The sequence below is a fragment of the Amphiura filiformis genome, chromosome 6, assembly GCF_039555335.1.
Source record: "Amphiura filiformis chromosome 6, Afil_fr2py, whole genome shotgun sequence".
NCBI lineage: Eukaryota > Metazoa > Echinodermata > Ophiuroidea > Amphilepidida > Amphiuridae > Amphiura > Amphiura filiformis.
In genome coordinates, this window is record NC_092633.1 from 69,955,898 (window position 1) to 70,027,986 (window position 72,089).

At 36.7% G+C, this 72,089-nt stretch overlaps 4 protein-coding genes across 5 annotated transcripts; 2 read left to right on the forward strand and 2 right to left on the reverse strand.

Moving 5' to 3' along the window:
• The first annotated feature begins 586 nt into the window (after window positions 1-586).
• On the forward strand, window positions 587-2,191 carry LOC140154732 (uncharacterized). The gene has a single exon (XM_072177298.1). It carries the CDS (start codon window positions 587-589, stop codon window positions 2,189-2,191), a length of 1,605 nt encoding a protein of 534 aa, XP_072033399.1.
• Window positions 2,192-8,811: 6,620 nt separating this feature from the next.
• On the reverse strand, window positions 8,812-36,815 carry LOC140155943 (methylcrotonoyl-CoA carboxylase subunit alpha, mitochondrial-like). Of its 2 annotated transcripts, none has more exons than XM_072178976.1 (17): window positions 36,710-36,815; window positions 30,361-30,401; window positions 28,298-28,440; window positions 26,137-26,232; window positions 23,740-23,861; window positions 22,942-23,089; window positions 22,332-22,453; window positions 21,739-21,850; window positions 20,818-20,899; window positions 19,448-19,575; window positions 18,119-18,302; window positions 17,549-17,658; window positions 16,331-16,547; window positions 14,888-15,027; window positions 11,756-11,896; window positions 10,847-11,020; window positions 8,812-10,195 (listed from the first exon to the last, which is right to left on the reverse strand). In XM_072178976.1, exons 1-17 carry the CDS (start codon window positions 36,769-36,771, stop codon window positions 10,088-10,090), a joined length of 2,130 nt encoding a protein of 709 aa, XP_072035077.1. In that variant the 5' UTR covers window positions 36,772-36,815; the 3' UTR covers window positions 8,812-10,087. The 2 variants fall into 2 exon arrangements, with proteins under 2 accessions (XP_072035077.1, XP_072035076.1); XM_072178975.1 differs by having other exon boundaries at window positions 30,355-30,401.
• A 7,264-nt stretch (window positions 36,816-44,079) lies between these two features.
• On the reverse strand, window positions 44,080-47,375 carry LOC140155944 (BTB/POZ domain-containing protein KCTD15-like). Its single transcript, XM_072178977.1, has one exon. It carries the CDS (start codon window positions 47,270-47,272, stop codon window positions 46,574-46,576), a length of 699 nt encoding a protein of 232 aa, XP_072035078.1. The 5' UTR covers window positions 47,273-47,375; the 3' UTR covers window positions 44,080-46,573.
• A 12,276-nt stretch (window positions 47,376-59,651) lies between these two features.
• Window positions 59,652-60,290, forward strand: LOC140154733 (BTB/POZ domain-containing protein kctd15-like). The gene has a single exon (XM_072177299.1). It carries the CDS (start codon window positions 59,652-59,654, stop codon window positions 60,288-60,290), a length of 639 nt encoding a protein of 212 aa, XP_072033400.1.
• The last annotated feature ends 11,799 nt before the right edge of the window (window positions 60,291-72,089 follow it).

The window sequence follows — 72,089 nt, forward strand, 5'->3', positions numbered from 1 at the left end:
AATTAACTCACTACAATATTTCGTCCTTCACGTCGGAGGACTTCATCAGGTATGACTGATATGGTCATCTGATCCACTTTCCCGGGAGATGGGTTTCCGGTTGGGCTTAGACTCTTTCGCAGTCTTCAAAAGCGGATCATATACGTGGCTAAGGAAATATGTGCCCTCCTCTCTGTTTAAGGTCTTGCTCCCCCTTCTTCTAATCTGATGAACTTATTCAATGAAGTTAGAAATTTACACGGTCAACCAACGGTCAAGAAGATACGTGATTTGGAAAATGTAAACAAGAAAATCTCTAGACACAAAAATCATCTGACTTTCACGCACCGCTGCAAGGATCTAAATCTAACGCCGGTAAGCCTGAAACTGAAATGCCCTATTCGGACAAATAACGCCAAAAAGATCATTGAAAAGGCGGAAAAAGAACTTGTTCGGGAACGCATTCGCGTGATCAGTAATAAATTAGTTTCCTTAAACAAAAAACACGTCGCCATAAACAAAGAATTAGAAACACTTGAACCGGAAGTGAAATCGCAAGTCAACTGTTGTACTCGATAAGGAAGATTATGAGGAAAAAGTACATGAAATGTTGAAAGATGATAAGACTTATGAAACACTAAAAGCCGATCCCACTGCCAAGTATAAACGCAAGTTAATAGCCATCCTCACTAGACTCCAGAAAGAAAAGAAAATTGATGATGCTCAGTATAGGCTCTTATATCCTACCACGGCCAATACTCCGAGATTATATTGCACCACTAAAATTCACAAACCAGGCAATCCTATTCGGCCCATAGTGGATTACACGGACTCCCTTGGGTACGAAACGTCGAAAGCTTTAGCTGATTTACTGAACCCACTTGTTGGAAACACAGAACATCATGTGAAAAACTCAAAAGATTTAGCGGAGGAACTTAGTGGCGTTTACATAGAAGAGAACGAAATATTCAATTCCCACGATGTTGTCTCTCTTTTCACGAACACACCTATCAAAGAGACACTAGATATTATCAAACAAAGACTCGTCGCAGATAAAGATCTGAATAAGCGCACAAAACTCGATGTTGAGGACATCGTAGAGCTCCTGGAATTTATCTTGACCACCACATATTTTGAATTCCGAGGCAATGTTTATAGACAGCGTTTTGGTGCCGCGATGGGCAGTCCGGTCAGCCCTATCATAGCAAATTTGTTTATGGAGTTCCTTGAACAACAGGCAATTGCGACTGCGCCTATAGATTGTAAGCCGCGGCTCTGGCGCCGATATGTCGACGATGTTCTTGAAATAATCAACAACGGTCAAGTGCAAAATCTAACGGACCATCTCAATACAATAGACCCAACAGACAGTATTAAATTTACTTTCGAAAAAGAGAAAGATGGAAAAATTCCTTTCTTGGACACACTTATTATCAGAAAACCAGACGGCTCCATAAAACTCCTTGTGTACAGAAAACCCACCCATACTGATCAGTATCTTGATTTCAATTCCGAGCACCCTCTCCATCAAAAAATGGGAGTTATCAGAACCCTTTTTGATCGTATGAACTCTGTCGTCACAGAAACAAGTGATAAGATCAAAGAAGAAGAGCATATTCGCACAGCCCTTAAAAACTGTGGCTACCCGAAATGGACGATGGACAAAGTAAAAGATCAAATGCAAAACAAAATCCAAAACGCTGAAAAACCAATCTCTAAGAAAAGTAAGACCACTGATGAGAAAAGCAAAGGCATGGTGGTTATCCCATATGTTAATGGCGTGTCGGAGCGCATTCAAAGAATTTTCAAGAAACATAAGGTAGATACGGCCATGAAACCTCACCAAACTCTCAGGCGTATCTTAGTACACCCGAAGGACAAACGCGAGAAAGAAAAAACAGGCAATTGTATCTATGAAATTGGATGCCAAAACTGCGATCAGTCCTATGTCGGTGAAACATCTCGCATGTTTGGAACCAGGATGTCAGAACACAAAGCTGAAGTCAATAAGGCCACTAACAAAAAGTACACTCGATCTGAACGCAAGTTATCAGAAAAAGAACAGACCAAATCAGCAATTTCTGATCATGTTGCCCGGGCCAACCACGTTATCAATTGGGATGATTCAAAGATCCTTGGGCGGGAGCACAACAAGAAGTCTAGAGAAGTTCGAGAAGCCATGGAGATTAGAAGAAGGGGAGCAAGACCTTAAACAGAGAGGAGGGCACATATTTCCTTAGCCACGTATATGATCCGCTTTTGAAGACTGCGAAAGAGTCTAAGCCCAACCGGAAACCCATCTCCCGGGAAAGTGGATCAGATGACCATATCAGTCATACCTGATGAAGTCCTCCGACGTGAAGGACGAAATATTGTAGTGAGTTAATTTTCACTTGGTTTTGTCACTCAAAAATGTCTTGTTTATTTAATCTACAAACCTGATGAACTTATTCAATGATAACACCTTGATGTTTTGCAAAAGTTCATTCTACAAATCCTATACTTTGCAAACTTGCTTGATTTATTGTTGTTAATGAGTTATGTACGTTATATGTATTGTTGTTTCAGCCCTCTTTACAATATATAACTCAAGAACCATAGGACCAACAAAAGTGTATCTGACCAATTGACATGTGACGTCATTGCCCGGCAATTATGGCACTTTCCATTGTTCTTTGCCCTGCAGTGTGCGTACGCATCGTAGTTTGCTCAGGGCACGTGCATTTTAAATCTCCCACCACATTTCATATAGTACAAGAAAGCCATTGAGCAGTGCAGCAGTTCGTTCGAGCATATCGACAGACCAATCCCTCGCCTTTGTTGATAAACAATGATGTCAAGTGGTCTATATATTCTTCTTCACGCTCGCTATGAAATGAGCAATGCAGTTTTTGCCAAAGCTCACTACCATTCGCAAGATGATGTGAACTACCAAGTCGCAACAGTTTAAAATAGTTAATAACCTTAAAGGGGCACTCACCCGTTTTGACCTTAAAGGGGTAATCAGATATTTTCTATTTTACATTTTTTTTGCATGGAACATGTTTATTGCATTATTTAAGGAGAAGCGCCCTCAAGCGTTTACACAGCAAAAGCAATTAAAGGAGTATGTTGATATTTGATGATTTTTTAAAAAATTTTTCTTTCGGTATACTGATAGCCCTTTAGCATTGAACATATCATGGGGTGTCAAGATGTATCTAGGGTGTCATGGTGGGTTAAGGGAGGGGGATAACTACTTAAAAGGACACTTGCATATGGAACATTTTTATTGAAGTATTCAAGGAGGACCGCCCTGAAGTGTTTACACAGCAAATGCAACTAAAGGGGTATTCCTCAATTTTAATTTTTTAGTCGGTATACTGATAGCCCTTTTAGCATTAAAAATATTATGAGGTGTCTTAGGATGGATTAAGGGGGTCATGGTGGGTTAAGGGGTGTTAGGGTGGAAGTCACAGGCATAGATATTCGTGTTTGCTCAAACACAGCTGTGCCATCTAGTTCATATTCTGTTTTGTGTTTCGCTCTGTTTTTAAAATATAGCCACAGATTTCATATTCTGCTCTATTTACAGCTTGATAGAGATAAAATTAAGGAAAACATGGGCTATGGCAATTCTCGCGATTCCAAATACAGCGCGCCACCAACGACGGCAGTGAAAATTGGCTTGGGGTCGACAGTTTTTCATCAACCATAGCTGACCATTGTGATTATTAGGCCTACTCTAAAAACACAATGTTTTATAGTACTTTTTGAAATTTTTTGAGATTTTCTGTGTTGAAGTGAAATATTGCAGTTTGATATTCACAGATGTCCTTTTCTAAATCCCGCAAACTTGACGTTGATACTAGCTGTTTCCTTTTTGTTATACATTTTCTAAAACCGCCCTTTTTTGTTTTTAAACTTTGCGATGCTTTTCAGCCCGATACGCGCGAGCCTAGTCAATGCGAAGTAGGCCTAGGCATGTCCTTTTTTTTAATGGAAAACGCATAGGTTTTATTTTGGTTATTAGAATAAATTGTTTTAATTCTTTCTGAATTTATTGTTTGTTCAATACGATAATAATATAACACCAACATCCATACTATAGGTGTTGCATTTTTGTAATCGGCCTACATTTTCTAAAAATGGGTTTTTTTGCACGAAGGCGCTTATAGCGGCCCGCCGCGCGGGATAGGCCTACCGCAAAGAAATTCAAGTAAATTTTTAAAAGATTCTTAATGTCTCATTACTTATAAACATGCATCACATTGGTTTGCCGTTTTTGTTATTATTGTAATTGTTTGATTTGTCCTTATTATATTTTTAGCCTAAATTTGTATTTTTAATTGTATTACTACATGTACTATCAAACATTAAAAAATTACGATCACAATAAAAACACTTTGTAGGCATAGCCTACCGCATAGGCCCTAAAAATAACATTTATTTTTTGTTAATATTTCAATTTTAGACTTTAATGCATAAGTTCAACAATACCTCATAGAGTTCTAGCATTATAATAAAGATGAAGAAAGTTTCAAACTGCATGCAAAAGAGTAGGCCTACATGAATTTAAAAGATCATTATTTTACGGCATAGGCCCATCAAGAAAATATGCATGAAAAACTCCATAACTTTAGAACCAAGTATGCTAGACCTTTGGTGTTTTCACAGTAATACAATTTTCAAAAATGCCTCTTTTGCCCCCCATGAACCAGATCGTGTCACAATTAAGGTTTAAATTTGACAATTGTCATGCCCGATTTTAATATTAATTCATGTTTCTTTTTCATATTTTATTTTTACTTCCGCTTTCTTGCATGTCATACCATCTTTATTTCATATTTCCCCTTTTCATAACCCAAGGAAATTTACTCTTAATGTAGGCCTAGGCCTACTCCCAATTAAAATAGCACACGTTGGTTGGAATGAGTTTCTTTTTAGTCATATAATATCGGTCGGCACAACATTGAAAAATCAAAACTGTTTCGACTAAATATTCAATTGGGCAATTTTAAACGCCTAGGCCTATACATGTTTTTTAAAAAGAAAAAGAAAATGGGAAAGATTAAAATCTTTCCCATTTTCTTTTTCTTTCTCATGAAATTATAAGTCAACACTGTGAAAAGAACTGAACTGTAGTGTAGCCCAACCTTTACGGCATTGTGGACTTTGGCCAAATTGGAAAGGTTTAAATTCGGAGGGTCGACATTTCTTGCATATTAAATAATGGATCAGGCCCATGGATCATGGACTGAACCTACAAAGTAAAGAGGTCAAATCTGGGGATGGACTTTATTGGAGGGGTGAACGCATTGTTTAGGCCTGCTTCATTTGAGACTGAAGGGGCGAACCGGGACACCCCCCCCCCCACACACACACACCAATTTACGGTGAAGAATATACTGTACAATAAAGGACAAAACAAGATAACTTAACAATAGTTTGGAGGCCATTATAGGCCTAAATGAAAATGAAAACATGCCTATTCATACAGAAGGGTAGGCCTATTCGAGCCCCCTGCACCAAATTTATTGAGGGGCTGAGCCCCAACCCCGGTTCATAAGCCTATGTAATTTTGTTGACAGAATTGCACCACAAGAGTTTATTTTAAAAATTAACAGGTTTATTTGTTTAGTGCAAGTATATCTGATATATTTTCTCCCGACATTATACATTGGGGCCAAAGTGTTTTGTTTATGGCTATAGGCTATATAGAAGGAAATGGCTTCTAAATTTAACATCTATAGGCCTAGGTTAGGAAAAAAATGATAAAAATAAAAATAAGACAAGCGTTCAAAACATTTATGAAAACCAAAAGCTTTTGTCTTAATCATGTATCACGCATGGTATAATTATGGGAAAAGTTATCCAAACAAGAAATAAAAAAGATTTAGATTAAATTTCCTGTTTGAAATTGTCTTGCATCAAAAGCATTTTCTATTATAGGCCTACCCAAACTCGAAAATTGACATTTTGACATCGGGTTTATAGGCCTAGATGGTCGATCAGAGACATCAACATTTTTTTGACATCGAGTTTTAACCGTCGATGGTTGAATAGGAATAGAGTACATTTGAAAAAAAAAAACGTTTTAATCGTATTAAAAAAATGCTTTACGCTGTCCATGCTGTTAAAATATGTACCGGTATTGAATATTTCGTTATCCTAAAAATCGAGAATTAGGCCTCCTTTACTTAAAACAAACAAGGTTTAAAATTGGTTTTTTAAGGATATATTCATGAGGGTCTAAGTAGGCCTAGGGGCCTATCCCCAATCACTGATTTTTCAGTGTTTTCTTTTCTTGTAAACGAGAGCCTAAAGTATTTTCCCAAGCGCCTCGGATCGGGTTCGGAAAAGTTTGAAAATAAGGGTTTAATTGATGCCCATTATTTTGTGTGGGAATAGGCCTAACACTCTGAACATTCACAGATGTAGGCCTAAACCATGACTGTCGAAATTAACTTTAAAATGGAGGCAGAAAAAAAAACATTAAAAAAATATATAGGCCTACTTTACGCTGTCCATGCTGTTAAAATATGTATTGAATATTTCGTTATTCTAAATATTGAGAATATTAGGCCTACTTTACTTAAAATAAACAAGGTTTAAAAATTGGGTTTTTTTAAGGATATGCATGAGGGTCTAAAGTAGGCCTAGGGCCTATCCCCAATCATATTTTTTAATCAAGTCTATTATTGGCCTTCTTACCATGCTTACAACAAAGCTTAAAGACCTGAAAGTGTTTTCTTTTCTTGTAAACGAGAGCCTAAAGTATTTTCCCAACACCTCAGAAAGTTCGGAAAAGTTTGAAAATAAGGGTTTAATTGATGCCCATTATCTTGTGTGGGAATAGGCCTAACACTCTGAACATTCACAGAGGTAGGCCTATACCGGTAGGCCTAAACCATGACTGTCGAAATTAACTTTAAAAAGGAGGCAGAATTGGAAAAAAAATCGTCGGAGGGTTGAATTAACAGCTGATCATCATCAACGTAAATAAACAAATTTGAGTAATCGATAGCAACACTCGTTACGTTTCCAGGGTCGATGGTTCATCGTCGACGCGTCATGGATGTCGACTTTTACCCATGATGCTCTGCGCGAAGTTGATCAGCCAGGCGTGATCGTAGGTGGCGCGCTGTATTTGGAATCGCGTCAATTACCACTTGCAAGATCCAATCTGGTGGAATAAAAATGTCCGTCTAAAAACAAAGCAAATTTTTGATTATCCTGAATGGAATAATCTTGGCATTTCTACAATTTCTGATCTCAATAGAGATGTTTTTCTTTTCATACGAACGCTTCTCCAAATTGCAAAAATATTTTGAGCTTTTCTCCCCAAATTCTGCCCACTTGATGCGAGACCTAAATAGGAATCAAATATTCTATGCACAGAAAGTAGCTTTACACTTAAAACAATAGCTAGCATTAGTCTGTCATGTTGTAATGAACCCATTACAACAGGAGCTAAAAGGTGGCTTGAAACTTTAAACTTTTGAATCCTTTTGTCATTCACATGGGTTTAACTTTGAGGGAATAAAGTCAAATCATGTCGAATGAAGAATCCAAAGAAACCACTTTTGTTTCAAGTATTTGAAGATACTTTGTGCATAGTATCGATATCCGGGTCTCTTCCATATGAGCCTAATCATACATTATACATGTGAATATAACCCCACCCCTCAAAAAAAAAAAAAAATTAAAATCCAATAAGAACAAAAAACAAACTTATATTAATCTATTATTGAACAGGATTTTTAAACACATTATAAATAAATATTGAATGGCATAAATAATGATACTACGCATAGGTTCTTTTTCAATGGTTCTCATTCAACTGCGAATGACAACCCCAGCTGAAAGCAAGGCATATAGTACCTGGGGAAACATTACATTATATGCTTACCAGTCATTTTCTCTAAAAGCACTCTTTATGGAACAATATTGACAAGGGGAATAAGTATACAAGGCAGTACTCACATTTAAAATATCTATTGTTTATTTATCCGTGATCACTTCATCTGTTATTTCACAATAATAAACATATCAAAAGAAATAAGTCCCCCTCTGAACATGTCGTCATAACATTGTAAGGTTTCGTTTTGCACCAATAAAACTAACTTTGAAATAATTATATGACTGTTTACTAAGTGCTGTGTGAAAATGAGAGAATTCCATGACTTCAGGGCTGAATGAGCCTAAATTGAAGGCAAAGACCGCCCTTTTCAAAAGTCACAAAGTAGGCCTATGCTTGTCACAAAAGTTGATTCATGGCTTGTTACTAATGGAAAACCCCATGTGCTTGAGTGCAGTTTAAAATCCTCACCAAGTGAACATTTACTGTAATGTGTATCGATTCTTGATCATTCAGCCATGCAAATCCCCTTGGTGCAGAGTTCAGCACAGTGAGTTGTAAGATGGCCAGTGCCAGTTCCATTCCTTGTCCCAATACGCCTTGCAGTTAACAAACCTACTTTGTGACTTTTGGAAAGGGCAGTTTTTGTCTTCAATTTGGGTTCATTCAGCCATGAAGTTATGGACATCTTTCATTTTCACAAAACACTTAGTAAACAATCATATAATTATTTCTAAGTAAGTTTTATTGATACAAAGTTTTACTTTACGATGTTATGACGAAATTTTCAGAGGGGACTTATTTCTTTTGATGTGTTTATCTGACATCAAACCAGTGCTCAAATTTGGCACTTGCCTGTCCTTAAGTAATGTACTATTTACACCTACTTCACCCCATGCCGGGAACTCATGTACAGTGTTTTGTAATCTCCACCCTGCAAACATGGGGATTGCATTACTGGGTATATAAAACAAGTAGATCCGCGGATCAAAAGAACATCCGTCCAAAATTTAACTTGCCAGAAATCCATTACAGAGGGGTATTTTGAGTATACTTTCTAAAACTTCATAACATGCTATTTTTGAAGCAAATTTCCCTGAAAAGGGGCTAAAATGTTTTCCCACTCATATTCCGAAGTCAGTTAAACATGCTGGTAATTTTTGAGTCATGTATTGAACCAATATTTTATCAAAAGTGTGTGTAGTAATAAAGTCACATATTTTATATTTACAATTTCAAAAGTAATCCCTTGAATATCTATTCTTGTGAAAATAATGGCTGCATTTAGTAACTGAGGTGTAGAACAGAAAGATCTGTCATTGGACTACCACACCAGTCCCATACATTGTACCTCTTCACTGTGCTGTTTTTTTCATGCATTGAAAATGTGAGATACATCCAGAATTATTCAATATATTTGTCAGCCTGCTACGCTAATTGCGTAAGTCATTTTTTGTAATTTTGAGAACAAAGATTAAAATGTGGTTTAAGCATGCATCAGTTATGTAATCACCCTAATTATTTCGAATTAATCCCTTTCATTTATATCATTAGCATTTGTTCTTGTGCAAAGATTGGTGAATAAATATGTTTAAATGCATGTTTGAACCATATGTTGTACTTTGTTCTCAAAATTACCATAAATGACTTAGGCAATTACTATCAGTACTAGAGGGAAACACAAACACAGTCTGAGAAATGATTTCATCAAAAAGGATGCTCATCGGCTCTCCTTCTTCCCCTGGACATTGAGAGAGTGGAATGAGTTGCCCAAAGAGGTAGCTGGAGCGCCCTCAAATGACGCCTTCAAACAGCAGCTTCAAACACTACCACACCATCCTAGAGCAGCACATTAGATACCAATCCTTTTCAGCACAGCACTTAAGATTGATATCCAGCCTTATCCTTTTGCCATTATTCCCCCCTCCTTTATTTCTTTTTTGAGCGCGAGTACCCTAAGCACTAGTGTTGGCGAAATGTGGCATGTTTATGAAGCCACCCTGTCGACGGAACTTAAGAAGAAGAATTAGCATAGCAGGTTGATGATATCAAATAGCATATTGTCTTATTTCATGCATAAGAATAAATGCACTACAATCTTTTCACCATGATATAGCTGGACTCTAGCTCGATTAATAGTGCACAATGTCATAAGGTAACCCGAATTGAGCACAAGACATGGCTAGATGTGATGATTCCTGGCAGTTAGTGGATATATAATATATATATATCATAAATATCTATATCAGTCAGTCATAAAATATTGCTTTAGGATTCTTGCTTGTAGACTATTAATGGTGCATTCTTTTGTACGTTGTTCCCCTTGGCTACTAATATTCTTTCAATTACGCCTTTCTTGGGAGCACGGATGACATACTGAAACAAAAACAAAAAAATAATAATAATAATATCTTATTTGAAAAGGTGGATAATTACAATAGTAATAAACTTTTCTTTTTAACATGAAAAGAGGAGTTCAAACTTACTGTCAAAATATTTGTTTCTCAATTAGATACTTGAACTGATAAAACAATTTGATTTGGATATCTTCCCTAAAATCCACAAGTCATTTTTTTCAACAGTCCTAAAAAGGAATTTCTGCACTCGATCTAAAACAGTTTGCAATCTTCATCCTGCCTGTCCTGTAATTATTCCACCCAAACTGTCCATATGAATCTCCCTATTATATGCCTTACCCATAGATTAAAGAGGTATACACACACTACCCCCAACATGCTTGTGCCTTGTATGCAATGATAATTCTTTCATATTCAGGAAGGTTGATCATTCCATCACCTATTTCTAACAACTTCTGCATGTTGTTTTGCATATACATTTGTATGCGAAAAAAATATCAAGACTAATATATGTGCTGTTCTATGCGGTAACAAGACACAGAGTGGGCATAGCAATTTCATCTGCCCTTATTCAAAGGTTCAAGCTTACCCTTGTTCAAAGAAAGCTTATTATGCTGCTGGACTTTGCCTACTGGTGTAACATCTGTATATTATTAGTCTATGGTCTTACCTCCATTTTCATTGATTCTAAGGCTAGTAATGGATCTCCTTTGTCTACTTGACTCCCTAGTTGCACATAGATATGTGTGATATCACCTTGCATGGGTGCTCTATCACCCATAGTCCCTGAGCTACTATCCTCAAGATATTCTGGTACTGGACTGGTGATTTCTACACCACCAACCTTGGTACAAAGAAAAACATTTTATAGTAAGTATTATTTATCGAGGGGTTAGTGCAAGGAGGCCCAGTTGCAATAGCTGCCAGGTGTCATATGTTTAGTTGTATACAATATAGAATGCAGAAATTGTCAAATGTCTATATGGCAGCTATTGCAGATAGAGCCTTCTTGCAAACACTCGATATGTTCAATAAACTTGATGACAAGGTTTTAATTTTTTTTTGCATTTTTTAAATATATTTAAAAAATATCATGGAAAGTGCATTCTAGGACACACATACACACCCCTACATGTTTCCAGTGTAAATGGCAGACAGTTTTCAGGCCTTTGCCAGTGCAGATTTAGGTGTCAGTATTTAATTGACATACTGAGGACTATTACCATGATATTTTTGTATAATTTTACACACAAAAGTTGAAATATGATGCAACAACTGCTGACCTGTATGGTATGTACCAAATACTTCTTATGGTGTAAATTTCTAGTCCAATGCACATGGAAGTGACCATGGACAGTATGTCACTGGTGGGTCAGCGGTTGCAGGTGTGAAAACATCCTGAAAGATAACAACCACACTCTGCGCAATGCGCATGCATGGCATACTAACTTAAAAGGACCTAAATGATTTGGCCAAATGTCATAATCTCTCTGTACACCTTACTCTACAATCGAGCCCCTACATTGGCAGAAGCATAATACTTGACAATTCAAGAATTTATAAAAAACTTTGAACTTACCTGTGAAAATATATGTATTGCTCCTTCATGTAATACTAGTTTGGTTTGGCTTTTCTCCCCATCAATGGTGCTAAGAAGATGCATGGCATTGCCATCTGATTCTGTTATTCTCCCTACAACAGTATGGGTTTTCCCACCAATCTGGAAGTTGAAGAAAAATAAAATGGCAAATTGTGTTTTCAATAATGTAACACCATCTAAATCGTATAACAAAAGCTCATGGGAATGACATCTAGCTGATAATTTTTGTTCTATATAAGGTCAAGCATGAACATCTTGCGAATTTACATGACTAGAGAAAAATCACACTCACACAAAATTGACTTGGAAAGTTATATACATGCATGCACAGGATTCCACAAGTATTTGGGCAAAACTCAAATTTCCCAGACTGGGTGTGACACAAGAGATGGACAAATGTGGTAGGGCAAGATGTGCATGCCACTGTAAGCTCAATCTTTCCATGAAATAAATGCCTGACATTGAGAGCCTTAAAACATGAGGCAGCAAAAAAGAAAGAAAACACTTGGGGGAGTACATGTACATTTACAGCAGCACCTTATTTGCACACTAAATAACCTCAAATTCAGTGGTTGTCTAATGTATACATGCCAAAATATCCATACACTAAAAGTGGCTCAAAGATTTTGCCAATGATTTACTGTATTAATTGTCATAATGACAAATCAAGTAGAGCAGCTAGCATGAGTTGACAATTATACCTGAACCATGGGGCAAGGGTCAGCAATATCTGTCATAGCTTGTCACCATCACTCTTAGTCAATAAAACCCACCACTATCATAGCTAGTACTAGCATGAGTGGCAAGAGAAAAGTTTCACTTGGGTTTTATTTTTGCTCTTTTTGCTTTTAACTTTGTAAACATAAAATTAAAATCCATATAAAATAGATAAAATAGTTTTTTTTTAATAGACAGATAGACAATGGAAAGATGCTGGAATTTGATTTGAAAACAGTGAGAATTTTATAACAATTTATACTGCTCAGTCGAAACTGTGAAAATTTAACCCCAATAAAATATTCCTCTATACAGAAGCTATAAAGTATGCCACAGAAATATGAAACCTTCAAGTTGTCCTGAACTGACCTGCAACAAATATGTCCTTGTTTGTTAGCAAAACATTAGGTTCAAGGGATAAACCCATTTCACTGTATTTACTAAATGATAATTTCCATATATTTTTCATGTTTACAGGCTAAGAGCTAGGCAGTTTTAATTACATTTTTGCCTACCAAATTGTGTGTATATCAATCATAAGGCCCTTCCCAATTAATTGTTAGTTTACTGTTTAAGATTTTTAAAAAGGCACGAGGTAACTTTTAATTATTAATTGTTAATTACTTATTATTTTCTTTATTTTGAAATGAGCCGTCACATCCCAATATCAACGGTACATTTTGGCACTGTTATTTTGCAATTATTTCAGGCCTGTATGCAGGATTTTTTTTTGGGGGGTGCTGATTTTGAAAAAAGTAGACTTTTCCCAAACATTTTGGACCTTTTTGGAATAAAAAGGCGTAAAAAATCTCATTTTTTTTGCTAGCTATGCTCGCAAATTGTGATATTTTGGGACTTTTTGTATACTTTTTAGATTTGCCCCCCCCCTGCGCACAGGCCTGGTTGATTTTATACATTGATAAATGCAGGAGTGATATTTGTTTGTTCAAGATGATCAAAGTAAGAGAGTATCAAATTAATGTAATTAAATGTCATTTAACAGAGAAAATGTCAAATAAAAATTTAATAATTACATATTTTGCAATTCTCAATGTTGGAGGCCGGAGCGAAACAGTAAACTCAAAATCAATTGTGAAGGGCCTAATCATGTAAAAGAGCTCAGAATAGCAACTGCACTAGCTACACTCATATTTAATATACAAGTTAATGAATTAATTTTTGTTTTACAGGCATAATGTCATGGGGAAATTTCCCTGTATGTGTAGATCGAAAATAACCATGTTTACAAATAAATATACTCATCGGCCTACATGTATCACTAGGATCCAGAACATGCTCATCTATCAGGGCATGGTTCTTTAACCTCAATACATCTGTACATTCACTGAATGACCTCTGAAAATTTGGGTACAAAACTCATACCCTGCAACTCGTGGTCAAAATTTGCACTCTGATTGTTTAATTGAGGTTATTGAACTATGCAATTGAAATGAGGCCATTGTGGTCCATACTGTATACCCAATACAAGACAAATATTCTGCACTTCCATCTGTTCAGTTGCTATGGTTATTAACATATGGCCCCTTTATTCCGGGTTATTCCTAGGGTATTGGTGGGTCAATGGTCATTACAGTACTCTACACTTCCCACCATCCTTTGTATCATGGTACCCAATTTCACTGTAATCAGTATAAGCCACTTGTTTATTTGCACTGGTTTTATCATATTTTATGTACTTTCATGTTGAAAAATATACCATCTGCATAGGTTTTTTGAGGCAATAGAGAACCATTTATTTGCAATATAGAATTATTAATTTTGAATAGTGACCTATGCATCGGCGCACCATCTTGATCTTCTGAACAAGTACAGAAAACTAAAATGGAAACAAGGCCTTGTGGGAAGTGTAAAATAATATCAATACTTGTACTTCAATCTCCAGATTTGGGACCATTTGAATAGTGTGTGTTTTATAAAAGAAAAATAATAGCAACAGAAACATACTTTATTTGTGTGTTAACTAATTATCAATATCTCTGAGACTTGTACATGTAAGATAAAAAATTATCCTTACATTATTTTTTTTTCAAAATTGCAAACATTTTAAATTTGTAGTAGGGCCTAAATATAGAAATACTATATTTCACACCGAACTGTGTCCCCATCTAATTTAAACTTGAACCAGGATTGACCTGCACATATGTATGGGTTAGTGAGTAAAGGCTGGCGCAATGCCAAGGGTAGATTCTTGAGTTCAAATTTATTAACCTATGCTTATAACCATGATAACTGTAATCAACTGGGGAATTCTGGTGGTGAAATATGGTGACTATTATGACAGCTCTACAAGTCATGGGACCGGAAAAATTTTCCGGGTTGTCGAGCCACAGTTAGTGTATTGGATTTCTCTCATGTAAAAATTGCAGAACATACCTTCATTGTGTAGGAGCCATCTGGTAGATATGTTGCAAAGACCTCTATTTGACTATCGGCACCATCATTGAATACAACATTTCTGGTTAAATTTTCATTTACTCTAACACCTGAGCTGGATGAAAATGGTGAAAATGGATCTGAAACAAAAAACAAGATTGTCAGAAACATTGTTAGAAGATTAATTCTCTTCACAATGACTAAAAAAGTCCATTTTGATTGAAGGTTTGGAAATAATATGAGTAGTAAAAAAGAGGGAAAGCAGAACATAGCAAGCACATCTAACAAAAACTAAATTTTGTTTGCACCTGGGCTGTGTTGATCACATACATTGTATTGTCAGCCTACTGCGCTAATTTGCCTGAGAACAAAATACAAAAGATGGTTCAAGCATACATTAGTTACTATTTCTGATTATTCCATTCATTAGTCTTATTATCATTTGTTCTTGTGCAAAGATTTGTAGATAAATGTTTAAATGCATGCTTGAAGCACATTTTGTACTTTCTTCGTAAAATTACAAAAAATGACTAAGCAATTGAATACATGAATACAAAACCCACCCAAGTCCATCGGAAGTGATTTTGAGAGAAAAACCTGTGTATCATTTTAATTCCTTAAGTTAGATTTACCTGGTCAATATGGTAAGTTTCACGTGCAAATGAGTGGATTAAACTGTATAAAGTATGACGATTAGCATTTCAGGGACTTTGTGGGGTTCATTTTAAATTTTGGACTTGGGTGGTTTTTTGAATCATATACAAAGACAACAACGTTGGAATGAGATTACCACTAGTAAGATAATACAAAATAAAGCACACAGGTATGTATAATCTTGATTAGCATTCTGCCATGTAATATAAACCACACACGTTCCTTTATTAAACCCATTTTTTTTTTCAACAGTCACTCTCCAGCAATGAATGTGTTACAAGTGGACTTTTATACATACTGGATTTCAATCAATGTGTTACAAGACTCAAATCATGGAATTGGGTGATTCTTTCATACATGCTATTTCTCACATGCTCAATAGACACAGATGATGAATTTGAGTTGTTCTTTCATACATATGACAGGCCTATGTATAGTAACAATTTCCCATGCTTAACTCAATTTGGCCAACGTATGGACTTGGGTGGGTTTTTTATTCATATATTCAATTATCGTAGTAGGCTGACGATATGATGCAATAATCTAATAATAATATTTGCCCATATCTTGAAAAAAATTATGTTAGACGAAATTCAATAGTAGATCGGTAAACTACTTTCTATATCCTTCGATATGAGACATAAATCAAGTTATTTGGACGATTTTAAAATTTTGACAATTTTTGAAAAGTGTGACATAATGACGGAATTGCCCATGTACTATCCATTCTCCATTCTCTAGATGTTGATTGCACAATAACAGTGTCAGTAAAAGAAAGTACATACTAACCTCCACTTAATAAACTCTCCTGCATACTGCTCCTTTGTTCATGTAATATCAAACCCAAAGCTGCCTGACATAATGTTATACTACTGCGTGCACTATGATCTGGGAAGAGCTCCGATTCAAATTGAGGGATAAAGTCTGTGTGCACATTGCCTAGTCGAAATTCTGGATGTTTGGCTACATCGTCAAGGAATCGGATGTTTGTCTTGAGGCCAACAATCTGTAAGATGAATAAGGTCAAAAATAGTTTTCAAATGATGTCTTTTCCTATAAAGATGTCATTTCTTGAGAAGGCTCCCCTTATTAGATACTGGTGTAATTGTCATTTTTATACCATTATGCATTTTAATGCAACTAGAATTATGCAGTTCGTAATTAAGGTGGCCCCCCACACAAAGGTGTGAAAATATCAAAGGTTTGTAAATATAAATAATATGCAATATGCAAATAGGCAGATTGTTTGTCATGTAAAATGAAGTCAAATAAGGAATACATGTAGTTCTCACCATCTAGGATGTTTGGTTTTCTAGGAAACATCAAAAAATATGCCCTATAGGCTGCAATGGGGGTTTGACCTTTGTCAAATTGTGACAATAACAGACCATTATAGACAGTATACAAATATTAACTGTCTATGAGTGTGATGGTCGAAATATAATCACGAGGTGAAAGATGGATTGTTCCATTCCACGAGCCAAACGGCGAGGGGAATGGAACAATACATCTTTCACCTCATGATTATATTTAAACCATTACACAAATTTAAGACAGTTAATATTTGTTTTATATCACTCATGCATAAATTATATTACTAAAATACTATTTAAGGTAGGAAATACATTTCTCATTAACATAACACCATGTTTTGCCGTGATATACTTCACATTTTGGGGTCCACCCCATAATTAAATCGGCGAGTCCAAGAGTCAGCGCACGGCTTGGCGCAGGCGCACTACGGCAGAGCACTGTGATAGTAAAGACTATCACACGGAGAGGGTGATGGTAAAAATGATAAATGGTAATCAACCAATGAACTGTCTAGAATTTATGTATGAGTGATATAATACAAACTATTCCTTATTTGGCTTAATTACATTATTCATCATGCAAAATTAAGTCAAAAATAAGGAATAGTTGATACATTCATGGCCACATTTGCATTCAAAGGTGACATCACATTCCAAATATAACAGCATTGTGGTTGACAATTCACATACTTACATGGTAATCTTGTAGTGATTTTCTTAGCTTATCTAATGCACTTGTTCTATCTGATGACCATACAACTAATTTAGCAATCATAGGGTCATAAAACGTAGTTACCTCATCACCTGAAAAAGATGCAGTAGTCAAATTAGTAGTCAAGGCCTGATCTACAAATTGATAATTTTAAATTATACTTGTAGAAACATGTTCTAAAATACCTTACCAGAATAAGCCAAACTTGACCCGTCTATCAATAATTAAATAGAGAAATGTCAATTTGCTATCTTTATTGAGATTCCTTCTCGCTATATGTAACAAAAAATAAGTGGTACGTACTGCTTTTGCTTTTTACATCATTATTTCAGGATCTGAAAACCATGCACCAACCAGAAACCATGCACTATACACTGAACATCATCAGATACCAATGCAGCATACTGGCATTAGCTTATTGATGCATCTATGAAATGATGCAAGGATATCTTTTATCTGTCTATGATATTTCAGTTTTATCCATGTCCCACACTGTGTTATGGTATGAGGTCGAGCAGCAGCTGAATACAGAAATAAAATTGAGTTCATTACCTTGTCTAACCCCAGTCTCTACTCTGATTTCATCCCCGGCATTAGGAGGTGATAAATGAATAAGTGGTCCTGCACCAGGCAAAAATCCATTGTCAGGATCTTCTGCATATATTCTGGCTTCAAAGGAATGGCCTTTTAGTTGTAAGTCATCTTGGGAAATGGGAAGTTTCTCACCAGCAGCAACCTATTGAAACAAGTGAAAAAGAAATAACTAGAAACATATTCAATCAATTTCAGGTCTAACCTCTATTACATATTGTCGGTCGCAACACATAATGGTGTAGGGGATTTTGAAATTTCACTTTTATGAAATTTGGCATAATAGTTTTAAATATCAAGTTCTTCAAGAACACCAAGTATGGGAAAGCTCAACTATACTTAATCAACTTTACTTTTACCAGGCTGCCTGGTAATGAAGCAAAGTTTACAATTCTATCTTCTGTTTTACAAACAATCAACATTTGCCACTATCTTTTAGAGATACTAAAAACAACCATTTCTGTTCCATTTTATCTAGCTCAAACATAAATTGACTCGTCTATTATTAAGATGACAATTCAGTGTGTTTTACGTATTGGGCTGGATGTCAAAATGTTGCGGCTCCCAGCCAACACGTAAAACGTAGTATGTATAGGGTCGCTTTAATTACATGTCTCTACAGTTATGAAACCAAGCACATGAGTCTTGAAGACTATCAGTGATGACTGTTTAAGTGTAAAACTATTGAAATTTGCAGGAGTATCTTCGATTGAAGAATAGTCTTTAAAATGCAATGTTAATTAACTTTTTTTTACATATGAAAAATAAACAAAAAGGAAGAAAACAGTAATGCTGAGCAAATTTGAAACTCCATTTAATTCGTCGGTTGCAACACATAGTGGTGTAAAGTGATTTTTCCAAATTTTCTGTTTCACATAGTGGCTTTAAGGTTTAAAGCTAGCTCTATCCTAGTTATTTCTGTTTAACTATTAAAGACACAGTTTGAACCTTAAACTTCAATTTCAAAAGGAATCTGACCAATAAGAGATAACTGTGGAGAGTACCGACTGAGTTTATTAGTAGCTTATCCTTCAAACACGTTTTGCTCGGAAACCTATTTTGTCCTTCATTAACGTCACTATGTGTTGCGACTGACAAATTGCGTAGTACTGATATTGCCACCCAGCTGACAGAAATCACAAACATGATTAAAGTTTAAAAAATGACATCCTTAATTATTACACTCAGCCTCATCACCATGTACAGTGTGTAAGCACATCTCTATATATCACAAACAACATGCCCATCCTATTTTTGAGTTTTGAGCCTTTAAGTTTCTCTTCTGCTTACATTGAGCTGCCACTCTACTAGGTCTGTTCCTGTGATCATTTCTGTAACTGGATGCTCCACCTGTAGCCTTGTGTTCATCTCCATGAAATAGAAATTCTGATTCTTGTCCATGATGAACTCAACGGTACCTGTTAAATTCAAAACATAATTGTTGAAAAGAAATCAGTTCTTTCTTAGTAATGATAATTTAGAGCTGAAAAATGCTGATAATTTTAATTTCCACGTATCAAATTTTATTACTCCCTCATTTGTCGCAATAATGATATATGACACTATCTGATTAAAGAGTATTTTGTGACCCTAGCATACTCTTTTGACATTTTCAGTAGATATCCACAAAAAAAGCTATTCCCAAAATTTCAGTAGATTCCAATTTTGCATTTGCGAGTTATGCATGATTATGTGTATTACACAGCTCCATAGGCCACTGTTGTAATTCAAATTTGACAATATTTTTGCTAAATGAATTAATTTGCAAGAATTTTTTTGTACACAAACATTATGTAGCCAGAGGTTTCCAGTGGTATAAATATCTCAACTTTTTTTGAGAAAAGTGTGGGGGGGGTGAGGCTGTGGATCATGAAATACCCTTTGAAGCTGAAGAAGCCAGTTTAGACAAAATGGTGTCAATATCATCATCTCCTTCCCTACTAACCAAGCACACTACTGCTAGAAATACATGTTTGCAGAGTTTTATGAACCTTTGCAATGCCAATTTTCTTACAAAGTATGCGGTGTAGGGTCATTTAGCCCAGGAGGGTTTACATATAGCTTTACACATATGGGGTACAATGCTCATGTGTATTTTAGATATTTACTAAATTCTGTACATAATCATATATATATATATATATAATTTTTGCTCAATTTTGTGCCAGTCTGAAGCTTATTTTGATTGAGTGTTGGCCGGCTACTGCTGGTGGTAGTTACTGCAGACAGGTGTGACAACCCAGTTAAGTACCCATAAATGGCTACGTAAACAGTCCCATTTTCTTATGTATTTTAGTGTTTCTTTTTTTCCTGTTTGCATCTCAATTTGGCAACTATTGCCTTTGGCCTGAATTGATCAGGTTGGGTAAATCTGGATTAAACCTAAAAATATATACAACCAATTTTCATGCCTATATTTTAGGAGGCCGTAATTATATTATTCTCAAGCATCAAGTATTATAAATATAGTTTCTCTACAGGGCTCCCAACCAATGACTTGCATCCCAAATGACAATTGATCTTTCCGGTAAATCCCATAAACCTTTGCATTTGGACCCCTACATTGTGTGTGCAGTAATGATGAAAGCATGCATCGGTGTGACTAGAAAGTAATAGCGTCATGAGCATGTGAAGGTTGCTGTCCACACATGTGCACTCACCTGCCCCTACATAGTTGACAGCTCTAGCTGCTTTCACTGCCGCTTCACCTATCCTTTTTCTTACATCTTCTGACAGCCCAGGCTGTATAGAGAGAATACTTTGATTATTGTATTCATCACAACTCACTGCAGAGATGGTAAAGTTTCAATCTAATTTGGAGTTACATAACACAGGGATGCTTTTATGCATTTTGCATCTCTTCGTGTAAACTCCTCAACAAAAGTTGGGGAAGTTTTTTCAAGTATCTATATCTCAAATTATTTGTGACATGCTCATATTGAGGTTAATGACTAGTGTTGTTTGAGCACAGGATAATGGTCGTCCGGTCCATTGGGCACATTCTGTTTGAGACCCCACTACATTCACAAAACGTGTACTCAGCCGTGAAAAAGGTGATTGTTTCAAATGTGATGCCATTGTGAAGAGGAATGAAATAGCTATCCATTGACATGCAACAAGATATGAACATTTCACAAATAATAAAGATAAAGATACTTAAAAAAAACTGTCCAAACTTTTGTTGAGGAGTTTATATCACACCACCAAATAATAATGTTAAACCCTATCTGACTGGCAAAGTGTACCATGCTCATATCACCATGTTATGTACAGTAAATATATGGCACTTTGTTTTTTAAATCACAAGTATGAGTGAGCCCATATATCTATAGGATTGCTAACATGGCTAGTCTTTGATGCTCCACTGTCAAAAAACATGAGAATGTACCCAAGTCTGCTGGTATGGTGGAAAATAATATTATCTATCGCAAAATCAATAACTGAATGATCGACCAATTTTCTATACCCTTTAAAAGATCCAATTGTAACATTAGGTAATGGGGATACAGGTAATCTCAATCTGTTACTGTATGAAAGCAACTCTGATACGACATATTATGTTGACAATTTTGTCCACTTACAGCAGGTGCCTCTTCAATGATCTTTTGATGTCGTCTCTGAACACTGCAATCCCTCTCAAACAGATACACATAATTGCCATGACGATCACCAAACACCTGTACCTCTACATGCCTAGAGAGATTTGAAAATAGAAGAAAGATTTGAAGAATATTAGGAACCAGAAATCAATTTGTGCAAAGAAAATTAATAAATCTTCCAAGCTATGTCCACTTGGCATGAAACAAACAATCCATATAGTAGTGCTTTGTCCACTGAAGACAACTTTCAATATCTCTCCCCAAATAGTTAATTAAGCCTTAAATGGTTAACCCAAAAATCATTAACAGTAATTAGATTTTTGAATGTCCTATTCCCATTTGTTTTGTTTTTTCCCAATATATTTTTTCTAATCAAGTTGATCCTTCATTTTTGAATTCAGTTCACTTATGCTAACAGTTTTTGTACTGATAAAATTAATAAGGGGGGGGGGTGGGAGAGCTAAAATTGTTTTTGAAGAGCTGAAATTGCTTTTGAAGCATTTACTTAATTATATTTCAACTTAGTATGAAGTTATTATTTTCCTGTGATATTAATTAATATCAATTTAACTGACCTTGGTGTTTGTACAAATTTTTCTACCAGCATGACATCATCATCAAATGACTTGAGAGCTTCTCTCCTAGCCGATTCCAATGCCTCATCAAAATCTGATTCTGTCATCACAATACGCATACCCTGTTAAATACAAGCACACAATATTATTTAATGACTACCCATGCCAGGGATGCAAGTGGCCTGAAGTGATTTTGCAAGAAAAGCCTGAAAAAATGTGTACAATTGGGGTATAAAGCCACAAAACGGGCTGAAAATAAATAAAAGTGCATAAATTAGGAGTAACAAAAAGCAGGAATTCCTGCAAAAGCAGGAAAACTTGCATCCCTGCCATGCTAAGCTTTCATACAGATAAAAACTTATAAAAGCACAAGAATCACAAAATAACAGAGCTCTTTGCAATGCAAGTAATTTGCAAAAGTCACCCAACAAGTTTATAAGTACTCTGGTATTGGTCACTATTAGTAAATGATATCAACATAAACTTCATGACCTAAAAAACAAAATAGTTTTCTGAAAGTAAATCATCAAGATATTTATTCCTAGTATTATGACTTTTTTAAATAAAGAAGGGAATTGTTATCAAAGTTGCCTAAAAGGATCTGACTTACTTTTCCACCTCCCCCTCTCACAGCCTTCAACATGACAGGATAGCCAATTCTTGCAGCCTCTTCTTTTAACTTGGCATCTGATTGATTCTCGCCATGGTAACCTTCAATGATTGGCACTCCAGCTGCTGACATAATATGCTTAGAAGTGCTGAAACAAGAAAAGATTGATCACATATTAGCTTGCCATAATAAAACTATAGGAAGCAGTCAAATCAAATGAATTTATTTTGTTGATTAGTATCATTTGTATATTGATTTTCTTTATGTGTGTGTTTATGGGTGTGGTGATGGTGTGCATGGTGTTTTCATTATCAAAAAAGAATAAAACTATGTTTAATAAAACTCACTTTTGAATTCAAGCAAGGATGATACAGTAATGCACAAAGTATGTGGATAGCCAACTTCTTATAATGATCTGAGGACGGTGGTATCACACTTTTAACATACGTCTTTGTAGGAATATGTGTTGGCATTTTTCTTTGAATTGTAATTAAAATAGTAATTGTATTGTGTTTCATAGTATTTATAATGACTCTGTAGTGCATCATTGCTCTCTCAAACCTTTTTAAGGTTGTACAGAGATAACAATGCTTGTAAAACTTGTTTTCATCTTTTGGACAAATCTTACAGCCAATATGCATAATATTAATAGCCTCCATGACAGCATCAATTTTTCTACTCTAATATTGTAAGGTTAGCCCTGTGTAAACAGTGTCCTCATGTCACCTTCCACGGCCTGATTCAAGTACTTTCCCACTTGCATGTAAGATAGTACTGCTTTTATCATCATCCCCTTACCTTTTGATACCCATATCTTTGATGGCTGATGATGGAGGGCCAACAAATATCACTCCTTCCTTGTCACATAGGTCAGCAAATTCAGTGTTTTCAGACAGGAACCCATATCCTGGATGAATAGCCTAAATAGATACACACAAAATAATAATATAATGTAATAATTAGGCCTGGCATTTTCGGGTAATTTTGTACCCGGTACCCAGCATAAAAAAAAAAAAAAAAAATCAAGATATTTTGTATTTTTAATATGAAAATTGATAATTTTTATTCATGTTATAGTCTATTAATGATTTCAAAATGCATTGAATTTGAATGCATTTTGAAATCATTAATAGACTATGACATGAATACAAATTATCAATTTTCATATTAAAAATACAAAACATCTTGAAATTTTTTTTATAATTTTTTTTTAGGTCAACCATGAACAGGCGCGGATTCAGGGGGGGCGGCGGGCCCGGGCCCGGCCCCCTCCTCCCAAAAAAAAAAAAAAGAGGAAAGGAGAGAAGAGAAAAGAAAGAGGAGAAAAGGAGAAAAAAAAGAAGAAAAAGAGAGAAAAGGAGAAGGAAAAGGTTAAATTGCACGTATAGTAGGCCCATGCCTAAATCGCAGTCGGGTCAGTCTATATAGGTAGGCCTATGTGATTATTTTGCTTGAAGGCGGGTCCTCTGCCTAAAAGCATGTGAAAATTACGGCGGGTCCACCGATATGTAGGGCCCGTCACATTTTGTCACCAAAGTCAGTAGGCCTGAGACGGACTCTGAGCCGACTTCAACAACACCATGCATGCTTTAATTGCGAATCTCAAGTCTTAGGCCTATAAAGTGTCAGTGTTATATTTAAAATTTTACAAATCGAGTTCGGGCCCTTTTTTGTTTTAAAAAGCAATGATAGTGTAAAAATGGTCCACCAAATGGCTTCAATTAGGCCTTCATTTTACAAAATTTTCTCACTTCTCAGGAGGAACATCCCCCTCAGACACCCCCTGCGTGCGCAACTTTATTGGTACATAATTATAAAGCAATAATTCACACAATAAAAGTCAAAACTTGTCCACAAAAAATAGTGCAAAATAGTCCACCAAATGGCTTCAATTAGGCCTTCATTTTACAAAATTTTCTCACTTCTGAGGAGGAACATCCCCTCAGACACCCCCTGCGTCATAACTTTATTGGTACATAATTATAAAGCAATAATTCACACAATAAAAGTCAAAACTTGTCCACAAATGGCTTCAATTGGGCTGTTTTTCTCAAATTTTAGGCTTTTTCAAACTAAAATTTTACACAATAATAGGGACAAAATGGTCCACCAAATGGCTTCAAATGGGTCTACATTTTCCAAAAGTTTCTAACTTCTGAGGGGGGCACATCCCCCTCAGACCCCCCCTCCGTCCCGCAAGCGCTCCGGTAGGGCCGCTTCCCGCCCATTACTTACATTTCTTTTTCAAAAATTGGCCCCCCCCCCCTCTGACTGCTCTGGATCCGCCACTGACCATGAATGATCCTAGCATTTAGGTCTAGGTCCAGGGACACTACAAAACCGAAAATATAAAAAAATTTAAAAAATTAAAAAATTTCCTGCCCGGGTAATGTAATCTCGGGCGGGTACCCGCATACCCGCCCGAAAATGCCAGCCTTAGTAATAATATATATATTTATGTATTTCCAATTTTATACAATGCTGTTTTGTATTGAACCAAATAAAACCAATCAGTCTTGCTTTTTAATTACCGGTACTGAAAGCATTCATGTGTTAGCATTTATACTTGTTTGAGACTTTGAGCAGATCTTGTAATCAATTTTCTGCCTTGTGTTGCAATGACAATTAAATTACAAATAAACAAACATTTTTATTAAGAAAGCTTCAAGATCCAGAGCTTGGGATACAGACTGTCGCAATCAAATCAAAAGTTACCAAAAAATGCAATGTGCATCTCGTCTTGAGCCTGTTTGTTGAAACAAGCACAAAAAAATACATTTCTGGCATTTAAGCATAACAAGAGCAGCTATGCTGTTGAAGTCTTGCCTGAATTTATTATTCACAATTTAATTAAGCCTAATCGGAGCAATTTTGATATTCGACCCCTACATGACCTTTAACGTCAAGTGATTGTAAGTCCCCACCCAATGATTATTGCTACCAAATTTGAGTTTAGTAACAATGATCAATGGCATCTATTTTATGAAACATAATCAAACTTATCACACCCATACATAAACAGACAGAAATAGTAACTGCATATAGTCTCTTTTCTCAAGTTCTCAAAGTTCAGACAAGACAAAAATTGCAAATTTGTGCACACAGGACTATGGGAGTAAATCAGTGAGATGACTTTGCAAGGTTGGCCCCTGCCCACATGCACGAGCTCAAGGCATATTCATATTTCATACCTACCTGTGCACCTGATGACTTGGCTACTTGCAGGATTTTCTGTTTATTGAGATAGCTGAGCTGAGAAGCTGCTGGACCAATGTTGTAGGCCTCATCAGCCTGGAATGTGAAAGTACAATGTAATATATATAACAAAATGGTTGGCAACTTCTGTATAAGTGATAATGCAGTTGAGCCATCATTGATTTATGCCAATACATAGAGAATGTATTGGAATACTGCACTTCTTCTTAGTTTGAGAATTTGTTGTACACTTTACTCAATAGTTAATACATGGATAACCCATTCATGAGTGATTATAATGCAATGCATTGTTAAATTAAAGGATGACTCCGGCAATCACAACAAATATGTTGGAAAACAATTATCAAGCATGAATCGCATGGTTTTATTTGAAATAAGCTCATATTGGCCATAAAAATGAATAAAAACAGCCAGATCTCAACACGCAATATTCAAAATTGCAGCGCCAAAATTGTCTAGTGCAATGACGTCATGATTACATGTGCTCAATTGTTGTCAGCCTTCATTGATTACTAGGACGTCATTGCACTCGACAATTTTGGTGCCCGGTAATTTTGAATATCGCGTGTTAAGAGACGGTCCTAATAATTTGTTTTTATGGTCAATATGAGGTGTTTTTTTCAAATAAAACCATGTGATTTGTGCTTGATAATTAATTTTTTATCATATCGTCACTAGGCGGGAAAAACCTGAATGGTTTGCTTTAATCCATATTCAAGGGCAAAAAGTATGCGTTTTTTCCCGCCCAGTGACGATATAAGGCATAATGTTATGATTGCCGGAGACATCCTTTACCACATAACAGGTGTAAGGAACCCCTGCTTGCCTGAAGTGAACCGTTTCTGTAAAACAGCAGTGCTGTGATCTAGATGAAATGGTGCTATAAAGGCCTGTAATGTATGTATGAAATTCAAACTAGCTTGAAGCACAAGTGATGAATAGATCTGTATGCAGATATTGTCATGCAACAAGAATATCAGTAATACCCCAAGGCTAAACATCACACACAATATTACAACAGGTTAAATACAACACTAATACATTAGCAGAATCAGATATTTCAAATATACGATCCAATCAAGTAAAGTGAATTGACAAAATTTTGATCTTAATTCACTTTTGAATTTTCCAACAATGCATTTTCACATTGTAAACACATTTGAGTAAAAACACTTTTAATCAATAGGTTTTAAGACATTATGGTTAACAATACTTGGGACTAAGGGTAATTTCCCCTACATTTTGCAATATTTCTCCTGAGCCTTAAAGGTCCATTCAGTGATTTGCTCATGCGGCCGATCGTAAAAATCATCAAAATTCAGATTTTTGTACCTTTGTCATTGTCATAGATGTCATGTGCTAACATAGCCTGCGAGTGGTTCAGCCAAAAGCCGTGTATTTAGGACAAAATAAGACATTTTACACAAATCTGTAATTTAGATACTGACAGTATCTAAATTAGCTACATTTACTTCGTCAGTACTGCTGTTTTCTTTGTTTTTGCCAAATTTGTCATTTCAAAAATACCAAATGACAATTTGAATGACTTATCCTTCACTTTTAAGCAATTTATAAACAATTTTAATTTGTTCACACTTGCGCTGGGATCACTGAATGGGTCTTTAAGTCCGATTCTTACTCCTCATCGCAGCGTGATGCGATACTGCGATGCTTTTAAAACATCGCAGCATCGCACGATGAAATTAAAATGTACATTTTAAATTCATTGCACGATGTTGCGATGTTTTAAAAGTTTTAAGGTCATTCTGCTGACCTTGATTTTCCAGTAACCAATCACAAGTGTGCATGGCTGCGATATCGCAGAGCGATGCTATAAAGTTGAACAAAATCCAACTCCATCGCAGACCGAAATTTTCACCGCTGAGCTCGTAAAAATTGGCACAGATTTCAGTTTTTATAGCATTGCAGCATCGCATCGCGCTGCGATGTGGAGTACATTGTAAGAATCGGGCAATATACAATAAAAACAAAATAGCTTACATTTTTTTGCATGTTTCTTTTGGCTACATCTCAAAAAATTACCCCAACATGAAAACAGATGTGTTCACATTGCATCAAATATACATGTACATCAGTAACATACTTGGAATAATTCAAACAAATCTGGCTTCTAACTCACCATGGCCACATGCATAGAGTTTTGGTCTGCATCGCTGTATACAGCTACTGTGCGTATTCCAAGTTTCTTGGCGGTACGTATGACGCGGCAGGCAATCTCACCCCGGTTAGCAATGAGAACTTTGTTTATAGGGGTAATACTTGCTGTTATTGGAACAAACATACAAAATGTTTTAGAAACCAGAAGAAGATATCACACTGACTATTATAATAAATGTTAGATGTACACTTTATTGTGAAATCTTGTGAAGTATTTCTATACTCCAAATTGTCCCCATTTTTACTTTACACCAAAACAATGGGCAAAGACAACATGGAGAAAAATATAAAACAAAACAAAATGTTTAAAAACATGACTACAATGTAGAAGCTTTCTAAATGTACTCCTGACTCTGCAAAGACACCAACACGGTATAACTGTACTTATTTATGCCAATTCTATTTCGATGAAAGAAAGTAACTCAAAATCGGAAATTAAATTTTTAAGGTCAATGATCTGATCAAATTTAGAAAATGAAGTCATAAACCTGCATTTCTAGTGCACTTTTTGTACGCTAGAAAAGTTAAATTGAATAAATTTCGGAGACCTTTTAGACATCAGACTAATTTTAGAATAATACCATGATCCTGATATTAAATTATGAAAATAAGTTCGCTGTTATTAGTGATATAACCTATTACAAGTAAAACTGATTAGAAAATACAATGTTTGCCTTTATATTCAAACCAAGTATTTTAGTACACCACATGTAGACACACACTGGTCAAAGACTATACAGCTTTTCCTAATTGTGCAAGGATACCTGTTCAATTTTATTCAATTTGGGTTTGGATTTAAAGTGTTGATGAATAGAAACTAAAAGAATAGGTTTGGTACAATTTTCAAGCCTTCCTATTTATTTTGTTATTTCTTTTATATCACACCTTTTGTGGATGCAAGGGCTTTTGCAGCAAAATTAATTTACCCCTTTCCTAGAAACCACCTAAGTTGCAATCAAGTTTGAGCCCATTGTTTCCACTACTTTATGTAACTTGACTATGCTTTCGAAATCAAAAAGAAAAATTGAAATATCTAATTCACTTTTTTAATTATGAATTTTTAATTAAATCCCGCAAAATGCCATTTTTGACCATTTTCCAACTCGCAATCCTCCGATTGCAAGATAGAGCCTGTACCACTATGCCACCGTGCCCCTGTGCGATATAACAGAAGAGGTTTTTCCATTTACAGTGAACAATAAACAAGACATTAAAGGGGCATTTCGTGATCCACAGCCTCATCCCCACTTTTCTCAAAAAAGTTGAGATTTTTATATCACTGGAAACCTCTGGCTACATAATGTTTATGTACAAAATATTTCTTGCAGATTAATTCGTTTAGCAAAGATATTGTGAATTTTGAATTTCGTTCTGGTGCACCAGAACAAAATTACAACGCATTGTCTATGGGATGGAGAAGTGTAATACACATAATCATGCATAACTCGCGAACGCAAAATCGGAATCAACTGAAATTTTGGGAATAGGTTTTTTTCGTGGATATCTAATGAAAAATGACATAAATAGAGGATGCTAGGATCACGAAATACTCCTTTAAAATTAAATGTTAACATATCTGCACAAGAGACTGATAGCCTAACTTAAATATTGATGCTTTCAGGCTTTAAATGATAGCAAGAAATGGAAATCGCCCCAAAGGAAAGATTTAAATCGTGAAATTGATCGCCACATCTTAATGGATTCACATTATCCTGCGGCAGAAATGTCAAACTGTCAATTACAACGTCTACTAGTGGACTGGTTTTTAAATCCACTCTCATCAAACTAATCAAAACTGTAAACTACAATTTTATCCAAGAAATTAAAAGAAGAAATACTAAATATTGCTTAAGTTTCCATGATGCTTACCGATCGAGTCGCCTTGAGGGTGTATTTCCGTGGCTGAAAAATATTGAAAGATGGCGGATATACCAAGCACCCTCACTACATTCGGGTCTGCCCTGAGGGTGCTTGACCAGGCATACCGTGCCCCCACAAGAAGAAGAAGAAAAAACTTACCAGTACTTGATGAGTATCTCTTGGCCCATTGTGTTCCAAAATGCAATCTGAAATGCAAAGGTAAGAAACAAAGGGATGAGCAGAGGTGATAAACTACTCAATGGTGTTCAGTTTGGTCTCTTTCAAGACGCAAACTGTGCATAAATTGATGGTCTGGTAGAAACTGAAAATTTACGTCTCTTTTACCTTACAAAAATTGTTACTCAATGCTATGCTGATGGTCAACTGAGCCTGACAGCGACCAGTGCAATGCGTGCATAGGTGCCAGATCAAGCAAGTGGCCGTATGCATAACTCACAAACAAAAATTCGGAATTAACTCTAATTTTGGGAATAAGGTTTTTTTGTGGATTCACAAAATACTCTTTTTTTCTATCTTTTCCTTTAGACCACCCTCGCTATATAGAGACTAAATTAAAGGTTAAACAGTTGCCAAACACTTTGAAGTCAAAATTTAATGTATTGGAAGGAGGACAGGGCTTTGATAATTATGAGGGAAATTAAAAAACAAGGTTAAATAAAACTTAAAACAACTTTTTGAAAACAATTAAGTGAAAACAGCTATTCTGCTAGGAAGTTTTTGTCACAAAAAACAATTTAACTAGAATTTCGCGGTTCTCGACCTGCGCGGTTCTCAACGCAAAGCGTCGGCCGCAATGCCTCCACCTTGACGCCCATCATTTTAACCAGTGCAATTTCACTTGACCCCAAAATGACCTTCACACATTCTTTGTCTCACTAAGGTGGCTGTTCCCACAAAATTTCATGAACCTGTGACAATCTATGGCAATTTGATCTTGGATGACCCCAAAATGACCTTGACATTTTTGCCTTGTTTCAGTGGTCATCCCCACAAAATTTCATGAACCTGCAACAATCTATGGCAATTTGACCTTGGATGACCCCAAAATGAACTTGACATTTTTCCCTTGTTTCAGTGGTCATCCCCACCAAATTTCACGAACCTGCGATAAGGCCAAAAAAAAAAAAAAAAAAAAAAGGTTTGTCTCAAAGCTGACGAGTCACACGAGTGATCTGAAAACAAATGCGAAATGCGATTTTTTTTTTTTTCCAACTTGATATTTTTATGGTGTGTCAAAATTGAAAATTATTGTGGTGTCTGTCTAATTCAGCAGTGCCAGTGTTGTCTATACCCATCATTTCCAACACACAAGCTATCGGAGCACATGGATTCTCGCCGTTAAGTATTTCTAAAGCAACATCTTTTAGTGTGTTCGTAGTTATGGTTTTGTGTAAAAACCATCCTTTCTCTTTATTTTTCCCGGATAATTTGATTTTCAAGATCACAAACTCGGATGCTGCTGCCGCTGAATCCATGATGACTTTGGGAGCAGTGTTGCCAAAACTTTTCAGCGTCAAGGCGCGGCGCATTGACTCGCCAGGCCGCGGTAAAGGATTCTCAAGTAGCCCAATTTTTAAGCTTCCAAAAAAGCGCCTAATACCGGATATTTGGGCGGATTTACCCGAATTTAGAACGCAAAACACCCAATTGGGCGGAAAAGCACTTGACTTTAAAACTTCCGGTACTTATTGGGAAGTTACTGACTGATCAATAAATGGTCACAAAACCCATTGTAATTTCAATTTAGAGCTTCAAAGACTCAAAACTTTTATAAATCGGCTAAATTGAAAAGAAAATACATCAAATTACTGCCGCGGCCTGGGACTGGTTAAAGTAGCCCAATTTTAGACAAGTAGCGGCATGCTTTTTTGAGTAGCGGCAAGTGATCGCCAAGTAGCCCAATTGTGCGCCTAAGGCGCGGCGTTGGCATCACTGTTTGGGAGTGGGAGGATTAATACTCGCCATGTATTTAATATTTAAATTAAACAAATGTCATCGTCGTCATAGTCATTCATATTTACACGACGTAAAATGACAACATTAAAAATGTTGATGAATATTCATGAGTACTCGAGTACATGGTGTACAATTAAGATTTTTTATTGTTTTTTCGGTCTTAAAAAATAGTATGATTTAAATACGCATGCAGGTGTGTCGTTCAGACTACAACAGTGTCATCGTAGGTGACTTTTTAGTTAGGCTGTTTTATATTCTTGATCCAGGAGACGCACTGTGCGATGTTCGATGTTTTTGATATTTTATTTGAGAAAAAAAATCTGATTTTCGCCGAATTTTTCGGGAAAAAAAAAATTTCCGCATTTCTTTTTTTTTTTTCAAATCACGCGATTTTACAAATGCGCGCGTCAGCTTTGAGACGAACCATTTTTTTTTTGGCCTAATCTATGGCAATTTTAACCTCGGATGACCTTGGATGACCTCAAAATGACCTTGACATTTTTTTCTTCCTACAGTAGTCGTTCCCACCAAATTTAATGAACCTGCAACAATATATGGCCATTTGACCCCGGATGACCCCAAATGACCTCACAATGACCTTGCGATTTAATATGCCAAATTTGCGCTGAAAAGCTAATCAGGTCAAGAACCTCTGGCTGTGCTACTCTCTGCCAAGTTTCATCACTGTAACTCGTACAGATAGATCTTCAGATAATCTGTGCACAAGGTTATTTTGCTTGATATGCATCTAAATTATGCAAATTAGGTACTTAATTACCATATTTTGCGACAAAAACCTGATAAAATTGCCACCCCTAGTCCACCAAATTGCATCACTATACGCCTTACCAGTTTCGAGAAATTGCACTCACAAGCTCGGACGGACAACCAGGAAACATAATACCTCCGGGATGGAGGCATAAAAATTAATGGAAAAGCAAAAAACATACATTCACAAAATCAGCATCACTTCCGACACATAAAAAGATGATTCTAAAAATAAGTGCAAAGTGGCAAAGAATTTGTGAAATGGGGTGATTTTTTAAAAGAAAAATACATTGATCACTTTTTTGAGAAATTCGCCATCTTGAATAAATGCAGACAGAAAATTCCGTCATGCAGTAAAAAAAACCTGTCAAACGCAATTGAAGATGCTTTATACGCGTGCGTAAATCACTGTCAAAATGAGCGTACCGTACGGAAATTTTGGAGTTTCCATCGCCGGTTTTGCATTCAGCTCTTTTACATCAAAAAATTGTGATAAAAACATGGATTTTGGAAGAAAATATTTAAAGCTTATTCGACGAAATAAAAGGTATAATTGTATAATTGAATTTGATAAATTCGTACTTTTAACCATATATAGGCCTATAGTTCGGGTGGTCTAAAGAAATGATCACCCTTAGTTTTGAAAGCTACAGTTGCTCGAGAACTCTAGCCAAGAATTTGCTCACCGATAGCTTCACATTCTAGGCTAGAGACCATTGCATTCAAAATATAGTCTGATTCGCTGAAGCATGACACCGTGCAAAGCAATGGAAGTTCAGAAGTTCAGAAGTAAACACAGCCAATCACGATAGGCGATTGCATCAAAATGCTGCTAAAATTACACTTCAGCAAAATTTTAGACTGTCCAAAATACGCAAATCTTGCTCAACAATAACTTTCATCCAAATTTCAACATTAACAGAATAAATAACCTCCGGTGTAAAAAATTGCACTGCTGTCCGATCGAAAATAAAACACATGTTAAGTACTCTCGCATCGAATGCGTACCTATCAAGGGTGAAAATAAGAAATTATGAACCAGGGGCTCCTTTTTACACAATGTGGCCCGTGGTACACTTCATTCAACATGGAACCAGGGGCCATTTCTAATCAACAAGGAGCCAATATTTTTTCTGGATAAGTTCATCATGCATTAATGGCTATAGAATTTAATTTTTGGGTGTAGTGACAGGGGCCAGTTTCTGAAGAAAAGTGTCCCCTGGTCAGCTTAAATTTAGATGGAACCAGGGGCCATTTCAGGGTTTCTGGGGGCTAAACGGCTCCCATCTCCCACTTATTTTCACCCTTGGTACCTATGTGCAAATTCGAAGCTAGAGCCTAGAGTTCTCGAGTAAAGCTACTGGTAGTATGTAGGTTTTAAAATACAAACAACTTAAAAAGCTTGATGAAATTGTGTTGCACTAAGTTAACTAACACCAATAAATTTGTAAACACAATATCATGCTTGTATCAGGCGGCGGATGACATGATCGAGCCGGCAACTTGTGAAACCGCCTGGCCGTATGGCATTTTCCATATACGCGGTTAGTTTTGTGGGGTTCATTATCGAACCCCAACGGTTTTAGCTTGTATTTATATTATTTATCAACATAGGCCTATTTGTTTGTGATATTTCAAGTGTTTTAAAATTTCAAAATAATCCCATTCAATTACACGGTTGACGAAGAAAATTTACTGAATTTAGGGACTGCATGTCATACACCACCTGGCTTGTATACCACCAGTGTCTAGTGACAGCTATAGTCAGATTTTTAAAAAGGAACCACGGTACCGGTATACATGGCATACACAGGCATAACATGGTATAGGTTCCTGGGCATTCCTATACTTTAGGTTTTTTTATTTTTACATGTAATAGCCTTCAGTCTTCAGTGGGTGGCTTCCTATAACAGCTCGTTGAGCTAAACTGGAAGTGGGTTGTTTGGACCTCACAGTCGGTGCGGTGCTAAAAACATAAATTTGGTGCTGTGCATCAGAAGGTGCGAGTAAAAAGTGGGCTGGCTGGTTTAAAGTGTCTTCAGGCTGGCTGATGGCATCATAGCACTGATTGAACTCAGTGCTACAATGTATGGGCTTGAAAGCACAGATGGAAGGCGCACACATAGCTGATTCGGGGGAGATTGTTCCACACACAAATTGTCCTTAGCTGCCTTCTGCACTGGTTAGGGTTCGGGTTAGGGTTATAACACTGTACTTCCACAAGGCAGCTATAACATGTAAGAATAAAACCCCCTAAAGTAAAGAAACGCCGGTTCCTGTGACTCACTGGAGGGACTAAAAAAATGTGACATTAGTACAGGGAACCCATACCGTAGTAGCTCTGCACAACCAATAACGAAAATGTCATACCGATAAATGATGTGTCTGTTTGCCTGGTTTTTTTTAAAGTTTGCGTTGCGAACTAAATGTGACATGGTTCAATTTGTTCGAAAATTTCTAACTTTCGTATGAACAACCGATAGCTTGTGATACGAAAGTTAGAACGTGGAAGGATTTGCGCTCATGTAACGTACCTTGTTTGGTACCGTACCGTACATACACGGTTGGCATACAGGTCCCAATATCATGCATGACATCGCACAGTCCCCATTGTAAATAGGTGATCAACACGTGTAGTGCTGGGCTCACATGTTCAAGAACCGGAAGGGTATCAACATCAGTTTGCAATGACAAGTCAACCTTTGCAAATCAGGAGATGGATTGATTTGCCCAGCACTGGATTTTCTCAAATCTTTAATCACCGAGGCAGTTGGCAGTTGTCAAAACATCTTTGATCAAGCAAGGTTGCAGAATTAAACGGACTCATAATATGGTCGGAATTTGTACTTCAGCGCCTGTGTTTCCGGTTAAAAGTAAGCAAACACTTCAGCTAAGAGTATACATAAATGTTAGCCAAGCTAAATTGAAGCCAAACTGGACAATCTAAAAAATTGTTTTGCTGCGTTTTAAAACTGAAGATGCTACGATGACTGACCGTGTTATACTAGCAATCTCTATCTTCTATCCACACATTAACTATTGTGTCGTCGTGGATAGTAGATAGATTTGTCGATCTAGTCGGGATTATGCACTTTCAGTCTCCCACACGTTTGAACGGGAATTGGATTGCGTACTTTTTCGATGTCTAGTGTCCTAGTGAGCAAATTTCTTCAATATTTTGAGAAAATGATGTCAAATTTTCTATTCTATATTGTTTGGTAATAATGTCTTTTGCCAATAGTATGTTTAAAGTTGTAATTTTGTGTTTTTGATCGTAAAGATCGGATATTCAATTCTGAACCCTTCGCAAGGGTGCCGATTTCGCTTTACTTTGACGATAATTTTGCCTTTTTGGACACTAAAATGCATTCGATCGATCCTTAATTTTGTTTCAACCGAGTCTTAAATTAGCAAGCACAATAAGGTTGGTAGTACCACTTTTATATACATTGATGAAATTTTAAAGATTTTTTTTCAAGTTTCTAACTGGCGCAAATCGTTAAGTGTGTATTTCCCATTGACATCCAAAATGGCATAAGCCAGTCCTCAATATACATAGGTACGGCGTATATAGGACTGGCAAGCGAGTCTATTGTCGATCAAGGTTCAATCAACATGATCAAAGCTTCCAAATTCGACAGGTATATCATCGGAGCAGATTTGGAATGGCATAATCTGCTGTTCACTAGCGCCAAGGATAGTTACATTCTCTTCATACAACGGCTACACACTCTTCTTTCATACTACAACATTTGTAAAGTCATATTACCTTGCATTTCGACAGAATTCTGCAGAAACAAGGGGTCTACCGACTCTCCAGACTGAGGCCATCTTTTTCCGTTCATTTATTGATAGTGATGTTGGCCCTGGGCAAAACCAGATATTTCCATTATAATGAAAAAAAATCCCTTTAAAAAGGGTGTGCAGACTAGGTAGAGATTTTAGTTGTGTGAGCCTGTGTGAAGTCGTGGGGGGGCACATCAAAATTTTGGTGGGTATGTTCCCCGAATTTTGATGTGGTGGGTCTTTGACGGTGTACCGGTAAAAAGTGGTCTTTTGGAGCTGCGAACAAGTAAATTGGGGACTTTTGGAGTCAGTGCGAACTGCACACCGACCCCCAGAGGGGGGGCACTCAACTTTAGAAGTGACGAGTATGTGCCTACCGGTGTCGCGAAGTAGGGGCCTATCGGTAACAAAGCGTTATTTTAAAAAAGGGGGTCATTGGGTACAAACAAAATAAAAAAAGGGGGTCATTGGGTATAATATTTTTAAAAAAGGGGGTCATTGAGTATAAGATTTCCAAAAAAGGGTCATCGGGTAGAAAATTTTGGAAAAATGGAGCAAAATTTGAAAGTTTCGGCATTATTTTGTTGCATTTTGATGATGCTCTGCTAGAAAATCTAGAAAAAAGGGGTCATTGAGTAGCCGCAACCAAAAAAAGGGGGTCATTGGGTAGCCGCAACTAAAAAAAAAAAAGGGGGTCATCGGGTATGACTTTAAAAAAAAGGGGTCATCGGGTATAGTCGACTTCAAAAGAGGGGGCCTATTGACAGGCACATACCGTCACTTCCAAAGTTGAGTGCCCCCCTCCCCCGGGACACCGACACTTCGCCTGGCCATATTAATTACTTTCTCTGCAGAGATACCCGGTACTAAAATCAATACCCGGGATCGATACACGTGAATGTCCTATGCACGAGTTTGATGAGACGAAAATCTGTGGATACCGGGTTAGAAAATGATGAATTAGTCCCGTAAATGATTTCGTATAAAGAAACCAGATATGGTTCCTTGCACTTGATATTTTGAACAGATATGATAGTCGTTAGCTTGCGTCTTGAGAGATAGAAGCCGCGTCTTGAGTCAGAAACTGACAATAATTCTGATTTATATGTGCCGAATTATATAGCGCAGTGTAGGCCTATAGGCCAATCGTGAAGGTAGTCTAAAAGCATATGACCTACGGGCGTACATGTAGCTAGCCTACCATGCTCGACTCGGCGAGGTCAGCCACCGGCCTAATCGGGGCTATAGTCAGTAGCCTTAAGCAGTATACAGACTTTTTTATTGTACGTACAATATTGTATGTACAATATGTACGTTATTTAATCTATTGCCATTCTATTTCCAGTAATGTTTAAGTTCTAACGAATGTTTGATGACGTAAAATCGATAATATATTTCTGCTAGATATTGTATGTAACATATTATCGATTTTTCGTCATCAAACATTCGTTAGAACTTAAACATTACTGGAAAAAGAATGGCAATAGATTAAATAACGTACATATTGTACATACAATATTTTACGTACAATACTCGGAGTCTGAAGCGCGCTTTAGTCAGATGTCCTTCGGCCCATTATGCGACTCAAAACTATTAAACAGGTCGATACAAAATGGCCATGCGTGACCGTGGATTCAACCTACCATGGCGATTTCTGCCATGAAGATATCGGGGCGATGACACTGTGAACCGCTGTGCATGTGAGCGCGCTATGATCAAGGGTCTTTTTTGGCTTTCTGAGGAATTCGCAATTTTGGCGTATAGTCAGAGCTGAAATCAAAGTCAAGAGTTTTTCGAAGCTCTATTGGCAAATTCCGAGGGGGTCTTTCGGAAATCCAACTTGAAAATTTGGCATGTGCAATTAAGGGGGGGGGGGGGTAAGGAATTGGCAGGTAATTTTGGACAGTATTGTTGTGGGACGTACGTGGCATGAGAGCATCGAATTGCATTCTGAATACGAGGAATGTCCTTCTGATATCAAGTAATTTTGATTTTTTGAAATTTGTGATATAGGCCTAATGCAAATTTTATGAAAAAATTTGATCATTTTTGATATTTTATTGAAAAGCCGACGATCAAGGATCTTTCATGATGTTGAAGATATACAATCCCCAAAAAAGATCTAACTTTCTTTGGTGTTTTTACGAAAGGTCAAAATTATCAATTGATCGTCGGCTTTTCATCCCAGCTACATACACTAAGTACATTGGTCTATCATTAGATTTATAAAGTTTACTTTGAGAACTGTTAAATATAAAAAATGTAAATTTTTAATCATTTGCCACAAAATGTGTATATAGCCTATAATTTGTGTATTAAAGTATTTGATATCAGAAGGACATTCTCCGTTTTCAGAATGCAATTCGATATGTCTGATGTGCTCCCGGGATGTGCTCTCGTCCCACAAAAAATACTGTCCAAATGTTCATACCAGAGTTGAATACTTCTGAAGACTTATATTGGGCTAGCTGTAGCCATGATAGCCCGCAAAACAAAAAATGTCCTATACCTTATAAATTAGTGGTTAAAGGTGCGCTGCGTAGCTTGCAAGTTTTGCAGAGAGTGGGCAAAGAGAGGGGGCAAGGGCCCAGGGGGCGGGCACGGTCGGTGGCACTTACATTGTAAACGTGATGCCTATGTATGGACTCTCGAAACGCACCCTAAACGAGTATTACTCAGCGCGTGCAAAACATACCCTAAACAAGTATTTTTCCATTTTTTTAACACTAAGAAAGTAAAAATTCAGGTTCGGGTTCTTGTTTAATATTAGTAGTTTGATGTTTCTTAATGTTTTACCCTACGATGTGTCCTGATTGAAGCCAAACATAGCCTATTTCACCCTTTTCATTTTGCAAATTAAACTTTGGTAGGCCTACCCTAAGCAAGTATTTTACAATGAAAAGTATACCCTGTTTCCTTATTTTTGGCGTTTTTGAAACCCTAAATCATACAGCGCTGTACTTGCCCAATGCTGAAAAACAACCCTTTTACTTGTTTTTGTACATGAGCATGGTGTCGTCCACCTTGACATACAAGTGGCCCCCGGGGGGCAAGGTCACTTTCGAGGGGGGGGGGGGCGACTTTGATGAAATTACTGGTGAAAAATGGCCGGGCTAAAAGCGGTACAAAAGAGGCCTAAAATCTTAAACAGCTGCTGCCCCGAGGCTTGCCCAGGTCCGTACGCAGGGGTCCTAGGGGGCCCGTGAAAAGTATACAAAAAGTATACAAAAAGTTCCAACATTTCAGAATTTCAAAATCAGCAGCACCCCACTGTCTGCATATATGCGTAATCATGGTAATACTGCTGGCCGCTTGATTCTACTGGAATGTTGTCCATACGTATACCCCGGGGTCCTAGGGGGCCCGTGAAAAGTGAAGAAAACATACTTTACTATGAGACAGTAAAAGCAAAGAAAAGGGACATCAGCCCCCCCTCCCCCAATCAGGGGCCCACTGATAAAAAGCAAAGAAAAGTTTATTTTGCAATTCTCCTCAGAGCGCCCAGCTTCTGTCCTGCTCTCTGAATGAGACGTTAGAAATGTCCAGGTCAGCTTGCTGTCGATTGTGACTCCCATGATCTCTATAGCTCCTTAGCCAGTTTGGTCATTACCAAACAGAAGATCTAGCTTGGTTGGATTCCTGTTTCTTGATATTGTCTATCGTGATATCTGATATTACCTTACATTTCGATGGCTCGGAAATCACCTTCCATCTGTCTGTCCAGATCCTCATATTCCAGGTCTCTGTTAAGGCTATAGCAGTAACAGCTTCAGGACTGTAGATGTAAGTAGAATCATCTGCATAGATATTGTAAGTAGAATCATCTGCATAGAGGTAGAGTTGGTTTCCACACTTATCACCCAGCTAGATCATCAATGAAGACAGAGAACAAAAGTGGGACCAACACTGACCCCGGGGGAACTGAGGAAGTACTTGATGACTGGCCAGATAAGACAACTTTGATGGAACGATCTACCACGTAGCTCCTGATCCAGGTGAGCAGTCGGATACTCCTTTTGCCATGTGATGATCGAGTTTCGAGCAAAGGTCATTATGTCAGACCTTGTCAAACGCTCCTTCCAGGGCAATCAGGCGCACTTCGTTACCTCTGCCCCGGGAGTTGGACCACTCTTGGGTTAGAATAGTTTTCCAAGGAGGTACTTCTGAAGTTGGTTCTGTACAATTACAACAGCCTCTATGACCTTGCTGATTATGCAGAGAGATGAGGCGGTGCATTGACGGATCAGACTTCGAATCCCTCTTGTGAATAGGGATGACAGATGCAGTGGGAAAACTCCCTTGGAGAAGCAAAGTTCAAATAGCAGGCTGAGCGGCCTTGCAAGTTCTGCGCTGCACTCTTGCTGGGACATCATCAGAACCAATAGCTTTATCTGGTTGCAGATTCCTGAGAAGCTTCCCAACATCCTTGATCTTGAAAGCTCTTTTCCATTGAGCACGTTGCTGAATGCTGAACGTCAGGAGCATATTCTTCTGCGCTGGGAAAGCGGCAAAGATCTGGAAAAAAATTCAGCTTTGTCTTTTGATGTAGTTAGACTTGACGCCCAACCTTCAGCACTAGTGTATCAACCCTGGTGTACTTACCAGACAGGTATTAACAGTGATCCACCATTTCTTGCTGCTGAGGCTGCCATTTGAGAGTTCTTTTCTCAACTTGCTGTTATAGCTCTTTCTGGCTACCTTCTCTGCATGATTGTACTCCTTTCTAGCATTTGTAAACTTATCAGTATTCTCCTTGGTGTTGCTCTTTTTTAGCTTCCTGAATAAGCGGCGCTTCTTGGTTGATACCAATCATCTGTTGACACCACTCCACGCACTGTGTCAGATATTTGGAATTAGAAGTCGGCCAAAGTCGCATCGATCCCGTACTGTGTCTTCCAGAGTATATCGGCGCACAGTGCTGATGCCATATTGCACCTCTGAAAACACACAGGGTTAAGTTGTTTGCAGATGATATGTGCGATATACAGGGGTTATCAATAACATCATTAATGCCTCCTAACTACAACGGCATCTCGATGCACGACAGAAAGTGGAAGAGACACGACCAATGGAATTCTCCAGCAACGTAGCAGGTTCTCAATATCCATGATGTCACCAACAATGCCGCATCAATACCACATACGAAACTAATGGTCATCCATAGCTAGAGGCAGTCCTATCAGCAAAGGTGCTTAGCGCACCAACAACCTGTCTTGGAAACATGTTGATAGCATAACCACCAAGAAGAAAATGAGATCATTTGGCCTCATTTTTGGCAGGGCGAGAAGGGGGGGGGGCAATTTTTGGCACCGTCGCGATTTGAACATTTTCTACCGCGGACTAATAATTATTGCGCAGCCCCTAACTTGCTGCTAGTGTTGATTGTGTGGGAAAAGGAACCTATTCGTATGATATTTCACTATCCACGACGATTCACACGCACCTTCAATTATCAGGCTCGTGCGCATTTATTGGGAGGGTGCGGAACTTCCAAAATGTGGACGTTTTCTCAGGGATGCAAATTGTGTGGGAGCAGGAGCACCGCTCCTAGGAAATGAGAGTCAAAATTGAGGAAATAATGCCATGGGAAGAAAAAAAAGAGGAAAAAGGAGGAGAGAGAAGAAAAGAAAAGGGAAAGGAAAGGGGAAAAGAGGAAAGAAAAAGAAGAGGAGGAGAGAGGTACAAGATAATAGGTGAGGGCTGTGAGGCAGTGAAGCTACTGAATGGAAGAGAGGAAATCTCTAAAGACACTGGTTGTTCAAGAAATAAGAGCAAAAAAGAGAAAGGTGTCGGTGTTAGAATATATAGAAATGGGATATGAGGAAATTTACAATTCATCACCATACATGTAGGAGGTATTCAATCTAATTTAACAGAAAAAAAGTAGTTGGATGAAGGCAGGTGGAAACAGGGCACATATCTGAGGAAATTTACAGAGAGGCGGCAATCATAATCTGAGGAAATTTACAGAGAGGCGGCAATGAGGATTTTATGGGAACAAAAGTCATGAAGGAATTCAGTGTATCAATACTAATGCCACTGAGAAGAGGACAAACTGGAAAATATTGAAGAAATTTAAAAAGAAGAACCATAAAGCACTGAACAAGTTGTGCTCCCTCTGACAAAAAATGAAAGAGGAAATGGGGGATAAAGGAAAATAAAAGGGGAAAGGAGCGTCTGTCCCAGCAAAATTGTCCCCAAACTAGTGTAAAATGCCAAATTTTTGCGCGCTACACATTCTCCTCTTAAATCCTTTTTTTTTCAAGTTTGAAGCCTTAAGGGCTGGGGTATGAACGTTTGGACAGTATTTATTGTGGGACATTAGAGCACATCAGACATATCGAGTTGCATTCTGAATACGAAGAATGTCATTCTGATATCAAATAATTTTGATTTTTTGAAATTCGCAATTTAGTACACATTTTATGGCAAATCATTAAAAATATCAAATTTGTATAATTTGTCATAAAATTTGTATTATATTGTGATTTTCAAAAAATGAAAATTATTTGATATCAGAAAGACATGCTTCGTATTCAGAATGCAATTCGATAGGTCTGAGGTGCCCTCATGTCCCACAAAAAATACTGTCGAAACACAATAAACGCTCATTTTAGATCCCTTAACAGAGAGTCGCTCTAAAAATACACGCTATGTTAACATTCGCATCTTTTGAAGTGCAGAATAAAGCTATTTTATGCATGGTATGATTGAGGAAATCTTGAGCATAAAAACCTTGCTCCTGAGGAAGAAATCACAATTTGCACCCCTGCTTTTTCTAATAAAAGTGCGCTTATGCGCGATTTTTGGTAAAAAGTAGACATTAAATATTGCCCTTTTGGGTGTTAAAGTACATCCGTGGCTGCACGTTCATGAATGACTACTTTAATAGAAAGCAGTGTCACCGCAGCGCCATGCTTGAGAAGTTAAATTGGAACTAACTACAACACCCAAGCGCCACCGCTAAGATCAAAATGATGTGCCACATCACAAACCATCTCGTGGCAACCACCTCATACAGGTCTGTCAAAGCAGCCAGCAGAGGCAACGAGAGATCACCATACCAGGCACCCGTACAACTCTTTCTGAGGGGGTGTTCTTCCCAGACTCTATCCGTTTGTGGAACTCCCTACCTCAGCAAGACAAAATGTATACTTTTAGCCTGCTTTTGAGTCCATGTCTATACTACATGGGGACATTCCAACTGTTGTGCAAGAAGATGAAGAAGAAGAAAATGATGAACAAAAAGAAAAGGAAGAGGAGGACGATGGTGACGATGACTAAGATGGAGTAGAAGACGACGAAGATGAAGAAGACAACCGTAAACTACACTTGAAATACCACACTCATGTGAAACAGCTTTCATAAAAATAATTCTTTATTGTCATAATGTCATTTTATGTTTCAATAACGATGTTGCATATTGCACACAAAATACATTTTATGCTCTCTTGATCGACCTAATATTGCACATTAAATATCTTTTCTGGATTTAATTCTACACACAATAACATACACACACAATTTGATCGACTAAGTGCCACTAATACCATCACACTATCTGCACTTAAAAGTAAACCTCATAAAATCTACTCCTGATCATGTCCAATGACATTATTAGATCCTACTCATATTACAACATGTACTGGAATAATGGAAGCATCATTGTTGAAGAAATCTAAATAAACACTAGAAAGGAGTAGAATACTGTATGGGTAACCATGGGGTGACATCTTTGGGCATTATTAATTCCCTTATCATTGGGAATGATTACAATGTAGTTAATTCAGTCACTCCAGAACTGAATAGAGGAAAAAATATATAATTAAACGAGGAAAATAATGAGGCTATGTGACAATGTGCAACATGAGAATCATTACCACTGTCACAGCCACCATGTATTTGGCGGGGCATTTGAGTAGGACCAGCCATAGCAGGGCAGATGCAGCATTTTATTCTAATGAACAAAGAATAACACTAAAAGATTGTTATTAATTTCACTATATTAATGACAGGAGATGTATACATCAAGCAGAACACCTTCACCGAAAACATGTTCTTCTGTAATGACCATCTTCCTTTAGAGTCAAGAAGCCCTGAAATGTAATTTATTTGCAGTGTACAATATTTTTAAATATTAAAGTTTTCAAGATGTTTCAATATGTTTAAGTTCAACCGTGAAAAAAATTAGAGAAAAATAAAAAGTAACAAAGAAATTATGAAAACAAAGGTGTGCTTGTGTTCAACTTTTGTTATGCGATATTTCGATGGTTATCCTTATCCACTCTTGACACCCCTGTCATCTTGCACTCATAAGTTGCTTCTAAGATATGGAGTTGATACTTAGCAAATGACTACAATAAGGATTAATAAATAATATCTGACAAAATAACATTGTTTTGTTGTGCCATTACAAAATGCAGTTCATTTTAAGCTTTTTATGGGACACCTTATGAGCAAAACAATATTGTAATAAGTAGAATATAAAGATTTAAAAATACAACAAAGTTACGTAATTACATTATGGATGGTATAATGTATTGCTGAACTTTAATTTTAAAAGTTTGTGGTAAACCACATTCTATGAATGAACTTGAAAGACATAAAGAGGAAACAAGAGAGAAGAACAATAATTGAAAGATTGGGCAACTCCTAGAAGCAGGTGGATCCTTCACATGTTGCCTGATCTCATCAAGCTGTGCATTAAGACAAGATATCATGTTACATGTCCCTGAGCACTGGTAAAGTGTACAAACAACAGTGGAACCTCATTAATACAAAATTTAAATTATTTAACATAAAAAAATAACAAAAAAACATTTTAAAGTTCTAGACATACCTTCAAACACAAACTAATTAAGATGCCCTAGCAATTTTATGTGTTTTAAAATGAGATTCCACTGAACATGCATGTACCTACAGGCATGACATATGCAAGCATGAATATAAGGATACAAAACAAGAATATGGATATTTCTCCCACAACTCTCTTCTTTTGTTAGAAACTGAGAAACAGCTGACCAAAACATTCTAAGTAAAATAAACAAAAAAAGACATAACTAGTAGGGCTGCAATATTGTTCATCCCTTCCAATGTGTTGCTTTGAGCATTGAACATGCATGCCATGTATTTATGGCACATTAATTAACCAAAGCTAACATTACCATACCTTATTATTAGAAACAAAACCATATGCAAATGGAATGTATTCAAAGTTACATCATTTTACTTTAGCTGAACAGATTCAAGCATAGCAAAATGAGGGGATGGGAAAAAATTGATTGTGATATTGATTGCAAATTACACAAACATTGTTGAGAGAATAAATTAATAAATTACCACATCTGTTGTAATACTCAGTAAACTGTCCTTGAATATATATATTAACTTACGGTACTAAAAATATAAATTAACCAATAAATAAAGAAGTGCGTAAATTTAGGAATGATAAGTTGAGAGGAAATATCTTGAAACAACATTTAGTTGATAAGATGACTCTGTATCAACTAACATTATTTCAACTAAACTGTCTAATGAACATGTACAATTGTGCTTATCCCAATGTCCAATTCTGTGTCTACAACTCTACATGTATATTTTATGTACAGTGTACATTGTACACACTACATATTATGTTTTGATGTACACACTTCAAACCTTTTGCTACATTTTGCAAAACAATATTCCCTACACTACACAATATTTCAGTTTATTCCCATAGCTACGGACACACTTGTTCTTGTTCTCTTTGTATTGTCCTCTATGGTCATGGACACGTGTACTAAAAATCTATTTGTACTGTACATTTTGTTTATTAAAAGTCTTCAAAGACATCAAGTCTAAAACTTTATAATGTAGTGGAAGAACCCGATGCTGACGTTGGTGGAGGTGGCTTCACCTCCCGGGTAAAAACCCATCTGTCCGTAGATCTCTCATCTCCCCCACTTGAAGATGTGCAATGTAATGTAAACCCAAGAGATGTGATTTCCCGGAACAGATTCACACGATTCACAGGCTTATCTCGTGGCAATATCAGTCCATACTCTTCCACCCTGTTTAATCGATTCTTAAAATTATGACTGTCTTTAAAAGTAGCTTTAACTGCCGGTATATGCTGTAATACATCTGAAGTAGAAAATATTATCCATTGTCCATATGCACACTCAAACTCCACTTCTAGGAATTCGTATTCAATGATCGCAGCAAGTTGTTGTTTTTGCTCTTCTTTAACAGCAATAACTTTTTCTTTTGCCTGTGTCACTGCATCAATGAACTCCTGTATCTGATAAAAGTCTGCTTCAGCTGCTAACATGTCTAATTCTTTAAAATCTTCTGGTAGAGTTAGGACGGAGCGTCGTAAGAAGTTCAGTACAAAACGAAATAGCGGCCCATCACCGTCAATAACATAATTGCCTTCGAGATCCCGTGTGGACTGAATACGACCACTGAACATAGCACCAAGCATAGAGTCTGGGTATCTGGTTAATGTCGACCGTGACGTCGTATAAATTCGACCTCCAACATTTAGGTTGATAACCTCATCCATACTGCATATGCACAATGAATGTGAAGCGAAATTGAAGCTGAAGTCATCAAATTTGAGGCAAAAATAAAGAAGCACACGGCCTGACAGCTGTTTCCCTACGTACTCGCCATTTTTATTTATATTAGCTGCACATACAGCACGGGAATTGCCTCGAAATACAGTTCTGTTGATGTAAAGTATTAGTACGTGAGGCTGACATTACTGAAAATGTTTGTCTAGTTGGAACATGGAGGTATACATCTGGTGGAATCTAATGGTCCCCTCGGTGAACTGGAGACCGTGAGCCTACTATTTTCCCGAGACCGCCAGGTCGAGGGAAAATAGTAGGCTCACGGTCTCTAGTTCACCGAGGGGACCAATAGATTCCACCAGATCCCGAATTTAGATTAGTAAATATTTGTTTTATATCCTTCATTAAGGCAAAGTAAAATAAAAAACATGTTTCACGTCCGGATTTTTGAAAAAAAGGAGGAAGAGGGTTTTTTTTATTTTTTATTTTTTATCGCAAAATCGGTGTGAATACCCATAAATTAGAGCTGTTTTAGCGTATACAATAATCATGAATAATACCTGGAAAAAGGAGGAGGCCTCTTTTTATTTCTTGTTCTGAGAGATAGGCCCCCTCTAACTATCACAAAACCTTATAAAAGGGTTTCTTGTATATTAGCAAGGCTATAGAAAGCATCTCTACTTCCTAGACATATTTTTTGAAAAGTTTATAACTGAATTTCAAAAAATAAAAAATAAATTGAAGAAACCTCAAAAAAGGAAGCGGGAGGGGACGTGAAACATGTTTATTTTTTTATTTGGCCTAATATATTCTTTGTTCATTAAACACAAGGCATAGGCCTAGGCATAAATGTAGGCTAGGCCTAGGCCTAGTCAAGGCTACGCTGGCCTTGCTTTGTTTTGATTGAATGCACAAAGCACGCACACAGTTGAGTGACTAAAGCTTACCGTGAAAACGACAATACCGCCGTGAAACGAGTAACCATGTTCTAAGGAGTGTTCAGAAATACTTTGGTGGGGGGGCTGGTAAAAGGAGGGGGGGGCCAAAAAGTTTTGGACCTTAAAAGAGGGGGGACCAAAAAGTTTTAGGTGGTAGGAAAGGGGGCCAAAAAGTTTTCCTCTTCAAAACCAAAATTTTCGGCGCTTCGCGCGCATTGACACCCTCTAGGCCTATATCACTTTTAACATGGGCAAAGTTTGGGCTTCGCTTCGCGCGCATTGACACCCTCTATATCACTTTTAACATGGGCAAAGTTTGGGCTTTCAGTGCTTTGGTTTGAAAAAATGATGGCACTTAGTGTACACATATCTATTAATTAATACAATATTAAAGATGATCAGCAACATGCAACATATATGGGTTGGTCTAAGAAATACTGACACTTTTTATCATAGAATTTTATATCTCGGTCTTCAAAGTAGGCTACAAATATGATTATGTACCAATCTGATCAAAATACAACTAAATCAAGAAAATATTGCAAGGAAATATTGCAAATAGGCCTACATTGGATTTCTTTGCACGTAAACTGCACACTTCAGTTTACTATTTCTCATTGCAAAATTATTTTGTACACAGGCCCATGGGTAGATTTACCATAGGGCAGAGTGGGCACAGGCCCAGGTGCCACGGTCTTTGGGGGCCAAAACTGATACCTGTGTAAATTTGCGTGACTACTCATATTTGACCATTTTAGCTTTTTGCATAAATTTAATAGTTCAAATTTTAACAATATTTGACCATTTAAGCTTCATTATGCCCAAATTTTTTGTGCAGTTCGCACGCATTTGTAGGCTACTATCATAATAGCCACGGATCAAAATTATGCTGATGTGCCTGTGAACCTCCAAATAAATCATCTATTCATTTATCCCTGTAAAATCAGATAAACACCCTGATTTGGGACAAATCTAAAAATGAAAATTTCCTTGTGCTTGTATTTCATGTGCAATTGTCCCATGCACCAGGAATGTTTCAAATGTTTCATTAATTGCCTCCCTGAATGACATGTGACCCAGATACCACACCACTGGAAACAACACTATATTAAGTATGTTTGTTATACGATAATGGGGGGGGGGTCAAAAGTTTTGTCTGTCAAAAGAGGGGGTCAAAAAAGTTTAGCGGTCCATCGAGGAGGGGGGGTCAAAAAAGTTTTCGAGCGAAAAATTTGAGGAAGACCAGCCCCCCCACCAAAGTATTTCTGAACACTCCCTAATCTTTGTTATTCATTTTCACCATCAATATAAGATATTGATCCTGATGTAATGACTCAGATTTATGCCATTAAACCGCCGTATTTTAGCTGCACTTCTGTGCTGCTTGTGTGCTTCGCAAGACAAAACGAATTGCTACACATTAATACCCCGGAACCGCCGCACCGGTACTGATATCCCGTGTATGTGGCGAGTTGCACTGACCACTAGGAACTGCGACGCGGTTATGAGGTCATACGCGCTCCGGGACGCGCTCAGATCGAGGGAGATAGTAAAACTATTTCCCCGGGGAGATAGTAGGCCTACTTTGAATAGTACCCCGTTCCAGGGCTGTCAACTTTTTGGAATTGCTTTGCGTGAGACAGAGGCTTACTGGGATTTGCCGACTCCAATGTTCATTTTGTATCTTGATTATTTGAGCCACGGCGTTCGAGAATGTGAAAAGCGGGGGGGGGGGGGGATTTTACTAATTTTCCAGCTTTTTGCGTGAGATTTACTACCTAGGCGTGAGATTTTACTACCTTGGCGTGAGACCGTGAAATAGTGACCCAATGCGTGAGACTCACGGCCAATGCGTGAGAGTTGACAGCCCTGCCCCGTTCCCTCCTCAATCGGCTTTTTAACAAGTTTGCAAAATAGCAAAACTATTTTTGGTCACATGATACTCGTTTAACCAATTAATGAACGAGAATATATTAATGAGGGATAGGCCTATAATCTCTACTAGGCCTACCTCCATGGTTGGAAGGGATTGCTTCCAGTGCACCTGAATGAAGTATTTTTGTTGAACCATGAAATGGAGCCTATATCAGTGTATGTTACTAGGTTACTAGCTAACTAACCTTTTGGTCTGAAAAAGAAATATCTTTAAATGCCACGAAGGTATGAACCTCCAAGTGGTGTCAATTGAAAGAGGAAGAAGCAAAGAATAGGCCTATAATAAAAATATTTCCCCACCCGGGGGTGCCACCCATCATAAGGGGCTGTGCAATAAGTATGAGCCCCCCCCCTGGGGAAATTTTTGAACGGCTCGCCAAAATCGCCCCCCCTCTCGGCCCGCCAAAATTTATTTCCCCCCCCCCCCCTTTATGCCAAATTTTTGGGATCCCAATTTGCAAACCTTAAATGGTCTAGATATGTGTTGCGAGCGCAGCGAGCAGAAAAATGTGCATATTAAAGCGTTTCCGTACTGTTTTCCTAAGCCTTTTAGAGCGTTTTATTTAAAGGGCGCCTCGTGAATGTGTGCCAAAAATCGCCCCCCCCTCGGCTGGCCAAAAATTGCTTTTCCCCCTCTCCTTTTGGCTGGCCAAATATTTCTTGCCCCCCAATTTTACCCTCCCTCAGGGCTCATAATTGTTGCACAGCCCCTAAGACCCGTGTCAATATTCATATGGGTCCTTTTCATATCTCGAAATGCCAAGAAGGTATGACCCCACCCCCTCCCCGAGTGGTGTCAAAAAATGGAAGAGAACAAAGTAAAGATCTGTAATAAAAATCATCAAGTAGGGTCTATGACCCTCGAGTGGTAATTGAATAATGTTATACCACGTACACATTAATGCAATACTGAGATATATGAGATGGGGGAATTATAAAATATAAATATCATGGTCAATATCAAGTTGATGTAAGGGGTTTTGCAAATGAAGCTATGAAAAGAACCACTCTCAAACCTGTTTTGGGCGGGAATTGGGTAGGATGAGCATCCTGCCAAAAACAGCTTTTGTTGTCATATGTTTTAATGGAAATCAGAATATTTTCAAGTTATGTCTGTCAAAACATGTTCTTTCGTCATTTTTAAGGTGGTCATTTAGCCTGTTCCAGAAAAAAATAAAATAAAAATAAATTTTATTTGAAACTCACAAGCTGTTCTTTTTTCTCCATGTTCTCCTCTGTTGCCATATCAGTACATTCAGGTATATTCCCCAGCAGCAGTAATTAACAATGTCACGATGTAAGGCTTCAACATAGTAGGCCTATAGCTGTGAATAAATGCCGTTGTGTCGCAACATAGACTATGGTCGCAACCACCTGCGATGTGTTCTTCGGGGTTTTACGCCCTCGCATAATTCACATCAAGTAGGCCCTATGTTAATTTCATCGCAGCTAGCTCAGTCTTGCAAGACCAGTACATCGCACCAGAATTGACTCGAATTATCATGAAGGTAATAGAATAATTGAAAGTAAGGTAATGGAAAATAAAATTGAATAGGCCTAATGTTATACCACGTACACCCTCAACAAAAATGTAAGAGATAATGGGATGGGGAATTCGAAAGAGAATAAATAAAACATATGACAACAGTAGAACCCGCAGATAGAATATCCTAATATGAGGAGAAGAGAAGAGAAGAGAAGAGAAGAGAAGAGAAGAGAAGAGAAGAGAAGAGAAGAGAAAGAAGAGAAGAGAAGAGAAGAGAAGAGAAGAGAAGAGAAGAGAAGAGAAGAGAAGAGAAGAGAAGAGAAGAGAAGAGAAGAGAAGAGAGAGAAGAGAAGAGAAGAGAAGAGAAGAGAAGAGAAGAGAAGAGAAGAGAAGAGAAGAGAAGAGAGAGAAGAGAAGAGACGAGACGAGACGAGAAGAGAAGAGAAGAGAAGAGAAGAGAAGAGAAGAGAAGAGAAAAGTATGAGAAGAGAAGAGACTGGAGAAGAGAAGAGACTGGAGAAGAGAAGGGAAGGGAAGAGACTGGAGAAGAAGAGAGAAGAAGGGATTGAACATGTTGCAAATTATGGCTACTATGTGCAGAAGCTGAGATATGATGGTACAGGTAGAACTTTGTGAATGGCCCTCTTAAAAAGAATTTTTACGGAAAATCTCAACTTAAACTGTCTTTCCACCATCAAATAACAGACAAACACTTATTAGATACAGTACTGCAAAGAAAGAATTATGAAGGGGATGAGCGTTGATCACCCTTTTGTAACACAGAAAAAAGAAAAACAAAACGAGAGACTATCATCACGCAAGCTAGACACATAAAACTTGCTCCAACTTCAAATGAAATTTTATTTGAAACTCACAAGCTGTTCTTTTTTCTCCATGTTCTCCTCTGTTGCCATATCAGTACATTCAGGTATATTCCCCAGCAGCAGTAATTAACAATGTCACGATGTAAGGCTTCAACATAGTATAGCTGTGAATAAATGCCGTTGTGTCGCAAGCACCTGCGATGTGTTCTTCGGGGTTTTACGCCCTCGCATAATTCACATCATGTATAGGCCCTATGTTAATTTCATCGCAGTCTTGCAAGACCAGTACACCGCACCAGAATTGACTCGAATTATCATGGAGGTACTAGAATAATTTAAGGTAAATTAGGTAATGGATGATAAAATTGAATAATGTTATACCACGTACACCCTCAACAAAAATGTTAGAGATAATGGGATAGGGAATTCGAAAGAGAATAAATGAAACATAAGACAACAATACTAGGAGAGAAGAGGAGAGCTAGGAGAGGAGAGAGGAGAGGAGAGGAGAGGAGAGGAGAGGAGAGGAGAGGAGAGGAGAGGAGATATAGCGAGGGGAGAGGAGAAAGGAGAAGAGAGGAGAGGAGAGAAGAGAAGAGAAGAGAAGAGAAGAGACTGGAGAAGAAGAGAAAAGAAGGGATTGAAACGGCTACTACGAGTATGTGCAAAATTATGAAAAATCTCAAGTAAAACTTTCTTTCCACAATTAAATAACAGCTCATAGACAACTACTTATTAGATAGGCTTACATTACTACAAAGGAAGATTAAACGAAACAATTATGAAGGGAATGAGCGTAAGACAGAAAAAAGAAAAACAGAATGAGAGACTATATCATCACACAACATGAAACTTGCTCCAACTTCAAATGAAATTTAATTGAAACTCACAAGATGTTTCTTTTTTCTCCATGTTCTATTCTATTGCGTTGACATGTCAGTACATTCAGGTTTATTCCCAAACAGCAGTAAGCTAATATGAGCTAATGAGGCTTCAATATATATAGCCTATAGTATAGCTGTGAATAAATACCGTTGTGCCGCAACCACCTGCGATATGTTCTTCGGGTTTTTACGCCCTCGCATAATTCACACCAAGTATGTTAATTTCATTGCAGTCTTGCAAGACCACTAACGCCGCACCAAAATTGACTCGAATTATCATGAAGGTAATAGAATAATTTAAGGTAAATTAGGTAATGGATGATAAAATTGAATAATGTTATACCACGTACACCCTCAACAAAAACGCAAGAGATAATGGATGGGGAATTCGAAAGAGAATAAATAAAACATAGGACAACAATACTATAACAGAACCCGCGGATATAGAGAAAGAGAAGAGAAGAGAAGAGAAGAGAAGAGAAGAGAAGAGAAGAGAAGAGAAGAGAAGAGAAGAGAAGAGAAGAGAAGCATGCAAAGCATGGTTTAATATATTTCAGTGTGATTAGGACCATTTGGAACAGTGGGATTAATGAATGGCCTCTCATTTTGAGAATGTTGCGGTCAATTTGCAGTGTGATCATAGACATTAATCTGATAACAAACGAACTATTTTCAGTGCTATTTCAGTGGTTTTATATATCTATTGTATAATTTTTTTACTCCGCAGTTTTCAGCGTGAATTTCAGTCTCAATATCTCATAGTGATTAGATACATTAGTTCAAAGGAAGATTAAACGAAACAATAATGAAGGGAATGAGCGTTGATCAGCCCCTTTTGCAAGACAGAACAAAGAAAAACAAAACGATCGAGAGACTATCATCACACAACACATTATGAAACTTGCTCCAACTTCAAATGAAACTTTAATTGAAACTCACAAGATGTTTCTTTTTTCTCCATGTTCTATTCTGTTGCGTTGACATGTCAGTACATTCAGGTATATTCGCAAACAGCAGTAAGCTAAAATATGAGCTAATGAGGCTTCAATATAATAGTATAGCTGTGAATAAATACCGTTGTGCCGCGACCACCTGCCATATGTTCTTCGGGGTTTTACGCCCTCGCATAATTCACATCAAGTATGTTAATTTCATCGCAGTCTTGCAAGACCACTAACACCGCACCAGAATTGACTCGAATTATCATGAAGGTAATAGAATAATTTAAGGTAAATTAGGACATGGATGATAAAATTGAATAATGTTATACCACGTACACCCTCAACAAAAACGCAAGAGATAATGGATGGGGAATTCGAAAGAGAATAAATAAAACATAGGACAACAACACTATAACAGAACCCGCGGATATAGAATATGAGAAGAGAGGAGAAGTATGAAAAAGTAGAGAAGAGAAGAGAAGAGAAGAGAAGAGAAGAGAAGAGAAGAGAAGAGAAGAGAAGAGAAGAGAAGAGAAGAGAAGAGAAGAGAAGAGAAGAGAAGAGAAGAGAAGAGAGAGAGAAGAGAAGAGAAGAGTAGAGTAGAGTAGAGTAGAGTAGCTAGAGTAGAGTAGAGTAGAGTAGAGAAGAGAAGAGGAAAAAAGAGAAGAGAAGAGATGAGAAGAGAAGCATGCAAAGCATGGTTTAATATATTTGAGTGTGATTAGGACCATTTGGAAGAGTAGGATGAATGAATGGCCTCTTATTTTGAGAATGTTGCGGTCAATTTGCTGTGTGATTATAGACATTAATCTGATAACAAACGAACTCTTTTCAGTGCTATTTCAGTGGTTTTATCTATTGTATAATTTTTGCGGCGTTACTCCGCACTTTTCAGTGCGACTTTCAGTCTCAATATCTCATAGTGATTAGATACATTACTTCAAAAAAAGATTAAACGAAACAAATATGAAGGGAATGAGCGTTGATCACCCCCTTTTGTCATGTTTGTAAGACAGAAAAAACAAAAACAAAACAGGAGACTATCATCACACAAGACACATGAAACTTGCTCCAACCATGGTGGTAGTCTACCTCCATGCTCCAACTTCAAATGACGGTGGAGAAATTAAATACACTAGTGGTGACGTCAGCAAGTCTTTTGAACCTTGAATGATCTTCAAGGACGCTCATCACATCCTTGAACTCTCAAGGAGCATTTCGTTGCTGTTGGATATCCCCCCGTGGATATCAAGAACCTCATCACCATATACAGCAACTGTACATTGTTAAATTTTATTTGAGTTTTATCATAGAAATTTCCTTCTGATTGTACCTGTGAATTCAAGGAGGTAGGCTTCCTCTTGTGTCCTGTCCACATATACAGTGATGCAAAAATCGAATATTGCAGCAATGTTTTGAAGGGACAATTAAGCCTTTAAATGAGACCAATTCAAAGTAGCATACCTTGTTCTACATGTTCTACGAGCTACGAAGTATGCCATCAACATAAATGCAGGAAAGGAGAATAGAGGAGAGATTAGAAGAGAAGAGGAGAAGAGAGGGGGCGGGGGAGTAGAGAACAAAATAGCTGCTACAAGAGGACAAACAAGAGAGGGAAGAAGCCTGATAATTAAACAGACAGAAGAGAAAATATAGATTTACAAAAGCAACGAATACAGAAATCAAAGTGTTATATTTCCAAACACCTTATTCTATATATTATTTTTTCTCTTGATATTGGCCATGCATAATTCATGCCTTGAAGATTACGTATATCACAAACAGCCTGATGTACTTTTTTCTCCTTAACTATCTGAGCTAGGTCGACATCTTTTACAGCTTTTAGCAAAGAGAACGTCGTGAAGTATTTGACATATCACATATTAATAGAAAGAAGTAGTTCAAAACAGGAAAGAGGTGTTTTAAAATGACTTTCGTATGAACGCATTTATTTTAAGAGTTTATTGAAGAAAATAGGCATCACATATGGCCATCGTCATATCTGTATGTTGCGTTTCGTATCAAATAGGTAAAGCAAACCATATGGAATGTTTTTTTGATTGTTTTTGTGTTTTTTAATAGCCTATAAACCATGGCAGATCACAAATATTTAAAAAAAATCTGATCGACAAAGCCAGTCTAGCCAGCAATATATGAGATAAAATGAATAATCAGTGTGGACATGGCATAGTGAAGGAAGCGCAGCCCCCGCCCCGACAGAAATCATTGAAAAATACATGTAGCAAAAGGACCAGATCCCGGGGTCCAGATAGAAGTGGACTGAGAGGAAAGAAACGGTTTAGATATATAAATTAAAAAAGAAGAATAACACAGAGACCCAAAGACCCTTCGCCATTGATTGTATTATTCTCATGCAAACCTAGTTGGCTATATTGCATGCAATCTGAATTGACTTACGAAAATCTTATGATGCGTACAATAATAATCATCGACAACATTTTATATGTTCGCACCACTTTGTGCGTGTTCGATAGTGTTTTCACAAATATTTCAGGAAATATTAAAACTGTACGTAAGTTGTTCAATTCGAAGCCTTCAAATTGCATACCTGCAATTATGTTATCCTGGTTATTGTGGTTTTATAGTTCCTTTCTGACGTGATATTTCCGTGTTGAAATATTATTATGATTTGATCATTCATATGCTTTGTCGTGTTTGTTGAGGAGATGCGATTCTTTGTTTTGTCTTAAAATCGTCAATATGACTAGCTGCGTACCTTGTCTCCGAAGAAAGTATGCCGGTGCAAGTGGCCCTCAAACATTTTATTTTATTTTCGTCTTTAAAAAACAAGCACACGTGTATAAATACCACATTTTAATCTTCATGGTACGCAGGAACTACGTTTAATACTTGCATAGTGATACAGTACCAGTTGAGAAAGATAGGCCCCTAATTGCGATACGTCAATGCGCGTTGTTTCTGCTAATTAGTTGCGATTAATGTCGGTCGATGCTTGTTAAGGTGAATTCTTTACGTGAAAACAAAAAACAATAAAGGCGGGAAAACATTGCCATTATAGCTGTCATTCAATTCAAGGGTGACAGCTATAGTATTGAGTACTACAATAAAGTCCAATGTAAATGAACGAATACCGGAATCAGGTCAAGCTCATTTGATTAAAATCTAATTTATGTATGTACCATTATAATAATAAATATCGTCATTATTGCCATGACGAAAGCAAATAGCGATTTAAACCATAATTATTTTAGCTTATTTTCAATCAATTTAACGCCAGATTAGGACATCCCTTTAATAACCTTCAGACCTTGACCATGAATAAGTCTTCTTCTAGTCTTGAAATGTATGGCACGATATGGACGACGTACTGTGAATTTTGGGGCATTATATTGTACAAGGAAACCCAAGGAAACAGTTGGAAGGAAAACATTTACATAATCAAAGGAAAACAGAATAGATATATCAAATCCAGTGATAACACTTGTGTTCTCGCTTTTCCGGTTCCAGATTACATGAACCTGCATGGGACAATTCAGTATCATCACACATACCTACATCACGATAATGAGAATTTAATAAGCTCCATAATTAATTGTTTTGTTCTCGTTCAGAGGGTTGTTATGAATAACAAGGACGATTTTATACGCCCTTATGGTGTAAGTTTTGCAATATTCTATTTTTATTAGATAAATAGGTAATTAGGATAGAGGTCTAGAGATTAAATCATATTGTATGTTTTAGTTTGCCGGTATTATATTATTATATTATATTATATTATATTATATTATATTATATTATATTATATTATATTATATTATATTATATTATATTATATTATATATTGTTTGTATTAGTTTGCTGATATTATTATACATATCGAGAGTTGAGAGCCAGAAAGCCTCGATTAACTCACAATCACCTGCTACCACAAAATGAGCATGAAGTCGCAAGGGCACGATAGAAGATAAGCGTCCATTAATCATGACAAAATTCAATAGAAAACAAAAGACATTGTGGAGGAAATATAGATTTTTGATTACCAAAGTAAGGAACCAACTTTATGCTCATTTTGTGAGAGCTGGTCATAAAGGCTTTCTGGTTCTGAACCCTTGATATATTGTTTGTATTTAGTTTGCTGAAATTATACATGTACATATAATTATATTGTTTGTTTTTGTTTGCTGATATTTATATACGTATATTGTTTGTTTTTGTTTGCTGTGGTACTTTTAGAGGTGTATTATTAAAAAAGCAGAATAATGTTTCTTGAAATGGAATTTGCAGGTGACCTTCTTTCACAAAATAAATGGACTTTAAAACAAGGTGAAACAGTACGCCCGCCCACTCAAAATAGAAATGTATTTCCTGGTTGTGGGAAGTTTATAGTAAACCCCCGAATAGTGGCATTAACATAAGAATTTATTATATCCACGAACTGTATTTTACTTGATATAGAACCAGCTAGGGAGGGAGCGAGAAACGACAGACATGACAGAATGAGACGGAATAGAGAAATCCCAGAAGGAAAATCCTGGAGGGAATTACTCGGAATATTTATTGCATGTTACATAGCTAAGCTAAGCAACGCATAATAGTATACGTAATCGCAACCAACAAGAAGATAATAGCATGATAGCCTGATAATTCATATTAGTTTCATTGCTAGCGTCGCAAATGCATAATTATTAATTTAAGCTTGAAAATTAATTGACTTATTTACATAAAGCAGCGCTGTAAGGATTTTTTTAGTCCTGTATTGAAATTTGGAGTAGCGTGAAATTAGGGAGACCCTTAAAATTTAACCTAAGGTTATTCAACCACTCTGGCATATATAGGTAAACCGTATTATTGTTTAACTCCAAATTTGCGTGTGACAAGTTCCGTGTCACATTGGTGATATCGGGAACACAGACAGACTGCTTTTGCTTATAGCTAGCTGTCCGCTGTTAATGTTTACGGTGGCGGTGGGTGTGTCAAGATATTTTTCTGAGCTGCTTATTTCCTTGATTTTGAACAGCTAGGCAGCAGTTATATTTTGCATGTATGTGCTCATATTGGCAGTAGTGTGCTGTTGAATTTAATGCTATATTTATTAGCGTTCATGCGCACATGACCCGTGAAGATTGCTGGGCTTGTGTAGAAACGAACTGAAATCAAAGGCAGTATATGGTTCTACCTCCGTTCAAGTAAAGCTATTCATTGAGAGCTCTGCCATCGACTGAATGGTTTTCATGTAGTCACTGGATTCTCCACACACATGTACAGTGCCTTTCATTTATAAGCGGTGTTGGAATTTGTACTTGAACAAGGAATTCATTTGCATTACATGTGAAGTTGTTGTTTTGCTTGTAGGAAACGCAGAGCAGGTAACACATGAAAATGGATGAAATTATAGGGTTGAATGTCGGTGGCCACCTATACACCACTTCCCGAGCAACCTTAACCCGATTTCCTGATTCTATGCTGGGATCAATGTTTAGTGACCGGTTGCCCACGGCACGAGACTTACAAGGGAATTACGTGATCGATCGAGATGGACCACTTTTCCGCTACATCTTGAATTTTCTACGGACATCTACTCTGGTTCTGCCAGATGATTTTCACGAATTGGATATGTTGGCCACTGAAGCAGATTTCTATCAGATACCAGGTCTGACAGAAGCTGTTACGGAAGGACAAGAACGTCGCTTAAGACCTGAAGCTAAGAGAAGACAGAAGATCATTGAGGCGGAGCTGAATACAACAACCAATACGTGGGCCATTTTAACGGATAAGGAAATATTACAAGAGCTGGCCAAATCTGGATTAGAGCGTCATGTACCAACAATGACGGATCGCTTTCCTTCTAGGCTATATCTAAGAAAAGAAGTCCTCTTCCGGCATGTGTCTCTGATTGGATTCAAGTTGCATACGGCCAGTCACGGGCTACATGAATACCAGCAAGATGCATCCGTCACTGCTAAAGCATTCCAGTACTGGGTTTTTGTGCGGGATGATAATTGCTTGGACGATATATAAGTTTTATAACCAAGTGATTTGACTTTTAAAGAAAAAAGCAGATTTTTTTATATAAAAAGCGGTATGGGTAAACATTGCAAATGTAACTTTTTGCAGCCATGTGAACAAATGAGAACACACCTTGGTTGAATTTTAAGTGCGGTGGATGTGTCTTTCAATGGAATTTTCTACGTATGACTTGCACAATGAACACAATGAATTGAAATATTCTTCTGTTTTATAGTCTATTATTATTTTCTCGTGGTTGATATGAGACTAGATATTACATTAATCTGTTTTAATATTACGTGGAAAGCGATCTATAGTTTATTCGCTATCATATATCTTCTATTTCTTTTTAGTATCACCATTGAGTGGGTGGTGTGACTGGACTACCGTAGCAACACTTTTTACATTGTATAAATATGCACACGACCTGCAGGTATTCACTATGTTGATGTCAATTTCCATCCTGTTGGAAACAGGCTATAGAGCACCAATTTCCTGTGTAGTTGACGTTTCGATGTCAATTTGTGGTTACAGATAAAAGTGTAGATCACGTGACAAATTGCACCTTTCTAAATTGCTAGTATACCCCGGGAGATCCATCCTGTGGGATCTGACACATTCTGTGTAATGCAATGTGTAATTATTTTCAATGACGATTCCAAGTAGAATCACCCAACAGTGTTTATCCAATGTATTTTTAATACATTCTTTAAATAGGTATTTAAAACAAAATGTAAAATTAGGGTATTTATTAATCATGATCATTATGAGAAATCGCAGCACATTGCATCCAATCTTGGTTACTACTATATTATGTGCGATTGAGTATATAATTTGTATATTATCATGTTCATTTTGAATGGTGATGGGTAGGCTTTGGATACATGAGATATTTCATAATTATTTAACATTAATTACCACATTGGCTTGACATATAAACCGGCCGTGGCCCTTAAAGTATGTAATGTGTGTACCATGATCATGACGATTTTCCAAATTCAGGATTTTTAAATTTGTAATTTTAAGTTTATGGTTAGTTTTCCTTGCTGACAATAAAAATGCAATGAAAAAATGAATCGCGCAAAAGGAAGAAAAATGGTAATTGAAAAGTGAGACCAGAATAATATAATAGTTTATTACTTCCTGCTAGACTTGGGTCGGAGACGTGGGTGCAAAGTTTACCACGCATGCACTGGAGCGTGAACATCCGTGAACCTGGCATTTGTGTTTGTTTGTTGTTAATCCATCGGTACGTAATATTAAATGCTTCGGTCCACCGTCCATGGAAAAGCAAAAGGCCAGGCCCATTAAAATGCATATTAAAGTCCGATTCAGACTCCTCATCGCAGCGTGTTGCGATGGTGCGATGGTGCGATGCTGTTTAAACATCAAATAAAAGTGTACATTAAATTGCATGCTGAATACGAAGAACGTGCTTCTGATATGAAATAATTTTTATTTTTTGAAATTCGCAATATAATACACGTTTTATGACAAATGATTAAAAATTGATATTTTTATTATTTATCAGTCCTCGAAGTAAACTTTATAAATCTGATGATATACACTTATCACTTATTGTATGTAGCTTGGATGAAAACCCGACAATCAATTGAAAATTTTGACCTTTCGTATTGAAGACAGATTTTTTTCCCAAAAACACCAAAAAAAAAAAAAATTGGTCTTTTGGGGAAAAACATGTTTATCTTCAATATGAAAGGTCCGAGTTTTCAATTGATCATCGGCTTTTCACTTTTAAGTACATTATCATTAGATTTATAAAGTTTACTTCCAGGACTGTTAATATATCACAAATTTCAAAACTATCAAATTTTAATAATTTGTCATACAATTTGTATTACATCGCGAATTTCAACAAATCTTAGTTATTTGATATCAGAAGGACATTCTTCCGTATTCAGAATGCAATTCGATTTGTCTGATGTGCTCTCTCATGACCCACAGAAAATATTGTCCAAACGATCATACCAGAGCCCTTAATACAGAATTTTGTAAAATATCTCATTTTTGTCATTAATACACGGCTTTCGTCTTTACCACTAGCACAGTTGCAGAATATGTTGGCACATCTATGACACTAACAATGATCCCAAAATCTGAATTTTGATAATTTTAAATGAAGAAAGGTAGCAAGAAAGATATACTAGTACATGATCTAGTTACGAGTAACCTGAAGGCTTATTTTACCAAATATCTATCGTGTTTTATTTACCTTGGAACAAGTTGTTTGATACTTGTTTCTAATTTATTAACAATGTTTGTAGCTTTGTAATTCAAACCAACCTTGGACTTGCAACGTGTATTGGTATTGTGTTATATGGGTAACAATCGTCTCGATGCAACCGGTATAAATGGTGTATCACAGACGCAGTGTACTACTATAAAGAACAAAACCACAAACAAAATAAGATTAACAATACAATAAAAAGGGGATTTGCCATTTGGTCTAATATTATTTGGTCCAATATCCATTTCGTCTACATCCATTTCGTCTAAACCCATTAGGTCTATATCCACTACGTCCAATAATCATTTGGTCCTTTACCATTTGGTCCGATAACCATTTGGTCCGATAACCATTTAGTCTAATAACCAATAAGTCTAAAACCATTTAGTCTAACAACCATTTAGTCTAATACTCATTTGGTCTATAACCAATAGGTCTAATAGCCATTTGGTCTAATACCCATTTGGTCTACACACCATTTAGTCTTACAGTCATTTAGTTCATTAATAAATAGACGAAATGGTATTAGACTAACTGGTTATTAGACCATACGATTATTAGACCTAACGGTTATTAGACCAAAGGGTTATTAGACCAAATGGTTATTAAAGAAATATTAGACCAAATGGTTATTAGACTATATGGTTAGTAGACATACCGGTTATTAGACCAAACAATATTAGACTAAATGGACATTAGACTCTATGATTATTAGACTAAGTGGCAATTAGACTTTATGGTAATAGACCAATTGAATATAGACTAAACGGGAATTAGACGAAATGGTATTAGACCAAATGGCAATAGACCCAATAAAAAGTCGTCAACAACAACAAAAATGAAAATATTATAAAACCATATCTATAATTTACCAACAATTATAAATAGGAAGGTGCACATTTTTAGTTTTTATAAATAGCAATAATGTGCAAGTTGCTCACAGCGCATCAAATCTCGTGAATTTCTACTTTTTGCACGATTAATTAAATACCCATATTGTGTACTGTATACCATATTATACACATGTATTGTGCACTTCGATACTACAGACTCCATATTTAATACAAAATACTAACACGAAGTGCCATGAAAGGTTCTGCACAAACCACACGGGCTAAATATTTATTGGAGTATGTCAGGAGATGGTGCTAAATGTGCTTTCAATGAGATTGCATTAACACTGCAAGTGAATTTCAGCCCTGCATGACGAATGCCACTTGCTGATGAAGTTTAGGAAATATCACCTTAGACCCCGATAACTTTGATAATAACAGAAAATTAATGTGATACATTAGAGCACATCAGACATATCGAATTGCATTCTGAATACGAAGAATGACTTTCTGATATCAAATAATTTTGATTTTTGAAATTCGCAATGTAATACACATTTTATGGCAAATCATTAAAATTGATATTTTGGATTTTTAACAGTACTCGAAGTAAACTTTATAAATCTGATGACTTATACTTAAAGTGTACATACTATGTAGGTGGGATGAAAAGCCGACGATCCATTGAAAATTTTGACCTTTCGTATTGATGATATGGATTTTTTTTCCTAAAACACCAAAACAAATAATAAGTCTTTAAAAATCCATATCTTCAATATAAAAGGTCAACATTTTCAATTGATCGCCGGCTTTTCCTCCCAGCTACATATACTTTAAGAATATATCATTAGATTTATAAAATTTACTTCGAGGACTGTTATATATCAAAAATGTGAAAAATATCAAGTTTTAATAATTTGTATTATATCGTGAATTTCAAAAAATTAAAATTATTTGATATCAGAAAGACATTCTTCGTATTTAGAATGCAATTCGATATGTCTGATGTGCTCTCATGTCCCACAAAAATACTGTCGAAACGCTCATTCCAGATCCCTTAACGTGCGTCTTTATGTTATACGTCGTATTTATACGTCCATGCATGAAGCTACGGAATGTTCAGCCGATTGATGGTGTGATATACGCATTGACGATTTTAAGTCTGCACAAAAAGTAACGAAGCTGTTATAAATACGCTTATAGCTTCAGAACTAGTGATTGTTTCCACAATGTTTATACATAGAAAAAAAGGATGATTTATTTACGCGCATTTTGATACCCCATTTGTCAAATGTTGTTCAATATTAACAACACAGTAGTGCTTTTAAAGAAAAATACCAGAAATTAAAACTTGCAGTTTACAGCGATCAATGGTTATTACGCAAGCATTGTGGCACGTAAAACCCTCCATTTATCTTCGCCCTGACTTCAAATCAATACAAATAGCTGCAACTTTTAAATTCTTTCTATGTTGAAATATTGTGCACATAATTAATAGTTCTGACGCTATATGCGTATTTGTAACAGCTGCGTTATACTTTCTGTGCAATCTTTATAATAAAATACATTTGGATAGCAGGTTTCTTTGATTTTACCTCATTGAAAGCTCGAAATTAAAACAAGACATAATCTGATACATGTAGTGAACACTAACTATTTTTGATGCAAATCGCACATTATTGCCATAATAAGTTGATTTACATATGATTATGTTATGTAATGTCTATTATGTTTAGCTGAACTCTGCAAATGCACAAATATTTTAACCATCATCATTGCTGATACATGCTGATAAGTGCAGTGTTTAGTTTAATTCCAGTCCGTGTGCCGTTTGCAATAATAGTGACAGTTTTCTGTCGTGAAGTACATACGTAGCAAAACAAGATGTAGAGAAGACTCGCACAGCGCCTCTCAACACAAGTGCACTTCTTTAAGACTCTTGTTTAAAAAAAATGCATAAAACGGAAACTCCCAGATTAAAGGACAATTTTGAAGTTTTCGTATTTGTCTAGTCAATCTTACGAATTCGTACATTGATCTAGACCTATATCGTAATAATATGCGAATGATAATCATCTTGAATTATAATAGACATAAGGCGAAACTCTTATTTTATACCAAAAGAAAAAAAGATGTTTGGAATACAAAAAGAAATTACGGTAATAATAAACAAATATATTGATGAAGAACTTTTCTGGATTTTGTTGCGGTTGTGTAACTTGAACTGGTTGAGTCCTCCTCCTGAGATGAATGAGACAGTCTCAGTATTCTTATCGGGGCGGTACTTTATACTTATACCGAATACTCCGATACTCGTATATGTACCTCCTCCATCAACTACCCCCGACCCCACCCCCACTCCGGCCACGGGGATGTACTGCTTTTTAACACAGATATTGTTATTTCAGCGTCCACAGGAAGATATTTGTTTCATTCTTGAATACAAGACCAATAGACATGGTATAGAGTGACAGTCAAGTGCGAAGGCAAGGCCATTCCATACAAGAATATGTGTACAACCTAAAACATGCATAAAAATGAGAATAACAATATTGTATCTAAATATAGCAGAAGATAGTATTGTAATTTTGTTTCCTCATTACCTGGTAGTCTGGTACATCTGCTTATTTTTAGCTTTTATTCTGAATCGCGTCTATTTATTTTAGTATATTCTCAGAATTAAGTCACAAATACACCTTTTGGGCTTGGCTATAAAACATAATTTGGTTACATTTGCTATTTTTTCTAACCATTTGTTCGATATCGGTTTAGTTTTGAATGTATGTTTTCCGAGCTTGTTCTGTAGGATTCTCTTTTCGGTAATGTGATTTAAGTTAGAAGAAGGTTAAGATTAAAAAAATAAAAATAAAAATAAATAAATAAATAAATAAATAAATAAATAAATAAATAAATAAATAAATAAATAAATAAATAAATAAATAAATAAATAAATAAATAAATAAATAAATAAATAAATAAATAAATAAATAAATAAATAGATAAATAAATAAATAAATGAATAAATAAATAAATAAATAAATAAATAAATAAATAAATAAATAAATAAATAAATAAATAAATAAATAAATAAATAAATAAATAATTAAATAAATAAATAATTAAATAAATAAATAAATAAATAAATAAATAAAACGTGGATGGTCTGATTGTTGTTTTATTTCATCTGAAAAAACAACTTGTTCTTGTTGACGTCACCATCATGACCATGGGAATATCAGATATTTAATTTAACTACTTCAGTTTTCTAATACATGAACTAGATAATAGTCAGGATCTTGGTTTCCGTTTCATTTTCCACCGCGCGGTCAATTATTGGCCTAGATAGTGGTACGTAATAAACATGTATAATAATATCACAGTTAATATACACCAGGCACAAAAAGAAACTCGTCAGTTATATTCATCCTTGCTGTTCAATAACTTGATAATTTTGGATTATTCTGAAATATATTTTGTTAATTGGACTTTTCTTTCTCATTTGACACCCTGTTCGTGAACATTGAGCAATAATTGACCAAGATATGCGCCTCCAAACTCTCAAACCCCAAAATGAAAAGTTGCAATTTTAACGATTAAATTCTGCCTGTTACATTGTGTGCTTTATTGGTTGGCACGTGGTGCTTGTGTGCAATACAACGATGCGTTCCCAATGAAAATCGTTGAAAATGCAACTTTTGATTTTGGGGTTTGAGGCTTTGAGGCGCATATCTTGGCCAATTCTTGTTAGTTTTTCACGAACCCGGGTCACGAACAGGGTGTCAAATGAGGAAGCAACGTCTAATTAACAAAATGTATATTCAGAATAATCCTAAATTATCAAGTTATTGAACAGCAAGGATGAATATAACTGACGAGTTTCTTTTTGTGCCTGGTGTAGATTAGAATGTTGCTTTTCATATGCTTGTTTGCTTTTCATCCAATATTTTTGCACGAGTGCAGGTACTTGAGATAAACATCTAAAAAAAGTAATCCCCCCTTAAATAATGGCCACTATTCAAATATGGGCTATTGTATTACAAATCTGTAAAATGCGTTGAAAATTTCTGCGCATTTTGACACCTCATTTGTAGCAATTGTCTAAATATTGACGTCGCAACGTACATTTAAGTCAATCTAACCTCCGATTTGAAAGTTGCCGTAAAATCTATTGATTTGTATTCAGTATATATTGTTTTAGTATTGTTGTAAGTGCAACTTTCAAATCTGGACCTCAATGCACTAAATTGACAGGTGTCTTATTGTTTTCTGGGATATCGTATCAAATGAGGTGTCAAGATGCGCAGAAATAAATTCTGCTTCCAACGCATTTTACAGATTTGTAATACAACAGCCTGGATTTGAATAATGGCCATTATTTAAGGGGGTAATTACTTTTTTGAGACGTTTATATGATGTACTCTGTGTAGCACAGATATGATAAGGGGCCATAACGTGTTGGTTCATTGTCACTTCGCGTTGTAAAAAACCAATAGAAGCTACGGGTTTAACCACGTGTATTATTTCAATTGAGGTCGCGCATTCAACGCGTTGTGGGATTTCGAAAATCTATTTGCGCCTTGAAACCGTTGTGACGCATCCACAACACGGAGCTAACCATAGATTAACTTCTTACGCCTAAAGCTGAATTTATACTCGATCGCCGAGCGATGCGATTAATCGCTTTTGAAAAAGCGATTTGCAATCGCCGAATTTTGCGATGCATCGCCCGTCGCTTTTGCATTTATACTTATCACGGCGATAGCGATTGTAGACGACAATTAAAATATTCTAAATGCCACAAAATACATTTTTAAAACATCAGTTGCTGTCAATAATTATTGCTTTGAATTAATTCATCATCAAAAGTTAAAAATCGAGAAAGGTAAATTAATTAGCAAAATAATAGATCCAGTTGGTTGTATATGATTGGTTGACGCATTCACGTGTCAAGCGATATCGCTGGGAAGTTGAGATTTCTTCAACTTGCAAAAGCGACGTCGTTTTTGCCTCCGCGATTTGAATCGATTGATCGGCTTGACGCTCTGGAAATGTAAGTAAACATTGAGCATGCGTGAAAATCGCTTTTCTGCAAAAGCGATCGAGTATAAATTCAGCTTAAAGGTCCGTTCATACTATAACCGCATTTGCGATGCGTTGCTTTGCGATGCGGTGCGTTGTCGCACCGCATCTACTGCATTGCGATATCGCAATAAAGTTAAATACATTTTAACCTGGAAATGCGACGAGTTGCGTTGAGTTGCGGCAAAAGTAATCGATATATCGGCATCGCAAAGCAACGCATCGCAAATGCGGTGGTAGTATGAACGAACCTTAAGGCGCCTGTTCACAACGCATTGCAAAAAAAAACCCAAAAATGGGTAACATTGAGAAAATGTTAGGCTGATTAGAGCAAAGCGAACTTTATTAATGAGATACTCGTAATTTGTTTTTGTTTTTAAATTCTAGAGGCTACTCGCACATCCTTAGACTGTTTTTCAAGAGAGAAACGAAACAGAATGAGGATTTCCATTTCACTGAAATTGACTGAAATTCAACTGAACTGAAATTGAGGTAATTTTGGCTGTATTTGCACCTACGCTGCTCAGTGAATTCGGATTTATATTGGCAACGGTTATTCATTGGCAACACCTTGCGTTGGGAAAACGGCAACGCGTAAAAAGGTTCACAACATGCTGTATGTAATACACGTGGTCAATCACCTATTGGTTGTTAGCTCATGCAGCGTGTTATCACATTCACAACGCGTTGTATCACATTATTTTTCACAACGCGCCGTGGAAATTCCATCGCGTGCTTATCAATACCACACGCTACAAAATAATACTGCTACCATAGACATCATCATGACTTGTAGGCCTACATGTCGCTGCTACAATTCCGGCTGGTAACTTACGTTTTAATATGCAATAATTAATTATGTAGTCACAGCCCGAGTGCCGTATGAGTCTTCTACGAGAATTGTCACCCTATGCTTATACATGATGTACTTCTTGATTGAGAGAATATTTAGAACGAGTATTAAATTTATTTAGTTTTTAACATGTTTAATCATAAAATATGTAGAAGTAGCTACCAATATAATATTTACAAGTATATAGGCCTACCAGTTACAAAAGACCCAACCAACGAGGGAAATACGACATTTGTATCGAATCAATCTACATTCTGTTGTTTGCAATAGCCAATCATCAGGCATAAATTATAGGAGCATGTCCAGATATCAGCGTTAATTACTCGGGTAAACGGATAAACGCCATTGAAAATGCCTAAATGCAGTCACAAAATTTATAGCAAATCAGCAAAACGAATGGTAACACCGGTATGCGGAAAAGAGCTGTATCCATAAAAACAAGATATGTGCCCAAAGATTTTTGCTTGTCGCTTTCTTGAAATATCAACAAAAATATCAACTTTGGAAAAACGCCCGGCCCCCAAATTTAAAACAAATATGAGCTTCCGCAATAAATGAAGACTTCACAAAACGAGAGGTGGTTTATGTACTCGTGTTTCGTCATGGTTTCGTTTAATACTAACAACACAGCAGTATTTTAAAAGTTGCAGTACATTCCCGAGTACGTTGTATTGATTTGAATCCAGCGCGAAGATAATTGCAGGTTCACATGCCACGATGCTTACATTTAATAACACAGGGTGACTGATAACCATTGATCGCTTTTAGTGCAACTTTTTAAATTCGGGATTTTGTCCTTTAAAATACACATTTGATGTGTTGTTAATATTGAACAAAAATGAATGAATGGGGTATCAAAATGCGCGCACGTACATATACCGCCTGTCTTTCTATGTTACAATATTGTGAATACGGTTAATAGTTCAGAAACTATACGTATTTATAACGACTGCGTTACTTTTTGTGAGGTCTATAATATACATTCGCATTCGGTGGCCTGGTCATTGCCTAGCGTTGGGGTTGTGTCTTCACGCTCGCAATGTACTTTTACTTTGCCCTTAGCCAACCCTATACATCATTGCTAATGCAAAATATTCCGTATGAAAAATTTACACTGGTGCCCTAATTTACGGAATTACCATTTAAGACCAAATATTATCTTGAGTATTAAAGATGGGTGATAAGGTTTTGTCATATTCTGTTTGCTAGTATCTTATACATCGGAGGCTTACCATTCCAATAAACTGTTTCAAAATGTTGAGTTATATCCCCGGGTTATATCATTGCTCCAGCGGTTATTTAGCTTTATTCATTATTTGAAACAAAACATGTGTAACCCCAAAGGATAATGAGAAAAAATGGGGGGGGGGGGTGACTGTCATGCACCTTTAAATCCTTACACTATATAGCATGTTCCAAAAACAACAACACGTTTTATATATGATTTGCAGACCCATCAATTTTGTTGCTGTGAAAAACACTCACTTTGGCTCTACGACAAAGAAATGTTCCTTCGAAAATTAATTATCTTGTATTTCGATGAATGAAGGTTACATGGTGGCTTTATCATGTTTATTATATTATACCACGTAAATGGTTGCTTCAATTGGTAATGATACAGGTCGCAATAATTGAATACTAATTGCACTGTACAAACAGCAAGTGGTTCTTAAACACAATATGGTCACAATTACACACTGTGCCTTGTACCCTATCTGTCGCGGGTATACTTGATTATCTTTCAAAGCTTCTCAACCTCTTGTGTCATCTACATCGACATTATCATTTACATGTACAGGTTATCAGTTATTGTTATATAGTGATGTACTATACTCAGGTCGTTATTACAGATGCATCGGAGAAAATGCTTCAATTGAACTTGATTTTAAGTAAGGGGTAATACATGTATCCTGTAACACCCATATTATGTATCCGCGGCAGTAAAAACGTAAATAACGGGTTTATTGCCGAGGACTCATTATTTGGGTAATACGTAATAATAATTATGCAACACCCTTTATATCTATTCTATTACCATGAAATAATGAGATTTAAAGAAAAAATATCACCAGTTCTTTGCCCAAATATTGTTTATTTCAAGGCGGTGCGCGCTGCACGCGTAAGTGAGAGCGGGTATCGTAATGCTATGCGCATAATATATTATGGCAATTGACCCATTATTGCAGAATAAAGGGTTTTCACGTGATGTGTTTTAACAAATCTCTGTGTGCTTTCCAATTTATAGCTTCTAGATTTATTAGTTGTATTATGATTGTATGGTTTGCGATTATGCACATAGTTTCTCCATATTAAAGTAAAGGTACAAGTTGCATAGCATAACTCCACTGTATCCATTCCTATAGTCCTAAGTCAAATTTATATGATAAGGCACACGCGTATTGTTTTTTTTAAATGTCAAATGTACAACTGCAAAATACTATTATGAAATATTTATTTTGTATTTTATGTTTTGTAGAGATTAAAAGATGATTAGCAACAAATTTAACATTGCTATGAATTATTTATAGCATCAAATGTGTATTATTATTAAAATAAAAATACTTATTATCACGTATACAGAGCGACATCCAAGCAACACACCCATGTTTTCATGCACACATACAAACACACCCTGCACCCCCCACACTACACGGACATACCCAATTACCCACCCCGTGGCCCTATGTATACGCATAATGACTTGTATTCCTCGGTTGGACGACGCGTATCAGTGATCGATAAGACTAAAAATAAATCCTCAAGAGGTTTTTTATGCCTGGATTGGGCAGTCTATTCGC

Excerpts from the sequence above, each read along its gene's own strand:
- LOC140155944 (XM_072178977.1), bottom strand. The coding sequence starts at position 47,272 with ATGGATGAGGTTATCAACCTAAATGTTGGAGGTCGAATTTATACGACG.
- LOC140155943 (XM_072178975.1), bottom strand. The coding sequence starts at position 36,771 with ATGGCCTCAGTCTGGAGAGTCGGTAGACCCCTTGTTTCTGCAGAATTC. Across the intron at positions 30,402-36,709 it reads GAATTCTGTCGAAATGCAAG|ATTGCATTTTGGAACACAAT; the intron begins GTAATATGACTT and ends TTTGCATTTCAG. Across the intron at positions 26,233-28,297 it reads ACTCTATGCATGTGGCCATG|GCTGATGAGGCCTACAACAT; the intron begins GTGAGTTAGAAG and ends TTCACATTCCAG.
- LOC140154733 (XM_072177299.1), top strand. The coding sequence starts at position 59,652 with ATGGATGAAATTATAGGGTTGAATGTCGGTGGCCACCTATACACCACT.
- LOC140154732 (XM_072177298.1), top strand. The coding sequence starts at position 587 with ATGTTGAAAGATGATAAGACTTATGAAACACTAAAAGCCGATCCCACT.